Source organism: Branchiostoma belcheri, unplaced genomic scaffold (assembly GCF_001625305.1).
Source record: "Branchiostoma belcheri isolate BF01 breed outbred unplaced genomic scaffold, Haploidv18h27 scaffold15, whole genome shotgun sequence".
Lineage (NCBI taxonomy): Eukaryota > Metazoa > Chordata > Leptocardii > Amphioxiformes > Branchiostomatidae > Branchiostoma > Branchiostoma belcheri.
The window spans coordinates 1,727,383-1,796,425 of record NW_017802935.1 but is presented as its reverse complement, the minus strand read 5'-3'; the positions used below and the strand labels follow the sequence as shown (position 1 = coordinate 1,796,425).

At 42.2% G+C, this 69,043-nt stretch overlaps 8 protein-coding genes across 15 annotated transcripts in view; 3 read left to right on the top strand and 5 right to left on the bottom strand.

Moving 5' to 3' along the window:
* The window catches only part of LOC109465248 (zinc finger protein 281-like), a 10,233-nt gene extending 863 nt beyond the window's left edge, over nucleotides 1-9,370 (bottom strand). Inside the window, exons 1-9 of one of the 5 annotated variants that reach the window (XM_019762413.1) lie at nucleotides 9,260-9,369; nucleotides 6,295-6,474; nucleotides 5,743-5,835; nucleotides 4,672-4,864; nucleotides 3,897-4,055; nucleotides 3,495-3,584; nucleotides 2,504-2,769; nucleotides 2,208-2,351; nucleotides 1-1,709 (exon numbers count right to left, since the gene is read on the bottom strand). The exon at nucleotides 1-1,709 is cut by the window's left edge and continues 863 nt beyond it. In XM_019762413.1, coding sequence (XP_019617972.1) covers nucleotides 351-1,709; nucleotides 2,208-2,351; nucleotides 2,504-2,769; nucleotides 3,495-3,584; nucleotides 3,897-4,055; nucleotides 4,672-4,864; nucleotides 5,743-5,835; nucleotides 6,295-6,441 — 2,451 coding nt within the window. In that variant the 5' untranslated portion in view covers nucleotides 6,442-6,474; nucleotides 9,260-9,369 and the 3' untranslated portion in view covers nucleotides 1-350. Of the gene's footprint in view, nucleotides 1,710-2,207; nucleotides 2,352-2,503; nucleotides 2,770-3,494; nucleotides 3,585-3,896; nucleotides 4,056-4,671; nucleotides 4,865-5,742; nucleotides 5,857-6,294; nucleotides 6,475-9,259 lie in introns of all 5 variants that reach the window. The other 4 variants (XM_019762412.1, XM_019762414.1, XM_019762416.1 and 1 more) reach the window with 4 other exon arrangements.
* Nucleotides 9,371-9,895: 525 nt separating this feature from the next.
* LOC109465256 (leucine-rich repeat-containing protein 15-like) lies at nucleotides 9,896-11,750 on the top strand. Its single transcript, XM_019762430.1, has one exon. It carries the CDS (start codon nucleotides 10,225-10,227, stop codon nucleotides 11,683-11,685), a length of 1,461 nt encoding a protein of 486 aa, XP_019617989.1. The 5' UTR covers nucleotides 9,896-10,224; the 3' UTR covers nucleotides 11,686-11,750.
* A 1,959-nt stretch (nucleotides 11,751-13,709) lies between these two features.
* On the bottom strand, nucleotides 13,710-17,458 carry LOC109465278 (oxidoreductase HTATIP2-like). 3 transcript variants are annotated; one of them, XM_019762458.1, is made up of 7 exons: nucleotides 17,363-17,458; nucleotides 16,748-16,836; nucleotides 16,109-16,298; nucleotides 15,606-15,725; nucleotides 15,171-15,308; nucleotides 14,816-14,877; nucleotides 13,710-14,667 (listed from the first exon to the last, which is right to left on the bottom strand). In XM_019762458.1, exons 2-7 carry the CDS (start codon nucleotides 16,822-16,824, stop codon nucleotides 14,454-14,456), a joined length of 801 nt encoding a protein of 266 aa, XP_019618017.1. In that variant the 5' UTR covers nucleotides 16,825-16,836; nucleotides 17,363-17,458; the 3' UTR covers nucleotides 13,710-14,453. The 3 variants fall into 3 exon arrangements, with proteins under 3 accessions (XP_019618017.1, XP_019618016.1, XP_019618018.1); XM_019762457.1 differs by having other exon boundaries at nucleotides 16,512-16,836; nucleotides 17,363-17,398; XM_019762459.1 differs by lacking the exon at nucleotides 17,363-17,458 and having other exon boundaries at nucleotides 16,597-16,895.
* A 3,169-nt stretch (nucleotides 17,459-20,627) lies between these two features.
* Nucleotides 20,628-22,491, top strand: LOC109465271. Of its 2 annotated transcripts, XM_019762448.1 has the most exons (3): nucleotides 20,628-20,739; nucleotides 21,049-21,110; nucleotides 21,320-22,491. In XM_019762448.1, the coding sequence occupies exons 2-3, from the start codon at nucleotides 21,056-21,058 to the stop codon at nucleotides 22,408-22,410; spliced, it is 1,146 nt and encodes a 381-aa protein (XP_019618007.1). In that variant the 5' UTR covers nucleotides 20,628-20,739; nucleotides 21,049-21,055; the 3' UTR covers nucleotides 22,411-22,491. The 2 variants fall into 2 exon arrangements, with proteins under 2 accessions (XP_019618007.1, XP_019618006.1); XM_019762447.1 differs by lacking the exon at nucleotides 20,628-20,739 and having other exon boundaries at nucleotides 20,907-21,110.
* Nucleotides 22,492-23,497: 1,006 nt separating this feature from the next.
* On the bottom strand, nucleotides 23,498-26,341 carry LOC109465270. Its single transcript, XM_019762446.1, has 2 exons — nucleotides 25,914-26,341; nucleotides 23,498-24,407 (listed from the first exon to the last, which is right to left on the bottom strand). Exons 1-2 carry the CDS (start codon nucleotides 26,172-26,174, stop codon nucleotides 23,520-23,522), a joined length of 1,149 nt encoding a protein of 382 aa, XP_019618005.1. The 5' UTR covers nucleotides 26,175-26,341; the 3' UTR covers nucleotides 23,498-23,519.
* Nucleotides 26,342-27,482: 1,141 nt separating this feature from the next.
* LOC109465276 (cyclin-O-like) lies at nucleotides 27,483-30,544 on the top strand. The gene is made up of 6 exons (XM_019762455.1): nucleotides 27,483-27,746; nucleotides 28,047-28,259; nucleotides 28,478-28,669; nucleotides 29,024-29,104; nucleotides 29,449-29,678; nucleotides 29,987-30,544. The coding sequence occupies exons 1-6, from the start codon at nucleotides 27,654-27,656 to the stop codon at nucleotides 30,108-30,110; spliced, it is 933 nt and encodes a 310-aa protein (XP_019618014.1). The 5' UTR covers nucleotides 27,483-27,653; the 3' UTR covers nucleotides 30,111-30,544.
* Nucleotides 30,545-30,887: 343 nt separating this feature from the next.
* Nucleotides 30,888-46,972, bottom strand: LOC109465239 (cilia- and flagella-associated protein 65-like). The gene is made up of 29 exons (XM_019762382.1): nucleotides 46,874-46,972; nucleotides 46,094-46,183; nucleotides 45,480-45,682; nucleotides 44,969-45,107; nucleotides 44,686-44,816; nucleotides 44,295-44,409; nucleotides 44,063-44,147; nucleotides 43,733-43,875; nucleotides 43,289-43,511; nucleotides 42,675-42,940; nucleotides 42,085-42,282; nucleotides 40,744-41,547; nucleotides 40,252-40,575; nucleotides 39,824-39,989; nucleotides 39,556-39,684; nucleotides 39,106-39,331; nucleotides 38,682-38,810; nucleotides 38,310-38,486; nucleotides 37,986-38,163; nucleotides 36,521-36,712; nucleotides 36,079-36,208; nucleotides 35,504-35,676; nucleotides 34,897-35,058; nucleotides 34,421-34,603; nucleotides 33,740-33,924; nucleotides 33,215-33,355; nucleotides 32,655-32,868; nucleotides 32,147-32,277; nucleotides 30,888-31,934 (listed from the first exon to the last, which is right to left on the bottom strand). The coding sequence occupies exons 2-29, from the start codon at nucleotides 46,157-46,159 to the stop codon at nucleotides 31,622-31,624; spliced, it is 5,526 nt and encodes a 1,841-aa protein (XP_019617941.1). The 5' UTR covers nucleotides 46,160-46,183; nucleotides 46,874-46,972; the 3' UTR covers nucleotides 30,888-31,621.
* Nucleotides 46,973-53,031: 6,059 nt separating this feature from the next.
* Nucleotides 53,032-69,043, bottom strand: part of LOC109465188 (peroxidasin homolog) — a 66,067-nt gene continuing 50,055 nt past the window's right edge. The window contains exons 2-8 of the mRNA XM_019762335.1: nucleotides 56,555-56,626; nucleotides 55,871-55,942; nucleotides 54,985-55,056; nucleotides 54,446-54,517; nucleotides 53,817-53,888; nucleotides 53,268-53,312; nucleotides 53,032-53,137 (exon numbers count right to left, since the gene is read on the bottom strand). Of these exons, the coding sequence (XP_019617894.1) occupies nucleotides 53,032-53,137; nucleotides 53,268-53,312; nucleotides 53,817-53,888; nucleotides 54,446-54,517; nucleotides 54,985-55,056; nucleotides 55,871-55,942; nucleotides 56,555-56,626 (511 nt within the window). The remainder of the gene's footprint in view (nucleotides 53,138-53,267; nucleotides 53,313-53,816; nucleotides 53,889-54,445; nucleotides 54,518-54,984; nucleotides 55,057-55,870; nucleotides 55,943-56,554; nucleotides 56,627-69,043) is intronic.

Sequence of the window (69,043 nt, the reverse complement as noted above, 5' to 3'; positions counted from 1 at the left end):
AAGTCTGTTTGAATCAGAACAGACCTGTTATGGATAGCAAACATTATGAAACGATATGCATCACTGTAACAAGTATTGAATCGTGAGGAACACTTTCTGCTACCAGGTTTATACAAGCATAGGGAATATTGTGGGTTAAGTATAACAATGACCATTGTATTAGTTCCTTGATGAAAATACGAATTAAGCAGTGGTTGTTCTGGTTTTCCCCTTTCCCTTTGGTTTGCAACCCTACATCATGATCAGATACAAACAGAAACATTCAAATTTTGTACAGGTCATTTTCATTCACACCCTGAAACCACATGTGCCACTAAGTTATAATTATGACGATGATCTACAGCACAGGATCAAGATTGGAACTGATTAGAGTCTGTTTGAACTGAATACTGAGGGAAATTTGTCTCTGTGGGGGACGTGGCTTCGCTCTGTAAGATTTGCTGGGGCATTGCGGTATTGTTCAGCGACCCTTGGAATGACTCAAACTGTAGGCGTTGTTGTGCATTGCTGTTGGGAGGAGGCCGCGACGGGGAAATTTCCACCCCCGAGAAGCGGTTTCCGTACACGGGACTGGTGGTGGGCATCCTCTCCACGCGCACGCGCTGCGGAGAGATGGTCGTGGTGGTGTATTGCTGCTGGGGCTGCTGACTCGTCGTGACCTGATTGGGTTGGAGGCTGACCTGCGGTTGTCTGCTGTTCAACCCCCCCTGAGTCTGCTCATTGGTATATTCCATAGTGGTGGTGAATTGGATCTGTTCCCCTACCGTGGTGGAAGTGTCCATTTTGGGCTGCTGGAGGGGTGGTGGGTTCTGTACCGGATACACCACCTCCTGTTTAACTATATGCTGCTGAGGCACCTCCACTTGGTTGGAACTTTGGCTGACTGCATAGCTGTAGCTAGGAGGAGGGCCCTGCTGAAAGTCAGGCTGTGTGGAAGGGAAAGTCCTGCTTGACCCTTGCCCTGTGACCTGACCCTGGCCAGCATTAGTAAAGTGAAAGTCCTGTTGTTGTTGTTGTTGATGTTGTTGTTGTGGGAATCCCTGGTGAAGCGTGGTGATGGTGATTTGTGAGGTGACCTCGCCGGCGGGAGCTGACATGATCTCCGCCACGTCCCCCTGTATGTGCAGCTGCGCCTTCTGTCCCGTCGGCGGCTGCACGCTCACAAACTGCCCCTTCCCCGCAGTCGTCATGGCGGCAGCGAACGGCTGGAGCAGCGACGGCATTCCCTGGGCGGCCGGCTTGCCCGTCCCCATGGAATGACTGAACCCCGGGTTTCCTAAGTCTGGGATGGTGGCGACCGGCCTGGTGGGTTCTGAGGAGGGGATTAACGTTTCCTGACTGATTTCCACACATTCTATTGTCTCAATGATCTCCCCTTTACCGTCCGACTCCAGGTTCCCTGTCTCCAGACTAACGCCCGCCATGTTCCCTTCCACGGCCTTCAGGTACCTCCTCTTTTTGGAGTACACGTTGGCGTCGGAACTGTCCCTGCCGCCGCCCCTTCCCCGACCGCCTCCACGTCTCCTCTTCTGCCCCCTCGTGGATGTTTTTCCCGCCGCCCTTCCTCTACTACTGGTGACCTTCTTGGTGCCCTTCTTGGTGGTGGTAATTTTGATCTTGAGTGGAGAGAATCGCGGCGAGTCGTCTACCCCCTTGCCCCTCTTTGCCTTGGTGTCTCCATCAGAATCTGAATCACTGTCGTCCCCAGTCTGTAAGACAAATCTCAGTTAACACCAGCCAAGCATAACTAAAGCTTAATCTAGTATTTCAGAAGTTGGGGAACAGAGATGTCAAAAAGTTTCTACTAAGACAACCACCCATCAAACTATAGCTACATGTATTCTACAAAGGGTTTTGGGGGAGGTGGGGTGTTCAAATATCTGGGTCCTCCATACAAATATAGGCCAGACAAATAAACCACACACAAAACAACAGAATCCTAAGATCCAACAACTTTCCTCTCAGTCGGATTAGTACCTAAATCTCACACTTTGATGTGCTAATCCTAAATCATACTGTAATCAACTTGCTGAAAACTTATCTAGGGACACAGATTAATGGGACTTGTTGTCTTACTGCAATAGCAGCATTGCACTATTAAGTATCTATGTCATTTATTTCCACAAGTACTGGCTCCGATCAAATTAAAAACACCACTGTGTATGCTGCAGTTTTTGGGTCATTCTTCCAGCATTTTAGCAACTTACAGTTCTGCCAATCTGCTTGGGCTGCTTCCTTTTACGTTTGGCTGCTCCCTTGGTTTGACCTTTGGATGCTTTCACTGCTGCTGTCAACTTGGGTCCCTTCTTTCCTTTCCTTCTCTCATGAGTCTTTTGGTGTTTTTCCACATCCTGGAGGGACATTGAACAATTTCTATCAGTCCTCTCCATCCCCAAACTGATAGAGTTGTTGTCATGTATATATGCATACACTTATGTATATAAATGTTTCATAATGCAGCTGCTTCAAATCCAACTATGACTTAAGAAGACTGAAAATTTACCTTCTTGTGTACAGATGAGAACTTGCAGTAATTACACTTGAACTTCTTGGAGCTGTGTTTCATGAAGGGTCGCTCGCTCAGCGTCAGCTCGCTCCCCGGGTGCTTCTGTCGCTTGTGACGCAGCAGTCGGTCCGAGCGAGCGAACGAGGCCCCGCAGTCGCTACACTGGTACGGTTTGTCCCCGCTGTGTACGCGCAGGTGCCGGTTCAGGTGGTACTTCTGGATGAAACACTTGTTACAGTCTTCACACTGGAACGGTTTCTCACCTGAAGAAATACAGAAAAACTTCAGATCTTTTTCTAGAATTAGTATCTTTTCTTTTACAGTGCCGTGTTTGGGCACTGTGAAACAGATGTGGTCTTAAATGAGGGGAAAATACAGAGTACCTGGCAAAAATGTCCCAACTTGGTGGACATGATAATATCCTCATGCATGAACCACAGGCCAGGGCTCTGACTTCCCCATCCTTCAACCATTATCAAAATCAAAAAAAACTTTCTCCACTATTCAATCACTTATAGCATCTACAGATCAACAGTCAGCAAGAATGGAAAGGCAAAACAGAGAGAGGAAATTTTCCTGCCCTGAAAACTACAGGGCTCAAAATTTGGTCTGGACTCAAACACGTCCATCAAAGGTCTTGCAGAAAAAACTTTTCCTCACTAGACACAAGTCCAGCAGGGGTAAAACCCAAAGCAGTTAGAACTTGTCACACTTTTGGTTTCAAAGTTTGAGCCCTGAAGCCACGGTCCAGGATAAGAGACCTACCCTTCTTCAGGGGGGAAAAGACGCCGCCTTTTTCCCCAGGTACTCTAGTTTTTCACCATCCAATAAGACCAAATCTTCAGCATGAATAACACGGGAACAGCAAAATGCACTGCTTGCAAACATTTCTTCAAATCCACATCAAATTTCAGTAATTGAGAAAAAGAAGTGCTTTATTCTGTTCCCATGTTATCCATGCCACTTAGCCTTTAAGGGATGCTCTTACAGGTTTTGTTGTGCACTATCTGGTGACGGTCTAGATGGTACTTGGTCCGGAAACCTTTGCTGCATTCCAGACAATGGTACGCATATTCACCTAGGGAAAGTTGGAAATACGCAACCATCAATGCCTTTCTTCCATAGACCACAGACAAGCTTTGCAGTATTCTCTGAGCTATAAATTCTCCTCAAGGATTTCCAAAGGCAAATACACACACACACAAAAAAACAAAAAAAAAAAAACAGGAAAGTGGGTACAGAGACATTTATTCATATGGGGAAAATCAATGAAGACATTTCTGCTTGTTAAGCATTAAGAAGGCAACTGCTTGCCAAATCTACATCAAGACTAAGAGCAGAATATCACTACCATAAGTCTTAAGAAACACCTTAAGGAAAGCAGACGTACCAGTATGTGTAGAGATGTGTCTCCTCAGGTGGTAAGATGTCTTGAAGGCAGCCTTACACCTGTTGCACCTGTGCGGCCGTTCCCCGGTGCCAGTACTCATGCTTCTCTTGCGAGGCTTGGACGTGCTCGGTGCTGACTGTTGGTCAATCACCATGTCTTCTGTTGGCCAGGAAAATAAAACAATGTTCAAGTTGAGTCAATACACCTTTGCCCATATCTGCGGTCTACATACTTTCCACAAGAGCGCAGAAATGAAGAAACAATTTTACTTTAGACATATGGGTTTGGAATGAATGATACAATACATGGTCTCTGTTCCATCATCCAAAGAGGGATCATGAAAGAGCAAAGTTTAAGAAATCTTATGTATACTTTTATTAATTTGTTCCCTTCCAGGGATGATATCAATATAAGTAACAACACTTGGGTGAACACTGGAAGAGTGTGTCACCACTATGTGTTGTACTTGTCTTAAACAATGTTGAAATAAAAAATCAAATCATAATAAGTTAGTATATCACTAGAATTTGGTTTAAACTTTAAACCTCCTTCAGCCAAGAGGAACATAATGTAGAGCAAAGACCACTTCAAATTTCAGAGTAATTTTACAAATCATGTAAGTTTTCTAGTGTTAGTTCACAAAATTTTCCTTTGTAAATCTGTAAATATTTTCTAGAAATTAACAGAAGGGAAAGCAAAAGCACCCAGCAACAAAGATGAAGACAGGAAAACCAAAAACCAAGAGTTGAACAGAAAATATGATGCCGACTCTGACCTGCGGATTCAGACTCAGACTCACTTCTACTATCACTACTATCTTCACTTGAGCTGGAGCTGTGGCGCCGAGCACGCGGCGACCGCCCGTCGTGTAACGGGACGCTCAGGTAGTCGTCTTCTTCATCCTCCTGGGACACCACAACCTCCTCGTTTTGCGGGATGTCTTCGGGCTGCAAGGAAATTTCGACATCCTACAGTGCAGGGTGGGTGAGAGGGGTGTTATAGCAGGCATGCAGACAACGCAGCAACATGCAAAAAACAGACACAGGCTACAAACTACAGCACAGGTACAGGTACTGTTTACATTTTTAAAAACTGGTGTCTTAATAGGGTTATAATTTGTTCTGGTTCCAACACACAAGAAACTTTGTCTGCACCTGTACCTGAACAATTTACAAGTATGGTGTACGTGTACACAGCCGTAACAAACACTCTTCCGGTTACAACTGCATCTGCAAACATCTGCACAAGCAGGATTTGTAAACAACTACTCTGCCTTCTAACTACAAGCTTCGTGCTGACAAGGGTAAAGCAGGCAGGATGCAATGTGTACCACAACAGACCTCATGGTACAATGATTATGGTGACAGAGAGGCAAGACCTGGTTAGTACATTAGTTCAGTTTTTCTAGTCAGTGTCTTGTACAGTTCTGTGTTACATATACCTTATGATCATACATAATACAAATTTCCACTTCAAGGTACATAGAAATTTTCTTTGTCTTTGTGATCATCTTATCAATCGTATTGTAGGGATGTTTTCGTTTATACGTAAACAAACATCATCTGAACTATTTACAGTTTCCTAGTTATGTGGAACATATCTCTGTTTATCAATACGTTACAAGCTGGAATTCTGACAATTGTAAAAACATAATAGACTTTCGCCTTCTATCATGCACAGCTCATTATATACTCTTGGTACCAAATTCAAGACATGACTAACTAGAAATGTTGACAAGTATAAAAAAGCAGGCAACACCAGTCATAACCAGTCTAAACTCTTTAAATCTAAACCACAAAAAATCATCTTACAATAAGTTAGTACTAGTATTACCACACTTGGATACCTGAATTTGTTCTTCCTTTGTCTCGTATAACTGGTCGGTTGGGTCGATGACAGTCTCTGTCTGTACAGGTTCAGGTACCTCCACTGTTTGCACCTGAAATATGGATGCGTCACCCTTTATACAAAAGGGTTCCCTCCGTCAGTTATTCAGAATTAAAACAAATCAAACCAAATCAAAGCATGAGCTAGAACAGAATAATCAAAAGATCGGACGACACATTAAAATGATTATGTCATTTCTTAACCATGAATACATTGACAGATGACATGAAATGGAATGGAAAATTGGTAACAAACAGATCAATACAAGAAAAGTAGTTGACTACTGTCTACCTATGGATTGAAATTTGACTATCTGTTTACTTTCCAAGGCAATGCCAGCACATCTTTCCATACAACTGAGCACAACTTTTCTGAAAAAAATCGAACGAAGAAGACAAAAAGCTAAAAGTGTCCCTATATGTGCTGAACCGTTCCCATATTCTGCTTACAAACAACTGAGCACAACTTTTCAGAAAAAATTGAAAGAAGACAAAACTAAAAGTATGCTTACATGAGCTGAACCGTTCCCATGCTGTACCAGGATTTCCCGCGTTCCCGGCTGCTCCACCGGCATCTCCGAGCCCTCACCGGAGCGGTTCTTGGTCAGTAGCGCCTGCTTGATCTTCAGAACGATAGACTCCTCGCTGGCCTCCGCCATGCTGACGTCGCCTCACCGCTCGTCTCCACACACCTGCCCACAAACAGGAAAGTCAGACCTTCAAATCATGGGACCATTTACATGTGGTACATGGCTTGACAGCGAAATAACCACACTAATATGTTGAAAGTTGAGAAAATTTCAATCTGATCATCAAATATTAAAAGTTTTGGCGCAATGATCTAACATAATATCGCTTTAAGAGGAAAACACAGCACAAGCTACTTAGTTACCAAGATACAACATGGTAAAAATGTTCATGACTGAAATCTGGGTCTATATGATCTGCCTTTTGCATAAACGACAAGAACAAACAACAGTAAAGAAAATACTTTTTTCCTAAAAGATTTATTTTCTGAGCAGTTAGCATGTTAAAGAACATGCATATAAAAGCATGCAGTAACAACATCTCCAGTGACATTTTTACCTTATTTTGGTGCAGTGGGCCATATAAAGATAAATTGTCCATATAAAATGGGTCATATAAGCTGCCACCCCTGCTCTTAGCAATTGATGCCTTGACTTTCCTCAGTCAACAATGATAACATAATATATCAGCTTTATAAGTTGTAGTACAGGTGTATGTAACTACATGTAGTTTGAGTAAGTCTCTGTAAATTGTATCCATGAAACTAGGAAAATGGAAAAAGCACAGTTGCACAGTGAAAAAGCACCGGAGAATTGTTTGTGGTACACAAGCATCAAGATCTCATGAAAACAAAAACAGTTAAATCTCTGTTATACTTATAGGATCGATGTCAATCTGCCAGACAGACAATGAAATATTGCAATGTTTGATGTAGGAACCCAGTTAATACCAGACTTAATGCTGGGTTTGTGGACAAAACTTAATAAACTGTCCATCTAATCTTCGGTGGAGACTAATCAGATTTAGTTGCAAGAATTTAGGTCACAGTAGTGAAAAAAAATATCTATAGCCATGTAATTGTAAATATATGTCAGGAAGACATTTCATCTGGTGATACACAGTTACACACACTATTTCATGCTTTCATAGTGACAAAATTTTGAAAAGTGAACAATGTTTTATATAGCTTCACACATATATTTTTAAGGCTGTTACTAGCAAATCTGGATGACATGGATGGATAAGGACTGTACGCCTCACATCTTCATCAAGTTGCTCAGAATTCTTTTGTGTACCCAAATCAAATCTGGGTATCTTTATGAAAAATTTTTCATCCACACACTTTTTAACACAAACATCTCTATTCCATGAGGCAAAAGTAATTTCTTTTACTAACTGATATCAGTGATAATTTTCTGGCACAATCTGTGCCAAGAAGACCCAATATTGCCAATAACCCCAGTTGTGGGGCTTGGCAGTACTCAGTACGACAGTAGTAGTAGGTGAAGAGGAAGAAATCATGAAGAATATCATGTTTTGAATATCATTTCTTTTTACTCCCTGGACAGATCATTTCTTGAGTATCAAGTGTCTTCTTTGACTATTTTGACTAAAAAAACGCAATGACTTTAATAATTTCCTTAAGGAGCTTCCTTTAATTGGGTATGCCCATATTTGAATTGCCTTTGATGACCTAAATTTCCAAAAGAAATGATAAGTTTATTGCAAATTGAACATCTAAAAACTAGCATCTAAACCCAAAATCATCAAAGAAGCTAGAAATCTACACTAAACTAAAGATTATGCATAATTATACTGCCGCCTGACGCGTCTATGACGCACACGCGACGTTGCTATGTTGTGTCCCTGTATGTGTGTCACTCCACACTAGGGCTGCGTACCTAAACGTAACATCAGGTACAGGTACAGGTACCGGTACAGAGGTTTAGGTACAGGTCCGGACCTGTACCTGTACCTGAACAATTTGGCAAATTAACACGTGTTCTTCACTTTTTCAATCATGACACAGAAACAATAATAAAGTGTTGACAACTTGTCAGTATCTTTATCACAACCCTGGATCAGCCACACTCTCGCGATGTCTCGTGAGACTGAGGATCTCAAATCAATCGACGGTGTTTACGTCTTTTCCAGTGCTAATTTTTCGTCTTTGTGGTAGGATTTAACTATCTTTAGTCATATACATGGTGTAAACTAGCTATTTCGGTATATACTCGTTACTTCATGATCCGGTATTTTGGACCTGTACCGAAACGATTTTTACGGTATTGGACCGGTACAATGTACCGGTCCGCAGCCCTACTCCACACCCTGCCCTCCCCACCGACGGCCCAACTCGCCCCCCTCCCCACCTCCCTCAGCAGGCGCCAGCGCTGCCCTTCTTTCCCGGCTACCCTGTCCCACCGTGCCCATTGTACCGACAAACTCCGGCCTGGGAAATCCGATAGTGTGTTATAACAGGCGGGCGCAGTGCCTGTAAGAATGCCGTGGTGCCACGCGGCGCCATTTGCAGCGCAAAAATGCACCAAATCTCCCTCACCGATTTTTCCCCGATCTCCCGCCCTCCCCCCGCGCCCTCCCACCCTGCCGACGACGATGCCCCCCTCCCACATGCCCCTTGTCAACGGATCGAAGTGAACCCAGGAATTTACGGATGGAAGGTCCCTGAAATATTTGCGACGTTAGACGGGAGGATAGTGGAGGGAAAGGAGACAATGGCGCACACGTAGTCACTGCGTGTGCATGCAAATTTGCATGCAATCGAGACGTCCTGAGGCAGCAAAAATGGACTTGTTTATCCACAACAAAATCGTCATTTTTCTCATCTTTCACGACTCGTATTCCACTAATACTACCACAAATGGGTTCTACATGTACTACACAATCTGTAGAGTGTCGAAAATGGCAGTTTTGTTGCGAATTACTCACCAAAAATCAGAGAAATTGTCGTCAGTTGGTCACAAGGGTGGGGGGAGCAGACAAGTACGCCATGGAGTCGAACTGCATGCTGGGAACACCGCGGGCGTCCGTATAAGGACTTATGGCGGGAAATTCAAACAAAACAAAGAGCTAATACTAGTCACAGTATCATCTATGAAAAATGGCTTTAAAGGCATCCAATGCAATTTCAGGTCGGAAAAACAAAAAGATATTCTGGATGAGGAAAAACATCTGTTGGATATTGACATTTAATGCCATTTCTTAGCAAATTCCGCCATCATTTGATACTTGAAGCATTTGAAATACACTTTTAAACCCTTTGACGTCTTTAATGTTTCCACAAGTAGGAAAACAACTCAACAGGCTTAGTGCTGCTTGCCCTCTTGCTTTACCCTCACCCTGACAATGCATAAAATTAGATGATCTAGTAGGTATAAATTGTGAGAACTGAACAGGTTGCAGTACACACTGCAAGAGATGTACAACTAGTTCACTCAGCGGTGGCAAACTTCATGCGATCTTCCGCTACATGCTCACGGCTACCGGTAAAAAAAAACAGGACATCTTGAATCAGACAAACTGACAAAAGAGGGAGGCTGTAAGATTTCTGGTCATAGGAGAAAGGTAGGTTAGGCTAATTTTGTTACTTGATAGACTTTTTAATTCATTGTACACTGTATAAACATGATTAGTAAGTAACAAAAGCCTAGTCGTTTTGCTATGCATATGAAGGTGTACTATATTTGTCATGATACTTGTGTATAAGTGCCCAAAGTATTGATGCTTTGTCATTTTGATTGCAACTTTGCAAGGATAATTTATTTCATTTTTCAGGCACGCCAACCGTCTGGTTGTCTGCCGGCCCTGACTGGGGGTAACAACCCTGCATCAGACATCGGCACAGACCGTTATTATTACAGAACTTAGATATCATATATAGTTTCATATTCAGCATGTTAAGTGTAGTGATAGTTGTTTGCACCATCATTGTGACTGGTGCAAGTTTGGACCCGACATGTTTTCCTGGGTGCAAGAACACAAAATCCTGGTCATCCTGTATTCAACACGAACCTAATAGACCATCATATAATCGACCCCACCCTGAGGGCATATGTTTATCATGCACTGCACAGCTACAGCGACAGTCAGTACTAGATATAAAGAACTCCTCACAGCCAACCACAGCATGCCTTCCTAACAATAACCGTGTAGCGATTCGGGGGTTCTCATTTGGGAAACTGTCAGTTCAGAAACTACGACCACCTCAGCAGTCGGAAGTACGAGACCTTGCTTTCATTGAATGTGGAATCACAGATTTGGAACAGGGTCTTTGGACTAGGTTCCCTCAATTGCGGTCATTACAACTTGACTTCAACAACCTGACCCATGTAAAGCGAAGTTGGTTTGGTGATGAGTTTCAAACAATGACTTTCCACTTTCTGTCATTGTCACACAACTTTATAAGTAGCATGGATTCAAAATGCTTCCAAAACCTCACTTCCCTAGTAACATTGTTACTTGACAATAACTCTTTGCAAAGTGTCCAGCCATCTTGGTTTTACAATCTGAAATGGTTAAGAAAACTTTCCTTGAAATCCAATTCTATCAAAATCATTCCTCAACATACATTTAACTCACTGTCATTGCTGGTAGACCTAGACTTGAGCAGTAATGTGTTAACATATTTGTTAAGGGAAACTGTAGAGGGGCTACACAGACTAAGAATACTGTCTCTAGGTGGGAATAGGTTGCTTTCTCTCAATAAGTTGGATATGAACTGGCAACTGGGCTATCGTCTGTTTTCTGCCCAGCGCATTGCAGTAAGAGTTAATGAAGCACTTTTCTGTATCACTGAATCCCCCGAAATGGCACAGTTTTATCATGTCCAAATGCAACATGACAACCACACACAGGCAGCTCAGCCAAGTGTGGAACTCAAAAGTCAATGTACTTTTCTTCAACAAAGGACAAAAAGCCAAACAAAATATAGCCTGCCATTGATTCTCATATCAGTAAACAACACAGAATCAGACAAACATGCTGGAAACATCACCCACTTGTGCCAACATGCATGGGAAAACGTCCCCGCCGTAAAGGTAGCATTGCCGGGAAGAACTCAGACTCTGCATATTGTTCCTGTGGCTGTAGACAAGTCTTGCAAACCCCAAATTGTTGCTATTGTTCTATCAGATGTCAACAGTAGCCAATTGCAAGGTAGTAACTACAACAGAGGTATTGAAGAAATGAAGAACGTGACATGTGTTATCAACACTTGGGAGAAAACCCACCTACATGTCTTCACTGCACCCATGTCCAGCACTCCTGATGGTACTGTGTGTGAACAACAGACAGAGACTGTCTTCAACTCTCCTTACAGCACACTGTGCAGAGGAAACAAAGCTTTTGACCACTGAAGTGCCCACGGTCAACACAACTGAGAATATCCTCAGCAAAACAAATCCTGTTACGAGTGTGACAGAACAGCCAAAGAAAGGCATATCCTTAAATGTAGGAGTGATTTCAATGTTAACTGTTGTCATTCTGATAATAATAGTGCTTGTAAGTTCCATTACAAGAAGACAGCGCTGTTGTTCACAGGAAAATCAAGCAGGTTTACAGTCTGCCTTCCCCCTGAAACACTGGATGATACGTGGACCAAATGTCATTATTCTTACAGCCACTGAAGTGACTGAACCATATCAAATGTCACATGCAGACAATGTGCAGCAATACAGTGAGATTTCTGACCAGTACTACAACTACCAAAATACTTCACCAGAGAGTCCTAACAATTACTGGTACATTCCGGACAGCTACTTCAACTACAAGACCACACGGCCAGCGTCACTACATCAATACTGGGAGATCCCAGATGAGTACTTCAACTACCAAAATTCCACAATACGACCCCTGTCCTACCCTCTGACACTACATGTGACTCTGCCATCTAACAAAGTACAGGATAATACAGGAACACTTTACACTGCTGCAGCTAAGGTGGCCCTTCCTTCACCAACCAGGCAAGGTGACAAACATTCATTCCACGGCACAGCCCCTCAAATCACACAAGGCCCACAGTATCACATAATAGCTGCACATGAAAGGAAGGCAAAGCTGTATGGAACACTGCCACGAAACAGGACAAGCTCACACAAGAACACAAATGTTAGATTCTATGGCATGTCTGTAGCAGCCATGCACAGAGATGTATGCAAAGATACCAGACCAAAGGGAGCTGCAATGGCTAAAACACAGCCCATGCCTTTATATAACAATCCAAAACAGGTGGGCAGATGGCAGACTAACATTAAGTACTGGGCTCTACGCAAACCCAAAACCTCAAAGAATGAAAATCATCAAAAGCTGTCATATCAAAATGTACTCATTAACACTGCTAAGGATGATTTCTTATCCAAAAATGATAACAAAGACCAAATTCACAGGTCAAAAAGCTTAAGCAAGAATGTATCTATGTTAAATATGGTTGATTCCAATAACAAAACAAGTTATCGTCGTCAAAGTATTTAGCCCAAGTGTGGACTAAATCATACCTGACTTCAGCTACCAGTTGTTTTGTTTTTTATGTCCTACCTGGGCCGCGATCACGTTCGATACGGGTGTTCCGGCCCGTGTGATAACTAGCGGTACGGCCCGGGGGTTCTTAACGCGTACGGCCCGGGCCTTCCAAATGTTCCGTGGAACGATTCGAACGCGTTTCGGCCTAACCGCGTGCACCGATTTCGAAATTCGAATACAAAATTCGGACGTTGGAATTGATGTTGTCGCATTTTTTGGGTTTAGGGACACCAAATTTTCGCTCATTTCGCATTGAAAGGCGCGTTTTCTTGGATGGGTATGACATAAATAAAATACAACACGGTGTATTCCGCATCACCCTCGGTCCCAGCCCTCCCGCGGATCGGATCTCCCTCCGGCCTTCGGCCGTCGGGCGATCCGACGCGCGGTCGGGCTGGTACCTCGGGCGATACGGCATACACCGTGTTGTATTCTATATGTATTGTTTAATGTAAGTACTGGACCTTCCCCACCCTATACTGTACTATGCCTGTCCCGGCCTTAGTGCTGAAATACCCTCCCCACCCAGTACTATACTGTACTCTCCCCAGCCTTCCCTCACCCTAGACTACTGTGTACTCTCGCTTTCCTTGGTGCTGAAGTGCCGTCCCCCACCTTGTAGTATCCTGTACCATCCCTTTCCTTGGTGCTGAAGCTCCTTCCCCACCCTGTAGTATCCTGTACCATCCCTTTCCCTGGTGCTGAAGCTCCTTCCCCACCTTGTACTAAACTGTACTCTCCCCATTCCCTGTACTATCCTTCACCATCCCTTTCCCTAGTGCTGAAAGACCTTCCCTTGGCACGTATAATCTTGTATACTCCCTTTTAATATAGAACACACTACTGCATGTACTGTGCAAAATTTTGCTCAATTATCCCTTTATTTGTTTGTAATGACTTATCTGTATACTTCATTGCAGATACAGAAAATGTTCTAGTGTAGTACAATGATGGATTAATGTTTGAAGAAATGAATTTAAATATTTCTAACATTGTAGGTGTGAACATATCCACTGTATAAAGGCCACACAGAAATAGAGTTTAACTGATTTGTAATGTTAAATATGTATATATCAAAGTTATACAAAGACCAATTAACAATTGCACGTGATAGGTTTATTTCTTTGTATATTCTTTCTTGGTGAAATATGGTCCCTTTAGAATGCTAAAGCTTAATATTACAAGAATGAAGATGTTAGATTTTTTTCAACATTTCTCATTCTGTACAAGTCAAATATAGAAGACAAGTGTTCCATATCTCTTGCCTCTGCCAATGTCATATTTGCACCATAGTTAGATTGTAGATTGTAGATTTGAATATAGAATAATGCAGACAGGTTTGTAAAGTAGGATTAAGTAGACCTTAAAAAGTATTTTGTCAGGATTGTTCATCATACATTGATTGCACCATACTGCACTACCCCTTCAAGCTGCAAAACACAAGCTACCAAAAACATGAGAAGAAAAATATATGGCAGAAACAACTTGCCCTATCAAAGGTTTCACCATTTCAGTGCTGTGTAGTTCTATATTATATTAATTATATAACCAGTAATCCTATTCACCATAATACAAATCTTCCAATGCTAAGTTGTCAGAAAAGTTGCTACTTTTTGCCCCCCATACGATGAATAGCCTTGTTGTCCAGAACCTCTACATCCTGGTCCTTTGGCGTCAGGGCCGTGTTTACCATCGCCCTGGCGAGTGTTGCTATGGGAACCGTGAGGGCGGTTGGAAAGAAGAAAGCGACCGGTGCCAGAGCCTTCTTCAGAAACCACTCCCCAACCCTGGTCTCATCTTTCCTGTCAACCATGATGACCCTAACATACAGAAAATATATGCGATTAGGATCATATATTGTTTAAAGTTAAAACTTTTGATCATTTATTGTGTTGGATTACTTAATGCAGCAAAAGTATAACTATTACTGCTGAAATGTTAAAGAAAAGGACCAAACTTTGAACTTACGCTGGTTGGAAAATGGACAGCCTGTCAAAGCCGAAGGCTTTTGCTTCTTCCTCCACCTCCCCCTGTCAGACAAAACATGTACTGCAGTTTATTCAGGAAGACACACAAACCAGACAACCAGAACTGGTGAGATCTACAGCTAAAATGGCCTAGACTTCATTGTAAACTCATGATCTCTTATAGCTTGGATTAATGGGAAAAGTTACTATTAGTATTATAACCGTAGGGACCACAGGAAAGTGTTTACAACAGCCACAAGTACAGGTTTGACATTTTGTACTGTAACATATGATAGACTGACATTTGAGGTGCACTGCACTCGTGTGTGAGTGTTACTGCCTGACTGTACACTTACTTTGATTTTGGAGTACGGGTGGGAGGCATCCTTGCTGGCCTTCATGGCTGACAACAGGACAAGATGGCGACATCCCCCGGCCTTGGCCAGCTCAGCAGATTTTATCACATAGTCATGGTCAACTTTCCTCAGGGCAGGCTAGAGTACAAAAGACAACATTCAACACTGAAATTGATTTTATTGTGTACCCAGAAGTCTAACCTTCGTCAACAAAGCACTGAAATATGATGCATCAGTGACATCTATATATTGAGTTACATTTTTCATGTCTAAAGTTAGCAATTTCTGAGAAAAGAACTACTGAAATGTGCTTTCACTGCATACCTAAAGATGTTATAAACAACAATGTACGTCTCTTTGAAAAGGCTGTCAGGAGACATATCAATTCAGTACTGAAGTTTCAAAACTTTCCACCATTGACAGTACATGACTTACCAGGTTGCTGGTTACTCCTGTGTTTCCAGCTCTGGCTCCAAGACAGATGAAGCCCACATCATGGTTCTTAAAGACATCAGCATGGCTGTCCAAGTTGTCAAAGTCTACAACCTTTTGGACCTGTTACACAAACATGTCATTCTCCCCCCATTTCCAAACTTTTGGGTTCATCTCAATACAGTTTGGTGAAAGACACTGTGGTCAGATATTTGATAATTCTGCCAGGTACTCTTAAGACAATTTCCCTAGGAGTCTTTTTCTAATCGTAAATGCTAATCTTTCCTCAATCTCAATCTTCCCTAATCTTTAACTTGTCATTCATTTTCTCTTGCATGCAATACCCCTAGCTAAAAATAAGTGCCTCCAAAATGACTGTGTTAAAGCAAATGGCAGTTGTACGCTTTGTAGTAACTTGAATGAACTAATATTCGTGAATTAATGAAACTCATTCTTTAACATAGATTCAAGATTAAACAATGTTTGAAAAAATGATGTATAATTACAATGGACTGGTACTTCTCCCCTTCATATGTGACCTCTCTTCGACCAATCAGAGTGATGGTCTGGAAGAGCTTCCGGTTAGTCAGCTCCTCCAAAATGTGCTTTCCAGTTTCTCCTGTAGCTCCAACCATGAAAGCACTCTGATTGGTTGCAATAAACTCCTCATCAGTTTGCATAGCTGCGGTTGCCATTCTGGAGTGAGGTAACATTTAGCACAATCAGAAACTGACAATAAACATAATATGATATTCATACAATGTATATCTTCAGTATACATATTAGAAAGCACTTAAATGAAAATGATTTCAAAAAACACTACAGAACAGTCTAATGTTGGCAGGTCCTGAGACAATATCTTAGTTTTCTAAATTCAATTCAAGTGCAGTAAAGGATATATTTAGTCACCTCCAGTATTCCTCTTCCCCAGTTGTACCGTACTCCAACCAAGCAAGGAAAACTCCAATGAGAATCACCACAACACTTATCACACCTGTAACGCCAACCTTGACCGTCACCATCTAGCGATTGGTCCCCGAACTGCAGTGTGTGACCCAGTTCAAAGTGTTCTCGTCGGCCTCTAGAGTTTCCTGTAAATATTGGAGATAAATCAATCCTTCCAGCGCGCGCGTTAGCGGACTAACCTCGCACACGTAGTTCTGCACGGCGTTCTCACTCTACACGCAGAAACTCTGAACAGGAGGGAGCGGCACAGGAGCATTTCCTGGCGTTCCTAGAACAGACAAAATGGCTGCTTTCAATAATACTATAACTAGGTCAACTCAATTATGGAAGGATCAGTATGGGTATGGGATGGGATGGATAATCTGTTAAAATGTTACAAAAGGAGACCAAAATGCACGGCAAAGAGTAGTACTACACGAGAGAAAATTGACAGAGGATGACAATTGCCAATATAAAAGAACTTGAGAACTAAATTTAGCTACACTCAACCACCCCTGCGACAATTCTGAGTTTTCCCTCAGTGGCTAAAGCAACCCCACAGCTTTTGCTAAAATCTATAGCTAGACTAAATCTAGATTCTAGTTTTGTCTTGTTCAGCCTCACAGTTGGTCTTAATTTCCATGAACATGAAAACGACACTCTGCCAAATCAAATCTGAAAACAAATTGAATTCTTAAAACACACACAATTACATGTAAGGTATACGTATATAAAACTCCAGTTGGCCATAATAATGTCGACAAAGATAAAATTAAAAGGAATTAACGCAAATGAAGGATGAGCTAAAAACAAACCTTTTCGTTCAACAATCGCTTTTTGTCAAACTGCCAAGTCAGTCATAAGTGACGTATTGTCCAGAAGGGTCATGTGTGCAATCCGGAAGTGAAAGTTGCCTGGGGTTAGTGATAGCGCAAAAGCGACATCTAGCGGTAGTTGTATACATGTAAGCAACAATCTTCTTTGCACCTGTTCAAGTTTATCCGTGCGTCGATATCCAAGTTCAAAATAATCGGTTATACTTCGTTTACCAATTAATAGGTTATCGACTTTCAGTAGTTACTCAGTGGTTGCTGAGGGAGGATAACTTTGCAATACGGCGTCGATCATTTGCGGCCCACGAAAAACAACCACGGTATCAAAAACCTTAGTCATGTTTAGTCAATACAAGAAGTCAACGATACCCCGGCAGTCAACAAAGCGCTGCGCCCGCGTTTTTTTGTCGAGCAAACAAGATTGCTTATCGCGTAAAATTTCACCGACAACATCACCAGCGGAGCTATGACAACTTCAGAAAGGCTGCACTGTGCTGACTTAAAATCGTAAGTTACATGTCGACTTCGCGATCGTTTTGGCCGAGACAGGATGCAGTGACCTAGGCTCTGAAACCATCATGGTTTCCTTTAGTTGCACAGCGACATATGGTGCTGTAGCGCATCACTGCGGCAGTCCTGAAAAATACAGTGTTTGAAGAAGGACCACAAGACTTAACAGGTAATACCAGATTGTGATTTTTTTGGGGGGGGCGGTGACGGGGTACTTCTTACCCGTTTCAGGCACCTGTGCAAGAGTGGACGACAGTCCTTCTTGTGCTTCTCAGTTGTTCTCCCAAGAAAGGAAAACAACTTTTGGAGCAGGTGGTTATGTCAAGGGTGTCTTTGCAATGGATAAAAATCTCCCACGAAGTGCGACTAGGCAACGCTATATATGTGTGTCGTCCCTGTGTTAGAACACTACTGGGAAATTAGGTACATACATATAGCTATATGCGACAAGATTTTAACAACGTAACCCTTTCGGTAAAGAAATATATTTGAAAAGGACTGTATTACTCCGTATATGTGTACAATGTGTACCGGTATTTGAATTTCGAATTCCCACCAATACACAGGTCTATAGCTACGGCTGCCTGAGCAAAAGTTGCTTTGCAAGTTCTTGATAGTAATCATTATAGAATAGGGTGGGCTATCATCTAGGTCACACTTTGAAAACTACTGACAGAAAATAACAGTCTTTCTTGTTTAAATCATAGAGGCACGGGCAAAACTTTGGAAACATATTGAACACGAAGTTGAGAGGGTTTTTCTGACCTTCAAATTGAGTTACTAGGCGTGACCTAAATAAATACGTATACCGCAGAATCATCTTTCGACATACCTGTTTGTTGAACAACAACAATAACGTTTATTTACACACACTACGTACACTACATCGGTTGGCTGCAAAACTAAAGGCAAGAAAGACTTTACTATAATCAGTACGCGCATGCACTAACCAGGCTCCTCACATACTCCATCCGGGATCCGGTTTCCTCCTTCATAGCCAGGTATCCTGACCTTTTGTGTACGATTAGGGAAGCATAACCTTTTAGAAGTCTATCGACCATCAAATCTGTTGCACCTAACACACTTACAGGTCAGAAAACACGCAGGACGCGTACGGGAGGTTTAGCAGCTGTTGACGGGCTTGTTGTTGGATTTCAGGATGTCGCAGCTGGTGTCGAAGCGAAGGAAGACTCATGGAAAAGAAAGGTAGGTTCTGCTTATATAGTTGCTATTGATGTTGGCACGGTGTGACCGTGGTTTGTAAAGGTGGAGATCTTTTTGACCTTTCAGAGTAACATTGAGACGACCCCCACCCTCCCACCGTACAAGTCCGTGTGGCGAGATACATGTACGAGTAAACTGAAGAATGACAGCGTTAATTCGGAAGGCTCTTCATTCAACAACCAGCTGGGTTTTTACCAAGGAGCTTTCATCCCAGAGTAAAAACTATCCACACTGATTGTTGTTCTGAAGAAGGTGGCATACGGTCACCAAAACGTCCGATTTAAACCCACTGGTTGTTGAACTACTCTGAAATAACTGGCCTTTCTATACAAGGAAAGGCACCATTTTAGAAGAATCACATAATGATATTTCAATATTCAAGTGTGGACGAACGAACAGCGAGTTGGTCGTTCTAGTAGCAGCTCTTAAAACCGACGAATATAGATAGTAATGTATAACCTTAGTAGCAGACTTTATGTAAGCTCTTCTTTGTCTTCGTTGGATACCGCTTGGTCCTTACTTTACAATGATCATTAGTAGTACTACCACATTAGTTCTGAACGTCGCAACTGATGAAGATGTACAAATAACAAAGCATATTAACTAAACAATAACATTTCCACATCGTCCTTAGGTCTAAACCTTCCACTCGAATCACCCATCTCTAAACTCTTGCAATGTTCCATAACTCACAACGGAAGGTTCCCTTCTGTTTTTTGTGTGCACACAAATGGACTTAGCATTTCTGTCACAAAGCCTTGGCCTGAAAAAGCAGTCAACGTTTGCGTGAGTCTTTCCCCATAAGTAGTGGTTTAGGGAAATTATGTACCGCTGTGATTCTATTTATTTTTCTTCTAAGATCTAAGTTGACACAAAGCTATTGTGGATACCGGTCGCACTGGCTGCACAGATTACCGTTATAGGGTGCACTAAATCTTCTGATGTCGCTTAAGTACTGTTCTTTAAACGTTGCTATGGATACAAAGTCTTCACATTTGTGGAGGGATTTCCTCCTGTTGGGATAGTGTAGGCTCCGTTTTATCAGTCGACTCAAAACGACTGTTGCTACAGAGTCAACATAGCTTCCAGCGCACCTGTCCACACAACATTTATTCACATCACGACGCTCAATAAAATCAGTTCAAAGCCAACAGACCACCTATTTTGATGTCACGAGAAAATGGGGATATTGATCAATCATAAAATTTTGACTGCGTTTTTATGAATTAAAGAGATTGCGTGATTCGACGTGTAATTTTTGAATGAAGTCACCACCACACCTTGTTAACACAATACTTCTTTTGAAAGTGCAGGGCTTGGGTATGCTTGATTGGATTATGTCAAAAGCGAGGGGCACAAAAAGGTCCTCGTTGTTCGATTATGGGCTACTCCTCGGTCCGCGCCCTGGTAATTACTAAGTTCCCAAAACAACCCTTAACTTCATTAAGTAGGAGTGCCTTAACCATGGAGACCACTGAAAACAGTTACTGTAGCAGTTTTTGACTAAGCTGGAGACTGCTGGATGGTGGATTTTTCTCGGGCTGCGAACTGGAAAATTTTCTTTTTTGCAGTCCTAGTGCATTGTGTGTTGCTAAAGCTGTTTGGTACATTTGGACTTTATAACGGTTGGAAGTTTGTGTTTTTCTTTTGCGGGGGGAAGTAGGTATATATTTGTTTTTCCAGTTGCTTCCTTTCTTTCATTAGCTCTGTGTATGGAAATGTCGGAAGAACAGGCTGAATATTCATTTATAATCGAAATCGTTAATGGTACTTTTTCATCGCAAAACATGATCCAACAGCAAAAGTAATGTTTGCTAGAGTAAGAGTTTTGAAGTAGTGAAATGTTTTGAAGTAGTGAATGTTTTGAAGTAGTGAAATGTACTTGTTATTTCCTGAATGTACAGAATTCATTGAAATGTGAAATGTTGTTTTAGAGTCACCATGGCGACGAAGGTCCGGTTTTGGGACAAGCCATCCTCCGTCAAGAAGAGGACATGTAAGTATATACCTATCTTCAAGTGTACTTGACCCAGAAATCAGTCTACTTCAGTAACGCAATATTGCAGAGTATTGCAGAAGACAGTGTCTAGGGTCTAACATCTCTGAGGGTCTAATTATGACTTTAATACGATATGTGTAGTCATTTTCCGAGTAGTTATTGATATTCCGTTTATGATTGTTTACTTTTATTTAATTTTTCTGTAGCAACGTCACTTGGTATCCTGACAAAACGACCAATCAGAAGAACGGACAGTGAGTCACATCTTGACCAATACATTCGCACGTACTATAAGAGCAAACTTGAGATCCCGTGTAGCGCGATTCTAAGTGTCCGACAAAGCGTCGCCAATGTTTTGGGAACTTTGAGTCCACTTGTGCAAGAAAACGAATACAGTATGACAATAGGGGATTTTGTGTGTGTCGGAAGCGGATACGACGGAATGAAAAACGGTATTCCCGACGAATTCGACGTCGTCGTGCCTTTCCGACTTGGCCCGAAGTGCTCCGAGACGCGCCGACCGGCGACGGATTACGTTTGCGTCCGTTCTCGGAGAGGTTCTAAGAACGCCGGGAAGGACACTTGGTCGGGGTGTCGCACCGGGGAAGGATACATCTCACCTATCAAAGTAACAAAGCGGCTACAGAAAATAGTTCTAAAGGCGCTAGAAGAAACGGCGCTACCAAACGTCATCATTCACCCAGACTGCCGTAACGCACTCGGAGGAGAGAGAGTCGGTGTTCGACTAAGTACGGAAGACGGCGTCACAATTCGTCTGCTTCCCGCGTTAGGCACGGTAGACCAGCTCGAGCCATTTCTGGTGGCGATATCGTACAGAGACGACCCGGACTACACACTCTCAGACTACTACTGGAGAAGGTGCTACTGCGTGGAGGAAGGCAAAGTCGTGAGGTATTTGTCTCAAGCCGACGGCGGCCGAAGAGTCAAAGTACTACAAGTCATGAAACACGCCTTCCGTAAGGACGCGATGTTGCGCCACCTGTCGGATTACACTATGAAGACAGTTCTGATGCACATGTTCGACCAGCACATCGACGAGGACGACTGGCACGCCTACAGCTTCGCCGGCTGCTTCATGGAGATGTTACGGCTGCTGCACGGTTACCTGAAGAGGCAGAACCTCCCGCATTTCTACCTGGATGACGTGAACGTGCTGAGGGACGTGCCCGCCTCCAGACTGGCGAGCATGACGGGTAAGGTGGAGAGCCTCCTAGCGAGCGAACAGGAAAGGACACGTTTGTTAAGGGCCCAGTTTCCGGTCACCATGTCTCTTTAGACTGTACATTGGACCACAATTCATATATAGATAGAGAAAGATCATCTTAGGAGACGATATGGAATATGCGAATGCACGTTCTGTATGTTTTTATTAACCGCACATGACAAAACGAAAGTAATGAACACAAACTGTAAATATATATTTTTTTGCACTTTTGTACGATAAAAGATACAGAAAGGTATATATATGTAAGCATATTTCGATGTTTTGCACGGTACACATGGGCAAAGGGTAAGCAATATGTACTTAGTTTATTATGACACAAATGGAAATGGTCACCATATAATCGCAAAGACAAAATGGAGAAAAACAAATGCTCTCATTGCTATTGAATCAAGAGCAAAAGTACGACAAAAACGGGTGAGAAAAGGTTATTAAAAGCTACAACAAGACCTTTGAATCAACTATTTCATTCTTGTTATGTTACGTTACTATTGCCGTGTGATATCAAATCAAAGTAAGTTAACTTTGCAACCATAATACATGTGAAGATATCACATCACTCGTCGTTTCCAATTTAACTATATTATACTACATGTACTTTAAATTACATAGAATCAAACATCCAATTGCAATGTCTGAGACAAATATATTAATGCTATTCAAAGTAGAACATGTGCAGAAAATTGTCAATTCATGCATTCACAACATACACATACAAACGGTAGCATCGAACACAATCTTGGGAAAACATGCCAAACAAGTGAGGAGGAAACTGGATTATCAGTAAAAGTCTATCTCTGAAGTGCGTCAACTATATAACTCTAGAGGAACAGATAGGCCGGGAATGGATAATCGTCGTTAGTAGTCGTCTTTCTGTGCCGAGAGTCTGCCCAGGTGTCTGAGGAGTGTGTAAAAGTTGGCAGACACGTCAGATATCTGTGCGTCGGTCAGATCGGCCAGCAGGTTGGCGTCAGGAAAGAGGAAGCTCCGGCAGAAGCGGGTCTTCATGCACCTGTGCAGCCGGGCTAGCACCCCCTGCCACGGCCCCTCCACACACAGCAGGCCGTCTTCCCAGGAGTCCTCGCGGGTCTCCCATGGAGCACTGCGGCCCTCCACCCGGGCGACGAACCCGCTGCGGCCCCACTCACTGCGCACGCGCACGTTCATCTGCTGGCTCTCAGAAACCCCAGATCCACGCGAGTCAAGGAGTTGGGAGGGCCGCTGTGGTTGGCATGGTTACCGTTATACCTTTCCGTCAGGTGGTTTTGGAGTTGTTCTCCTTCATGACGCCAGGAGTCATGCGCGCTGCCCACGTTTACGTCAACGTCATCGTCGACGTCATCGGCGGTCAGGTCAGTGTCTTCCCACAGAACGCAAGCGCGAATCACGTTCTGTGGCAAAAAGCAGATCTCATCCACGATCTGCGCATGCGCCATGATGACAGCGGGGTTGACCTGTAGCATGACGGAGTCCCACATGGGCAGGGTGCTTTTGGTGAGCCGGTCCTCGATCAGGTCGGTCGAGATCGCCCATTTCCGCCCCTCGATCATCTCCGACGCGTCTCCGACCTTCGACGAAGACGTCACGCCAGGATAATGCCTGGCTTCCATGTGCCAAACGATGACGTTTCTCTCTACTTCGTGCTTCATCCTCAGCGGTAGTCTGTTCAGGGGGACGGCGCTGTCCGGCCAACCGTAACACGTCAGAGACGTGATGAGTTCAACTGTGATGGTAGGAAAGTCGCCGTAACGTTCTATCAACAACATCACCACTGGTCTCTTCTGTCGCACCATGACGTCAACGACTCGGGACCAGGGCAGCCTGGGCACGTCACCGTCTCGTACCCAGCGTAGATCGGACTGTAAGTTCAGTTTGAGATGCTGTACTGCTGACGACACAATACCAAACAGCCATGTGTAGATCTTTAACGGGTTGAGGTAACGCTCCACGTCAAGGAACGTCGTCCATCGAGCCGGTTTGGGCCGGTTCTCGGCGACTTTGTACAGGACCTGGTTGGCGGGAATGCTGGCTTGGTCTCGGCTGGTCCAAACCTAAAGAGCCAAACGAAAATATTTTGGATCAAGAACAAACCCAAACTTACAAACTTAGTGTACAACATGACAATGCAGGCCTCTACAACCTAGTCACATTGAACAGAAGGCATCAAAATCTAACGATTTAACAATGTCTGCTTTGTTCATGCCTTTTCTTTCGCAAGCCTCCCCCCCGCCCACACACACTTTATTCTAAAAATCATATCTCAATCTCTTCGTTGTTTTGTAAAACCCAATCCTCCATTCGTTATTTTATCTTTTGTTTAGATACACATTCTAACAAGCTATCGTGAAAAATACCTGTTGTACACTTGATGATTTATTAGGTTTGCTGTGAAAGTCTACCCGTCATCTTGTGTTACAAAGTCGTGTACAACAGTACTAGTTCAACCGTTCTCATTATAACCTTCTGCATATAATCCCATTCGTCCTTAACAACCCAAATGTTGACTTACCACCCAAATCAAATACCCCACCAGTGTTAGCAAAACACCTTGCTAACAGTCGCCTTGTTTTGCCATTAACGCACAGTGCACCTTTCACCTTTTAAGAAATAAAATGCTGAAAGATCTTTTGATCTAGCCAGGTATTCACGTCCTTCCGTTGCTATGTTATGCGGGCTTTCTCCCCAGTGACAGCGTAACGGAAGAAAAGAAACCTTTTAGAAGGAGATCGTTTTTTAATGTCAACTGGTGCTTAGTAGCATATGAGGGTCGTGTGAATATCAGTTTGTTTCTGTGGGGTATGCAGAAACAAATATTACAACCTTACAAGTATATATTTTAGGAACGTAACGCTATGATATTTCCGATGATTCTTTGGAGCACAGCCAGATAATAAGCTAAAAATACATGTGCATCAAACATATCTTATAATAAGGCAGAAATATCTTATCAACATGCGATGTATGATATATAGTTTTATCCATTCGTCTCCTTCGGACTCCGTGATAAAAATCTTCATACGCTATTGAGGTCAGATTGTTAATTCAATCAAATGCCAGTACTACTGCAATGGGAAAACAAAGACCACAATGTATTGAAACTGTCGCGTAATTCATTCGGATTTGCGAAAATTAGATTAAGACAGCTTCCGACAAATTTTAAACAAGTCGCAATTGTGAAACAATATACAGTTGTTTTTGTTTCCCACAAGGGTTTTCTAATTTTGTCCGTGCCAGTAAACAATCGTGTCTTTAGGGTTCTTGTTATCTGAGGAAACGATGTAACATTTTCCACAGGTACACTATTGTGTATCACTAAACGCACCAATTGAGTAATTGAATTGGGTACTTCTGGAGCGAAACTACATCCTTTGAACGATTCAAAGACTGACACAGATAATAGATAACACAAAGGTCTAGGACAAAATAGCTTCTTGTCCGTGATGGGAGTGGTAATCTTTGAACAATGTGAGCATTTATCTCTGTACAAATAATAGGAAAATGTATACTTCACAAGAAAATTGCATGAAACATAGCTGTGAAAAAAATGACTTGTTCACCTCAAAATCGTCCCAGTCTTTGCCGATGTCCAAAGGCAGCCGGCACTGTAGAACATTCGGCGTCACGACTCGGACAAGGTCGGCAACGTTCGTCCCCTGTTCGTAGCAGTCCCGAAACTTCCTGTTGGACCGCATGTGTTTGAAGAGGCCACTCAGAACGTTGAATGCGACCTCGAGTGTCCGACTCGTGGTATCGTTCACCAGTCCTATCGGTCCCGACGATGCCGACATGTCGTCTGACATGGGCGCCCGAACCGCCATCTTTAGACTGACGTGTTACAGTGACAAGTCAGTGACCCAAAGCGCTGTGCCTTGAGGTTTGACGGTATCCAAACCAAACCGCTACACACTCACAAGGGAATCCAAACCCCAACAGAAAAACTGCTGCTCTAAAACCACCTATTACCGTCCCACTGGCTAAGCATTAGTGTTGCCATAGGCCCATAAAGACCAGTTCTGACACAAGACAAATGAACCGCCCTTAATATAAAAGGCACAGTGTTTGTACAGGGTAAATTATTTGTAGACCGCAGCGCGGTCGTGTTGTTATTGAGACAAATAACGGAGCGTCATGTCAACAGAAAATCTAACTGCCGTTAGATAGCCCATATCCTTCAGATTTGTGTGACGTAATTGCAAATGTCAGTCTGTGGTTTATCTGTTGGAGGCGCCATTAACATGATTGCTATCAAAGACTCGAGACACATACAACATAATGTATGTAGGACTTATGCTACATGAGCTGGCAAGTCAGCGAAGCTTAACAATACACATGTAAAATCGACCCCCAGAAAGATCGTCAATGATAACATCATGGAAGCCGGTACCGGTAATGAGGCTTCGAATTCGGTCAGATAGTTTTTTCTAGACCTGCCGGTACATAAAATAACGGAGGAATTGTGACTATGTATTTATACACAGTTGTCCCACTTCCCTCCGGTAGGAGCAAAGGATAACCGGTTCTACCTCAATGTGGACAGTTCGACTAGAACAGAGGAGAAATCACCTCCTCATCCCCCTCTCCATTCATTGACGGTGGTGTGGAGAGACCTGCGTTTTATACCTTAACCGCTAGAGGACGCTGTCGCATGGTGTCATGTTTGAACGGAGAAAACCGTCACATCTTCTCCAAACATCTGCTTGAAGATGAAAGAGCGATTTCTATATGTGGTAATGATTCCATATATGGCAATGGGGAGGGTCTCCAAACTTCTTATAGTTTTCAAGCAATTCTCCTCATTATCACTCTTAATTTTTGCTTTTAAGTTCATCTGTGTTGGTCGAAATTATTCTGAGCCAATGTTTAACTGTAGATTCCAACACAAATTTGGACTGGCCAGCTCCAGTCTTTGTAAAGGAATAAGCAACCACCGCTTCTGTAACATTTGTTGTACGTGCAGGAATGCGCAGAGTCTCGCCACCTGATGATTGCATTATGCGATTGACCAATCAGAGAGCAGACTTGAGATTATCCAGACAGAGACCGTCCAGGTGTGTCTGTCGGCAATTATCCAACCAACCAATCAGAACCCAGGACAAACCCGTGCGATTTGGCGGGAAACATGCTGGCGAGACAGGACGATCGTCTGCCAGACTGAGCCGTCTGCTTTTTCAGGTATAAATCGGAACATTTTCGATGGATCCTTACCATTCCTCGTGGATTTGACAACATCTCGAGATCGTCCAATATTCTGAGAAGCTTAGGTACTTCGTTGATTGTTTTACGACACTCTGATTACAATGTTTCCGTCTGCGATCGCCATGAAGCCTGCCCTGAAGTTCCCATCCCGGCGTGGCAGTGACGGAGAGACATCGGACTCAGATCATTGCGAGGTACGTGGTCGACAATCGGCACTTGTACATTACGATCGGATTCCTAAATACTGTATATAAATCATTGTTCATCGTGGCCAACGATCAAAGGTTTACCACAATGTTCTTGTACAGATCAGTCCGATCGCAAGCCCAAGCAGCAGATTATATTAATCGATTTATAGTCTTGATTAGAATTAATTATGTGTTTCATACTTACATGTAACGTGCAATTCTGCGATTAAATGGAATGATTAAAAGAATTGTTTACTTGATGGGTTCTCGTGTAATCTCTTGTAATAATAATTTGTACTTTTCCAGGACATCTACGATGTCAGTCCAATGCATGGATGCACCGATGCCTTCCCCAGTGCGGCTGCGGCGCCCAAGTGGAGTGTGCCCGACCAGATGGTCGTGGACAGCCCGGTGTCGCTGGCCCCTGCGGACCCGACTTACCTGAACGAGTGGTTTCTGATGATGAAGAGCAACGAAGTGAAGTTCCATCCCGTCCAGTTCCTCAACAACCAACCTCAGGTAATAGAACGTTCTTTAAATTTTTCCAGTTTATTTGCTTCTGTGTTTTCGGCGAGTCCAGTCCATACATGTATATTTGTTTATACACGTTATCTGTTTTATTTCTCTTAAATGGCATATAATTCTACTCAATATAATTCCGATACGATTTTATAAAGTCCGTGATCAGATGAGCTATGAATGTTTGGCATAAATGAATTCCTATCCCGTTGTTACAGATCACACCTGAGATGCGAGGCCTGCTGGTGCGATGGTTGACGCAGGTGTGTCAGACCGTGCGACCGCGCCTCCTACCGGAAACGCTGTTCCTTGCAGTCAACATCTTGGACCGTTTCCTGGCCGTGACACCACTCGGACTGGACTGCCTACAGCTTCTTGGGGCCACTGCGCTTTTCATCGCCGCCAAAATGGTGAGTTGAGAATTGTAAATTTAACTGTATGGCCAATTTGCTTATGACGAAACATTTACATACTTTTGATCTCAAAATCATAGTGACCAATCTAACAACGTAAGTGTGCAGCAAGTGTTGAAGCATATAGGATGTAAGTTACCATTTCAGGTATGTGTTTGATTGCTGTTCGGTGGGTTTTGAATGAAACTATGGTGCTTTTATGTGTAGGCCCAGGTCTACGGAAAAAAATTACTAAAAATACCCCCTGACAGATTCCTTTCAAACAGCAACTTCATTTAGAAAATTGCAAGACGAGCCCCATGTGTGTTTTCCCTAGACATGTACCTGATTTTTCCCACTATGTATTTACAGGAGGAAGTCCACCCCCTGTGTGCTGAGGAGATTGTAGAGTTGTGTGATGAAGGGCAGTACACACGTGGGCAGCTCAGAATGGTCAGTATTCAACCCGAGTCTTGTTCTCCATACATCTGCAATATGCTTGTTCTCCATACAATTCCTTGTATTGTGTAAAATCATTCAAATCGTTGACATGATAAATGGAGGCTTGATACAAACATAAGATATGAGAATGTGACATTACAGTCAAGGGCAAGTGGGCAAATAGCAGGTAGAAATGAAACATATCTCTCACCTATTTTTTTACCTCAGACTTGTGGCCCATATCCATTCAAAACATGTAGAATACTAAAAAAACACAAGTTTAGCTCTCTATCCTTAAATGCACTTGCAGTTTAATTCTTGTTACTGAGTTGTGACACCTGTTTTCTGTTGCACAGCTGGAGAGACGAGTCCTGAGTACGCTTGGTTTCCACCTGACCGTCCCCACCTCCATCCTGTTCCTGGAGCACCTGGCAGCGCACGGGCAGTACGACCAGCTGACCAGCTGTCTGGCCAGACACCTGCTGGTGACGTCGCTGCAGGATTACGTCATCTGTCAGCACGCTCCCTCCAGCCTCGCTCTCGCAGCGCTCAACTTGGCCGCGAGTCTCGTTAACAGTAACACTAGGTAACTATGACAAAATACACCTGTCCATCATTTAAGGTGATAGGAATAACTTTGTGTTTTGCACTGCATTGCTGATGTAGTCATGTCATTTATTCTTGTGGTTTCCATGAGAAATATTGTTCAACCTTCTCCTTGTTGCCTAACCACAAACTATTGACAATGATAGCCAGATGGCTATTTCAGCATACTAAAGGTTAACAAAAACATTGCAAGGCCTGGATAGCATTACAAGACTGTTGACTGCATGCCACAGATAGTCTTGCATGTAATGTTGATTTGACTGACACCTGTTATGCCCCCCCCCCCAGGATGAACACCTGCCCAGGTGTAGACAGGTGCATTCTGGACCTGCAGCTGGTGCTGATGACGATGATGGACAGCCTCCCCCTCCCGGACCTTCTCATGGCGTGTTACCAGCAGTACCACCAGTGAACTCTGACCTCCGGCACATTCAACATGGCTGCTCTCATCGTACTTACCACACGTTTTCTGAGGTGATACTGAACAACTTTGGATGGAACAATGTGAACGTTCGCAAAATCCACTTCTCAATGGTGTTATCATAATCTCGATTTGATCCGAGTTGTATCTGAAAGATGCATTTTAACATTGTGGTGTACCGTATATTGTACTGTCATTGTGTAAGATTATTTCGTATTCATGCTGGTATGACGTCTTTGTTGTTGACAAAAATGTTGTTCAGATGAATTCACAAAGTGCAATACTTAATGTAATGTGATGTGATGTATAAAATGTTGAGAGTAGTTGGAAAATTGTGAGAATATCGTGAAATTGTACATAAAATCTATATGCTATGCTGCTATTTTAAAAGAAATGAAATTATGAATATGAGACAACCATTGTGTCATGGTATGTATTGTATCAAGGAGCTTTCATCACTCCTTGATTGTATGAAGCAAGTCTTTTCTTATCTTGACAAATAAATTGTTGAGTACTTTTCTACGTTCTGTTGCTTTTTCAGTTTCTGAGAGACATAAGTACATATTGCCTATAAGGTCACAATGACTTGATCATACATCTGCACATGTATAAATTTGTGTCCGTGAAAAAAAGTTTGTGACCAAACATTTCTTTGGTACTGGAAGGATGACAGGGTTCTAAAGTAAAAGAAGCGCAACAAACACAGACACCAAAAACTCCATACATAGAAGTAAAAACAAGAAAGTCATGTGCAATGTATATAATATATATTCAGAAAGTGCAGAATTCTGTTTAATGACTTCTAATTCTCATAGAAAATTACAGCAATTCTCATTCATATACATGTGGTCCCCCTTCCAACAAGAAAATAGTTCATACACCTCAGATGTGTCATCTTCAAAAGATTTCTGTGTGAAAATCTTAGAATGTGCTGTCTACAACATGTACAATACACAGCCTTTTTTCATTTTTCTTATACAATGAATACAGAAACTTTTTTTAAAGCAATCCAACCACAACAATTCAAAAAGAAAGTTGAATACCAAGTCTCCATATTCCTTTTATGTATTTACAAGAAACTAACCAGTATAAGGCACTTGGAGAGAAAGGATGTCTTCTTTGTGTAAGACACTTAGACCATTGGTTAGAAAATGACTTCGATTTTATACAGCTTGCAGCAGCCCTATATAAGGCACAATAGGCACTAATCACTCACAAAATCCAAATCAAACCATGTTTGGTTGAAACATCATGTTTTCATAATTGTAAGAAAAAATCAATAAGTTTGCAAAAAAATATGAGCCTATATATGATACAGCATACAAGTGTGCAACAAGCTATGGTTCTATATTATACATCAGAATATGTCAGAAAAGACACCTTTATTGTTACAGAATTCTCTACATAGATTGGCAAATCTGTGCCGGCAATCATAACAACACAGACAGAATAATTGTGCCGCTCCGCTGAAAATATATACACAGTGTTCATGTCAGATAGCATCAGTCTCTGGTAGTCGTGCTGATGCTTTGTTGTTGCCTGGAGACGACCGTGGTCACGCCCGTTTTCTGCGTGAACGACGTGCTGGGCGGAACGGTCGTGGCCGGTTTGGTCCGGGTCGTGTGGCCTGTTTTCTGCGTCATCGTCGTGGTGAAGCCGGTCTTCACGAGAGTCTGTGGGCTGGCGGAGCTGGGCGGGAGGGCGATGATACGCGGCCGTGCCGTCAGGTTGACTTCACCACGACTGGCCTCCATCATGATGTTGGCCATGGTGTTCTCAATCACGTCTTCCAGCAGGCTGGCAAACTCTGGGGTCCTAGAGACATACAAGATTGAGTATGAGCTGCTGTTATACTGGAGAAAAGCAAACCAACCCCAACAATTCAAAAAGAAAGTTGAATACCAACTTGAAGTCTAATGTCCTCTTTATGTACCGGATATTTACAAGAAACTACTAGTGGGAACTTAGTGGGAAAGGATGCAGTGAGTTAGTGAATGAGAAGAAGCTTCAGATTTGCTCTATCTGACCTCTTGAGAGCCTGTTGCTGCTCCAGCTTGGCCTCCAGCTCCATGGTTTCCTCCACCCCGAGGGCGTCAATCCTCTCCTGACCCGGCTCCTCAGCCACGGGGGTCGGCACCTCGTACGACGGCTCAGGGGACTGGCAAGGGCAACACAAGGTCATTACTAAACACATCGTCCCTTCTATGATATTGTGGAAAAAGATCTTGGCTTTCAGTTGTAACATGACCTATAAAAACATCTAGTCATATATTATTAGACATATATTAAGCAACTGTGTAACTGTGTTTGACCCTGACCTCTTCTCTCATGACTTCAATGAAAAGTGTCCAGCAAGCTGATATGAGTATTTCCTAAATAAACAATGGCTCAAAGAAACAAACAAAACTATTTGCTTAGACACAAACTACCTACTGCATTTATCCTTCTGGAAAAGTCTATTGGAAGAAACGTGATGACAACTAAGAGGCTAAGAGGCTTATGGAATTCTTGACGACAAGTCTTCTCTAGACTCACCAGTCCTTGCAGTTCAGGTTCAAGATCAGGCGACACGGCGACTGGCGGCTCCTCCAGCGGTGACACCCTCTCCCCCTCCTCCTGCCCGTACTCAGGAGACTGCGGCAGGGATGGCTCCCCTAGCGGCTTCTCACTGAACTGCGTGAAGTACGGAATGGGCTCGTTCTTGATGTTGTCCACTGCTTCCTGGAAGTTAGGGTCATCCAACAAGTCCCTGGAAAAACAATATTAAACATCTTTAGTACTCTTGACAAAGTCTTGAAAAAATTTTAGGATAGAAGACATGGCATAGCAAAGTTTTTATTCACAGCCACTTCTTTAACAAGAAACGACATTTCAATGACTGTATGCCATCTTCATCAGGGCAGTTCTGACTGGTTCACTGTGCACTGAAGCTAACTGATACTGGTTCATTGTGCACAGATGGTCATTGAAATGTCAGCTCTAGGGGTTGTGAATAAAGAACTTTCAAATTGCTATTTCAATCATTCAAGAACCTGAATGAAATGGATGTGGAAATGCTGTTTTATAAGAGCAAATAACAACATGCAACATGTTACCTGAGGATGTTGGACAGGACGTGGGACATGGTGTCCTTCTCCTCATGGCTGACCTCTCCAAGGTCGACAGGCCCCTCCTCCTCTCCCTCCTCCCCGTACATCCTCTTCTTCAGACTAGCTGTTAACTCTTCTCCCAACGTCCTGGGGGAAAACAGCAAATAATGTCAGTAAACACATAAACACAGTTCCTAGTTTTAGTCAACAACAAAATAGAGCCAAGTCAAAAGTTTAGGCTGCCAAAACTTTATTACCTGTGGAGACAACAAAAGTGGTGCAAGAGTGAAGAAAGACAACATTTGATGACATACACGTGTACATTTTTTTAATTTGCTGTAACATTTTTCTGGGTTGAAAGAATGGTATCATATCCTTATTCTTCTGTCAAAATGAAGCAAGTTATTGTTGTATGGTGATCTTTGATAACAGCTAAAAATCAATGCACATGTACAGATATCATAAGTAAAATGTGGTAGTTGCATGTCTGTATATATGTGAGTACAGTAGAAAATGGAAGAGAAGTCCCACCTGTCGATGAACATGACCTTGGCCTCCTCAGGGAAGTACTGCTGGAACTCCTCGATGGCGTGCGTGCGTGCCGTGGCTCCCAGGTGCAGGAGGAAGGCCCGTGGCGGCTGCGGCTGCTCCCAGATGTCATCACCTGCCGCAGACTTCTTCAGGTCAGGGGTGGACTTTCTAATAGGGGGGAGTGTCTGGGGTACACGGAAACAAAATTAATTATTGTCTTCATTCTCTCTTTTCTTGCTACTTTTTTTTCCTTTCTTTATCATATCCTTAGGCACTAGATTTTTGGGCAAACAAAATCAATTCAATGGTAGGCCTCTAAAGGCTGTTTTTATTCAGAAGGTCTGAGGAAGGAAGAAAGGAAGTCAGACTTTTTATATCCTACATACCGATAGTACTTTCCCCTAATTAATTATAAAGCCACCGGTACCATTGACATGTACCAATAAAACAAATCAATTAGAACATGGGCCAACATCTTTAGATTTTTATTATTTGCAGTGAAGTGACCTTTAGTACTTTTCTTATCTTTTCATTACCTTCTTCATCCTTTTAATCTTTCATCTTTCCATCTATACTTTTCCCAGTTTCCCATTTCTTTCATCAACCCATCCAGATGGACACATCTGTAACACTAGAGATCCTATGTATACAAATACCAATCACCTGTCATTTATTACCCACCTGATATCGCTTTAAGTCTCCCTCAGAGTTGGAGCGCTGTGGTTGGTCAATGCCAGACCGACACGGCCGCAGCACGCCGGACGTCGCTGTGCGAGAAGGCGGACCTTTCTCCTCGTCTGCGGTCAGGTTGTCCTCCGTGATCGTGAACTCATACTTCTGCCGTTCCTTCTCAGCTTCCCATTTCTACAGGGTCAACAGAATGTCATGTTACGTCAAGGGGAAGTCTAGATCTACAGGTTCTACTTTTACTATTGATGTATAACAGTGGTGTCAATGGCTAGGCTAGCAGACATGAGCAGGTTCGGTTCCTGGTATTTATCCTTGGGAAAGGGACTTTACTCAACTTTCCACCCAGGTATAAAATGGGTACCTGACTTTGGTTGGGGTTTATTATCATACTTATTTTGAAGAGTTATATGAGTTACAGGAATTGCCAATTTCTAATACACTGGCAGAAGAAGTATTTGATACTATACCTTAAGCTCCTTCTTGTACTTGGCCATCTCTGTCTCGTCTGTGACCTCACAGATGAGGTCAAGGTCATAGAAGGACGGTACACCCTTGGCAGTGAAGACGACCTTGCACAGAAGGCTCTCCTGTGGCTGCAGGACTCCTGACACTGGGGTGATGCCCAGGCACTGTATGGGAACAGGTAAAGGTCTTTACATCCAGCCATTTAGCATTTACCTGTTTGATTCACTCAGGTGCTAAAGCTTTGGGTATTTTCTGTGTTGATGATTGCATTTCTGTGCATACCAAATATTAGACACACAGTAAAACAAAGATAAATTACTGCCCTGATTTAAGAGTCTCTACATGTATGTGTACAAAAAATGTGTACACATACTGACTTCTGCAGTCAGTATGTGTACATACTGACTGCAGAAGGGACTAAAAGAAAATGGTCAGTAGACAGGTGGCCACTATAGCATTTTTCATGGTACATGTAGGTGGGAAAAATAATCAGAGACAAAGAGACAAGCAGAAAAAAGGGCTACAGTGATCAGGTGGTCTGTATGCTCCAGTAGTTACTAGTACAAATTTGACTGTAGATACAAACTGTTATTTTGACAAACCCCCTACCTGACTGGCGAGTGCAGACGTGTAGTGCCACTCAAACGACACCACGTGGTCGGGTGAGCGGTTGTACAGGAACAGGACTGTCCGCTTGCGGCTGAAGAGCGGCATGTTTCCAAACGACACCCGCTCCTCGTTCAGGAACACCAGCTGGCCGGGCACAGGGACACTCTGGACACCTGGGACAGCAAATAACAACAACAGTTAGAGGTAATGTCAAAATATATTATCATCTACTGTGCATGATCTATACAGTTGTATCAGTTCTAACCAGGGCTCTAGCCAGCACCAGATTTCCCATCAATTACTGGTACTTTGTGGCGTGTGACAGCAATATTTTAAAACCTATCTGACGGGGAGTGTGCTGAAGGAAAAAAAATTCAAGCTAGCTAGAGCCCTGGTTCTAACACCAAAGCATGAGATATCATGCCCATGTACCCTGCTGCAGCACCTGACAAAACTGCTAAAGTATCCAAAATTGACTTTGACCTTTGTTGTTCCAATCCCAACCTACCTACCATACATCATTAAGTATACTGCTGTGTAGAGGCTTATACACAGTATAAGAACAGGATACTTACCCGGTACCCCGCTGAAGGAAGCTTGTTCCGTGATGGGCATGGTATCTCCCATGATCCTCCTGTCATACCCCACCCCTGTGAAGGTGATGAGTGCCGTGTCCCCACCCACGATGTGAATGGGCACGTCCACCTGCAAACATGGAAACACATGCATTCATTATGATGAACAATTCGATGGAAATCGTATCTCATGCTAGACTGGCTAGACATTGTGTCCTTGGGAAAGGCACTTAACATGCCTTTCTTTACTTGCCCAGGTATAAAATGGACTTTGGCTGGGGAGGTAAAAGAGGGTGGAAGGAGAGGGAAGGGCTCCGCCTTCCAAAACTGTGCTCTAGACAAAATGAACTAACAACCCTATGCTCTTATGGCCTCAAAAAAGACCATGAGACTATCTTTACCTTTACTTTTTTTTACAGACAATGAAGACAAAAGCACTCACCATGTATGTCTTAGCTTCAAACGGTGAGAAGACCCATTCAATGTCGGCTGTTCTGCCTGGTGGAATGTCCCCTATGGGGTTCAGACATTCAAAGATCTTCTGGTTATAGTTTTCCCCCTGTAGGAGGTCAAGTGGGGTCAGGTCCAGGCGGTAGGTCACAGGGACGGCACCTCCGTTATACAGCTCATACACCTGGGGGGAAAGAAGAGATTTTAAAGAAATTTATTCACATTTGTTTAAAGAGGATTGGGCAAAAGCCATCTCCACAAAAACATACATAAACAAATATTAAGACAATGCATTTGAAAAGAAGGCAAGAAAAGCAATACATTGTTCCTAGATATTTCAAACCAAATTTTAACCTTTTGGACTTCTGCGTACTCATTTATAACCAACAGCTTTTCAGCACCAAGGTCAAGAACAGAAAGATACATGTACTATGAATGGATTCTGAATACAGGCCATGAGGCCAAGTTCTTTTGCCCTATTCATCTCCTGAATCAAACACATCTTGATGTCCTGCTATTTATTACCTTCGCCAAGAAGGTTATGTTTTCAGTAGCGTTTGTCCGTCTGTCCGTTTGTCTGTTTGTGAACAGTATAACTCAAGAAGCTTAATATGGATTGTCATGAAACTTGGTATGTGGGTAGGTCTTGATGAGACCTAGAAATGATTAAATTTTGGGCCCCCTGGCGGCTTTTGTTGGTACTGCAGCAGAACTTCCTGTTTTGATATCTCACGACCTAGACAAGCTAGGGTCACGAATTTTGGTTGGTAGATAGCTCTTGGGGTAGGGAAGAAGTGACATGAGTTTGGGCCCCCTAGCAGGTTGTTCTGGAACTGCAGGAGCATTTCTTGAAAAATCTCCGAAGTTGGATAACTCAAGAACCGGTTAACGGATTGTCATGATTTTTGGCATGTAGGTAGCAATTATGCAAATCAGGACCTAATTTGCATAATTAATGAGGAAATTTTATAAATCTGCTTCATTTGATAATAGGATTATGAAACACTCGTGACATGTAATTGAGAACGAGAAAAACATCTGAGGTTATAGATTATGTAAATAAAGACCTAATTTGAATAATTAATGGGAAATTGTTATAATTTCATAGTTGTAATTGCTGGGAACTTCATACTTGCCGCATTTGGAAGTTAAGAGAAGGTGAATATCAATGAAGATAATTTATTCACATTATGACCTCATTTGCATAATTTATGAGGAAGTGCTACAATAGCCTATTTTGTTAAGATGAGGCTGTCATTGGGTGGAGAATATGATCAACTGATGTAATCCATGCAAATGACGCTCTTATTTGCGAAATCAATTATTAAAATTGTATAATTCGTCAACCGGAAGGGTTAACATCATTTGGCGAAGGTATGAGATCGTGGAACTCTTGTTTTAAAACAAAATTCCATGACTGTCGTCCCTCCCCACAGACAGAATGGACTAGCCCTGACCTGTTTAGGAGGAAAGGTTGCGCCAACGGGAACAGGCGCGAACATGTGCCTGCTGCTGGGGAAGTGCACGTATTTCCTCTCCGGGTCCACCGTCACCCCGACAAAGTTCAGCAGAATCTCCCGCCCTCGCATCAACTTGAACAGTACAGGCAGTCGGTCTGTACCAACCATATCATGGCTGTGGGGAAGAAAACATTCAGATACATGAGACCCATTCTAAAAAAAGCAAAACAGAGAGTAGTAAACATACTGCATATTTAGCCTTTAGACTTAACAGCTGCAGCAATATGTGCTTTCTTCTATTTCCCAAGAGTCAATCCTCACCTGTAAGTGAAGGTGACAGTCTGTGTCTGTCCTGGGTCCAGCCGTCCTTTTTTGGGTTTGACAGAGAAGAGTCTGTTGTCTGTCACCCTCATCTGGTGCAGCTCCTCCTCATCAAACTCCCCCGTCTCCGCCCAGTACTCCAGCTCCAGCTGAAGGTCTGTCGGGAACAGGAAGGCCCTGGGAAAGAGAACAGAATTTTTGTTGTTGTGAACAGGAAAGCTCTGGGAAGGAGAACAAAATTTTTGTTGTTGTGAACAGGAAGGTCCTGGGAAAGAGAACAGCTGAAGATTGCATACTTTCTGTATAAAAGTTATAACTACAACTGAAGTCTTTAAGCTCAGCTTTGATTATAGAAGCCATTCTCATATGTACCATTCAGAAGTGACAGTTCCAGTGTTCTCCAACAGTAGATCCACCACACATTCCTCACTCCCCACTGGTGCGGCGCTGAAGTTAAAGTCCAGAATGGCTCGTGTGTAGACAGGAGGTCTGTATCTGGTACTGAGAGGAAAACAACACTGGATTATTCTCACAAGTAATGGTAGTGTTTGTCAGGACATTTTGTACAGTATACATGGTTATCTTCATTCTGATGTTTTTGTTCATTAAAGGTGGCTGTCTTTACTTCAACAGGAATTCCTACAGCAACAACAATGTGGGATTCAGCACTAAGGACAAGGCCTTTGATAGAAGGAAATTTTATCAGCAAGAAAACAACACATATTGCATACACATTGATTGTAACACATTGTGATTAAAACAGTGATTAAAAGATTATAAGACTTGATGACCATACCTGTGTCTGGTGGGGTGAACATAGGTGAGCTCATCATCGGCCGGGTCAGAGTCCAGGCACAGGTTCATGTTGTCCAGGGAGAACAGAGACCACAGCTGCCGCTTGCTAATGCCGATGCCGCTGCCATAGCAACGGGCGTCCGTGGCAACCAGAGTAGGGTACACGCCCTGCACAACCACCTCACACAGGTCTGATGGGTCTGGGAACACTGGGTTCACACTGCGACCTGGGGGGAGAATTCAGAAAAAAATTGATACCATCACTAATTGTTGCTACATTCTGCTTTAGCTGGAGATAGGTTTACAGTTAATTCCTTTGCCATGTGTTAATCATTTCTAACAGACCCCACTGCTATATCATACACTGTCAGTCTCATCTAACTCTAAGTCATAAAATCCTATCCACACCATTGCCCCCTCCCTACAACACTGCCCCCCTCCCCACACCCACCATCAGGAGTCAGTAGCTGGTACATGATGTTGAAGGTGTACGTGGCACGTCTGGTTGGCCGGATGGTCAGGAGGATCCTGTTCTTGGCCCGGGCTGGAAGCATGCCTCGATCCTTCTCCAACTCCAGAACTGTGAAAGAAAAATCAACAAAACTCATCCATACAGTCATGATGATACTTCAACTTTGTTTGATCAGACGAAAAGACCATTTCTGGTAGCCTGGTAGAATTATGACAGCAGGTAATTATGGGATAAGTTAATGTCTGACCTATCCTGTCCCTATTGGCTGCTTCATCGTTAGCGGTACCAGTGATGGTCTGGAACACGATGAGTTTGTAGTGCAGCGTGCAGCTGTTGTCATTGTACAGAACAATCTCCTTGGAGACAGAACTTCCAACAAGGACAGTCTGGAGGTCAATCTCTCTCTGTTCAGCCTGTCATTTGGAAATAGAAAGAAAAAAGAATAAATGAGTAAACAAATGAATGAATGAATGATTGAATGCATGCATAAATGAAGAAATACTTGACTGAAATCTAGATCTTAATACTGTAATAAGTCCTTCTTTAGAGCCAACTCCAAGATGTTTACTCTGATACTAGTCTAAAAGTGGTCTGTATTGTGGAGTGATGCAAGCAACTTATAAATATGCCTGATAAATAAAGTTGTGCAAATGTTTTGAACATTAATACTCTTACCTGTATGTTTCCAGCACTGCCCTCCCCAATGACTCTCAGCATATATTTCGTCTTCTCTCCGATGGCACCTGTAGGACTGGTTGTCATGGTGATGAGGGTTGGCTTCAGGACGTATTTGGTCTCCTCTGAAGGAGAAAACATCCACGTGTGTTCCTGCTCCTGATTGGGTAGAATAGTTCCCGCAGTCGGCTCGACGGCAAGGCTCTTCCTGTCATCACTGTTGAGACGCCACTCGAACTGGACGGGCAGTCTTGAGGTATTCTGGAGACAGTACTTCTGGACAGTGGTTGTGCCGATGCTTGTACTCTTAAAGAAGAGCTCTCCCTGACAGACAAAATTATATAAAAGACAAAATTAGATAAAAGATATAAAATATATAACAAATATATTATCTGAGGTGTCACTCATTAGATCTTGCAATATTTGTGATATAAACTGAACAATTTTCCTCTTCTTAAATGGATTCTTATGTTTTCTGGACAGTAGACTTACCTGTGAAGGTAGATACACCTCAGCTGACTCTGCCGACCCCACCAAGGTCACCTCATGCATGTGTTTGTCATTGTCGTTCATCCTACAGGGCAGCTGGTACCTGTAGGTGTCTGCTACAGCTGGCAGCATCCTGAAGGCATACAGCTGGTGAGACTTGGGCGGGATGAGCCCCTTGGATGGCTTGATCGTGAACGTCTTTGTCTCGTCTTGGCTGAAGACATACTGTATGGGAGTGTCGCTGTGGTTGGTGAGAAGAGCGGTCCGGTAGGTGCTCTCGTTCGGGTTCACGGCAGGAAAGACGACACGTTTGGAATCCAGGGTGAAGCGTGGAAGGAATGTTTCCTTTCCGAGCTTGAACGTGTGGCCGATGCAGGTCAGCGTGAGGCACCACGGCGGGCAGAAGGACTTGTCCTCCACCAGTTTGAAGTCTCGCATGCTTTTGTAGAAGGCGAAACATTCCAGTTCTGCCCCGAAAAACTGGTCTTCTGCATCCGGTTTGAAGGTCACACGGAACGACGTTGCCCCCTCCGACGGAATGTCGCACGTCTGCGGGGTGACGGAGAAGATGTTGCTGTCGCGACACATCCAGTACACCGTGATCTTTCCCTTCGTGTGATTGGTCAGGTGGACCACCTGAGAGGGGATCTTCTTGAAGTTGGTGCAGCGTCCGAAGTCGGCCTGGTGGAGGTCAGAACTGACATGGCGGACGGAGTACGTGACGTCGCTGTAGTGGCCGTCGTCGAAGAATTCCGTCATCGGAGAGGGATGGAAGGGTGGGTGGGTGAAGGGCTCCACAGCTTCAGCCTTTTGTGACAAATGAAAATTTCCTTTATGTTGTTGAAACATACAAAGTCAATCATAAAACCTAACACATAAGCAAGCATGAGTGTAGCGGCATACAGCAATATCATGTAGGACGTACAAAGTGTCAGTATATGACATATAAAATGCGGGATTCAAAAAAAGTCAGATGTGAGTTGATATAATATACATGTAGATTGTTTCTAATGTTACTAAGAGGAAATATGGATTGTAAACAAATTACAACAATATTGCAAAGCCAGGCACAAAGGCCTGAGGAATTATCAAATTCGAAATGATGAGATCTGCAGAAATTTTACCTCTTTCAGCACAATTTCACCAGTTTCATCGAATTCTAACATAAAGTCCTTGAGTAGGCATGAAATGTACAAGGGGAGACGTACAATCATGTAAGTATGAGCATTGTGGGGATGATTCAGAACTGTTTTTTTTTCAAATCAGAAAGAAAGCAGAGAATCGGAGAACAAAGAACTTTAAATTGGTATGGAACAACACTACAAATGGCTGTAAAATCCTCACCTCCTTCAACATTAGTGCGCCGGTCTGGTCCAGCTGCAGCTTGTTTTCCTTGACCAGGTTGTTGAGCAGTTCTGGCGGGAAGAGGGAGAAGCCTCGCTCCACGTGCTTCTGGTACCGCTCCAGGTGGTGCAGGTGCAGCACAGCTGGCTTGACCAGCTCAGTGTGACAGGTGCCAATCATGTCCACATACAGGGGATCCTGGAATAACAGTTAGATGCTGTTATATCAATATTATAGTATGAGTTTAGTATGTGAACAGTACAGGAGGTTCTATGTTGATATCCTACTGTTTTGCCCAGGGATCATCAGGACAAAATTTAACTGTATGTAAGAGTACATCTTTTTGATTTATGCATGTACTGTTTATAAGAGGAAATCTTTTTCACAGAAAGTTAGTAAAATGTGTCATTAGTACAACAGTAATGAATGAACAGATAAATTTGTACATGTAAATAGAATTTTTAATAAGAAATATGGCATGAAGTCTTTAACACTATGACCTTCAAGATATTCTTTCCCTACTCCAGCAAAGGTATGATTTGTCTTTGTGACAAAGAGTCTTTCTGTAAATACTCCTGTTTATCACTCACATGATTGTGCACAAGACAAGCAACTCTTCTGTAGTAGTTGATGGGGTGGACTGGACAGAAGTGGACCACTACTTTGTGCAGGCCTTGTGGAGGCAGAACTCCCGACACATGCTCGAACTTGAACACACTCTCCCTGCTGTCTATCATGAACTGGTAGGAGGCTGGCAGATCTGTCTCATTCACGATGTTGAAGGTCTGTGTGACCGTACCGCCTGAGTCCACACAACCAAAGGCTAGGGCCTGGGACCCAATGGACACACTTGGTCCTGAAAAAGGAAAATAAAACCTTGTATCAAAATCAAAATCTGACAAAAAGTGAGCCTTTTACTGTAACACAGGCTGTGTACCATACCTTTTTTTTCTTTCACTGACATGCATGTAAAAATCATAGTCATTTTAGCCTTCTAAAAAAATTGTAAAATGTATAGAACACATTTATCTAAAGCAACAAAAATCGTGCCACATTAAGTACATGGCATAAGATTGGCAGCTAAAATCAGAATACAACAGAGAAAGATCAACTGTCTAATCTGAAGTATTACAAAACTTGTCATCCTTCTCAGTTTCCACAGTATATTCACTGTATAATGAAGCCAGGCATGATTCCAACTTACCCCTCGCCTTGCCCACACATTTGATAACAGCTTTGCTGATGTTCCCGATGGCCACCACATTCAGATAGTCCATGGACGTCTCTCCCACCAGCTCAGGCCTGAAGATGAGAGGGATTTTACAGGAACTGTTTGGCGGTGCAGTCCCTTCTTTCACACCGACAGAGAACACGGTATCAATACGGGAGGTGGCCTCGGGATGGTTAACCTTGAAAGCTGCTTTCACCTGAAGCAAAAAATGGAAAGATTTTGTGAGAAACAGTTGTTCGTGAAAGAAATAAATTTTTAAGTAGTTTTAAACCAGTTATGCTTCATGAATTCAATGAACAGTTGGGCTACTTTCAACTGGACTATGCATGGTACTAGTTGCTTTTGAGATGCAATGTGTGTACATAGAAGATGAAAGAAAGAAAAAAAGCAGATATATAACAAAAGCATCATACTAACAGGTGAGAGGTTTTGAAGTTCCACCCATTTCTCCACAGACTTGCCGACAGGAACGGTGCCAAAGTCCACAAGAGTTTCCGCGGTAGCGCCAAATGTCTGCGTATCTTTCCCTTCGGTCCTCACCACAATATGTGGAAATTTGCCTGTAAAAACACATAAAACAATGAATAAAGTGACATGGCAGTGATAGTTTACAGTGTTTTTCTGCCCATCAAAACAAACTACATTAATTAACTTGACTTATTCTTGCTTCTTCTCCCATGTTTTTTGGAAGCATCTGATTTATGTGAATGATAACAATGCAAGTAAAAATAGTTTCAGTAACCTTACCAATGCCTTCTAGCTTCACTGTACCAAAGTAGACATTCTCTGGACCATAGTTGCACACTGCTACTGCATCATAGACCATCGCACCCTGAAAATAACAAACAAGTTAGAATTCAAAGGCAGTATTTACACTACAGTAGATACATGTTGTATTGTTTTTCATTGTCATTTTCATGCCACTTGCCTTTCAGAAAGAATGTACAAATAAACTCAACATGACCTTGCAAAGTCTTACCATAGGTTTGAATGTGACCCTGATGGTACATGATCCATGTGGAGGGAGGGTGCCAGATGCTGGCTCCATGGTAAAAGCTGATGCAACTTTCCACTTGAAGGGTGTTTCAAGTTCACTGTAGTCACAAAAAAAAACACATCATGAGCATTCAATAGAAAACTTAATAAATGCTGAAACAATGTTGACCAGTTGAAAATCAGTTCTCAAAAAGACTCTTCTGATTAGTATTAAGAGCTTAAATATTAAAGTTATGCATAGGTAACAGCAACAAGTTCATTTCTCAGAAATGAAATAAAATTTCAGATTACCTATTGATGACTTGCATATTACAAACAAGTGATAACAAAAATAAGGCATATCAACAACATCAGCTACACAACTGAACATTTACCTTAAATTTTTCAGCTCAAATGTGGCATTGACAGCATCATAGGCAGCACAGGTACCAAGGTTGACTGCCTCTGGCATAGACAGGCTTTCTTGGGGTAGAATTCCTTTCAGAGGAATGGTGAACTTTCCCTCCTAAAATAGGAAACAAAAAAGAAAAAAAAGTAGTTAAAACTTGCTCCTTGACAAGACCATTACTTCTTTTCATATTGACAAAAATTTCAGCAAGTAATTCTTTCAAGTTGGAGAGCAGTTTAAATTTTCTCGCAGCAAATAGTGTTACTTACAGATGTGGAGAATTCTATGGCATCTTCATAAACAGCCTTCTCCAGCGGTCTGAAGGTGACGGGGAGACAGAAGCTGGTGCCTGGGCTCAGCTGGAGAGGCTTAGGGAACAACGTGTGGAAGAACGTGGTGCTGGGAAGGCTGCAGAGGAAGAATACATAGTTTTACATGTCAGTGAATTTCATACCTTGAAAAAGCATTTTACACCTATTTCTTTACTCGACTCAGGTAAAAATGAGCTTCTGTTAGTGTTAGACACATCCTCTTGGATGGGACAAAAAGCTGCAGTTCCCGTATTTGAGGACAGCCACACCTCTAGCACAATATAAAGAACCACGATAAACCCTTCAAGATTTTTGAAAAGAGTAGGGATGTGGGTTACATCCAAGTGTGAGTGGATCAAACCTTAAAGTCTAGTCTTAAGCAGCTTGTACCTATTGTACAAAAATGTTGTGTTATGCCTTAAGGCAGTTTTGGTTATGCAAAACAAACAAATCTGTTGGCAACACTGACCTGTACTTGATTTTCTCCATCTTGACCTTACAGTTCCTGAGGACCAGTTGTTTTGTGTACTCCTTGCCTGGCTCCCAGCCCTGCCAGGTCATGTTCCCTGTCACCTCAATCCCATAGTAAGTGGACTGCACGGTTTTGTCTGCCTTACTGACTTTTAGGAGCCTTTTCTTCTTAAGGGGTTTCTTGTTGTGAGGTGAAGAGGGCTGAAAATTTTGCACATAAAAAAAAAAGATAATTTAGTTTTAATCAGAAATGATGATATAAATTAAGCCAATAGGTTAATGAGAGGTAATCCTTGCAATACATACATGACATAGTACTACAGTATTTAGTAGTGGAAGATTGAAATCTCTTTCCCTCTCTAGAAATGAAAAATGAAAAAGATTGGATACTGAATAAGTAATTTATGGGAAAAATCTAATTGTTTTATAAGATATTATATAGGTTTTCTCCATATATACTACTTACTTACTTTCTTTTTTTGACTTGAAACCTTATGTTTTAATTCTATACCTACCTTTTCTCGTGTGTAATGAGTTTTAACATGAATATAAGATATAACCCTGTGTTTTATAAAGGTAGTGAATTTAAGAAGTAGCTCTTTAAAACAGTACCTCCATGACAGTAACATTCCTGTTGGCATGGTTCAACATATGTGGGGGCTGCACAATCACTGGCATCTTTATCTTCTCTCTTCAACAAGTCTGCAGACGACAAAACAACAAAACAAAACAAAAATACAGTGAATGATCTGGTCAAAATCATAATGTTCCATATTCGCTTTCTAGGCTATATATCATTTACACACATACACACACATGCATAAAACACACAATTACTAGTATACGGTTACAATCATAGGGTGGGGGAGCACTGTTGCATATGTAAACAACACAACAAAAATATGTATGATTCTATTAAGAAAGTGGCATACTACATCTAGCTCACCATTTACCTTATTTTTTACAGTATCTATTGATTTTGAAGGTATCAGGTCGTTTCGATACATCGCCTGTTCGATACAGATTTTGAAATTTTGAAATCAAGAAGTCATCACTATCAAAATTTATGGTTAATACATATGCTAACAATATCCACACAAAGCACATACAACACATGGTCTTACAAAGTTAACAGTTTCAGCTTGATGGCAAGAGACTGTTGAAGACTGTATGAAGCGGAGGGACCTTCTCGAGGTTAGTTCTATTTGAAACCAAATGTCAAAACAAAAATTATACAAGTCTTCTCAGCAACTGTTGAATTTGTAGCAACATGATTAAAATAGTAATAGCTGTATTTCCTCTTAAGCATTGACTCTGATCTCATGTAAACCTCGTCTTTTTGTACATTACACTTTGTAAAACGAGTAAATGTACCATAATGCTGAGGCTTACCTTCAGAAATGCAGCAAAATTCAAGTTTTCATCCCTAAAAAGTTCATACTACTTCTCCAGCGCCATATTGTTTTCGGAACACAAGATGGCGACTGTTGCTAGGAAGTAGACGAGTCCATTACTAAAAAAATTGGGGGGACATAGTGTTAGTACTGCATAGTTGTTAAGTTCATATTCTATCTTAAAATCATCAATTAGTATGATGCTAGATAAATAGATATATATTTTAATTTATTATATATTCCATACTTTATTCAGTGTTGTTTAAGTTGATGTCAAATACATAACAAATACTCTTAGTTTACCTAGCGATGTGATTACAATAGAATGTTCCACCTCCAGTTTAATTTTGCCAGATTGATTCGAACAAGTTAGTTCCTGGCATTACAACAATTTGATATTGTGTACTGGTAATACTGAGCCAAAGATTTCTCATAGTAAAATTTATAATGAAAACGTTTTGAACAAAATATTTGACCCTGTGATTTGAGTTCACTCTCGTTCCCAGAGCATTTTGCTCGGTAGCTACGCAAACCACTACACACATGATTCTGGGTACGAGACTGCGTGACAGCAGAAGACGAAAATAAGTATGGCGGGTTGACCGGCCGATCGAACGTTCGGTGAAGTTTTGACCAACATTGTGGCTGTCTAGTCGCAGATTGGGCTGTTATACTACCTCCACAGGTAAGAAAAACCAAGTCCTATTATTTTCTGACAGAAATGTATGTGTTGGTCGTCCGAAATCTCAACACGTATGAAGAAACGTGTGCCCCGTCCTGAACTGTGCTGTCAGACCGCTACAAGCCGGTTTTGGCTCTGGTTTGAAGTGATGCATTACATGCTGAATTTGACACCTTCATATATACACTACCAGGACCGTAAAATTTAACGATTTACGCTGTTACACAAACAAACGCACGGCGTGTACACGTTCGTACGCACGGCGTGTGCACATTTGGGGCGGAGTCCAGATCAGCGGGGAGTCAGCTCATTATCACTGGGATACCGATAATGGGCCGCTGGTCTGCACGGTAGAGAAATAATTACGTTTGATTTTACGACAGTTGTATACCGGTCACGTCAGCGCGCAATGTCGTAATACTAGTATTGTGTGCCCATTACGGCGCACGAATAGAATCCTATATCTACCGGTCAAAATTAGTCAGCTGCGGGCGAAAGTTGCCTTTCGTTTACATTTTGGGCTAGCCATTTTCGTATAGGAACTGTCGTAATTCTTTGAAGATAATAATTAAAGTTCGTGTGCCGGCATTTATCCCGCGAACACAGCGTAATAATTTGCCGATTTCTTCTGCGTCGCCATGTGCTCCCCGCCGGCGCTGCCGAAATGGATTGCGTAATGCTCTACAATTACAGCGGTGTACAATTTGTACGATATTTAGCGGTGAGGATTAGTGGTTAAAAGATTTCCTAGGTCCTTCCCCCCGGGTCAAAAATTTTTCCAAAGCCCGGCGAGAATGATATACTAGTAAACTGGTCGACACATGACGTTTACACGGCCAGCAGAAACCGATGCGGCCGGCCGGCCACGAGGCGGCGCGATCTTACTGACGAATAAACAACACAAAAACGAAAAGCCAGTGTTTTGTTCGGCACGGGGCTGAATATGTGCTTACGGGGAGGAAAGACCACGGGTATTTTTTTCCATATTATATCAATCAAGTATTGAATAAACACCTCATGAGTTATTGCATCCGCCAAATCGCTTTAGATAAAACAGTGGTTTTCAAAAATGAGTTCTTGTAGGAATGGAGTAGTAATCCTGACATTGAAAGTCAAAATTCACACACATCTCGTACATGTCGTAGTAGAACATTTCTCCCAAGACATCACGGCGCCCCATGGCCAGCCCTGTCAAAATTGATTGATTTACTCCGACGCAACCGCCGAAAGGGGCGGCTTGAGTTTCAGATCAAAGAAGTCGGTACAACTTTCGCTACACGCGTGCCAAGGAGGTTGTCGGTATACAGGAAATTACGCTGCCGATAAAATGTTTCAGGGCTTCTATTTTATTCTACGGCGGCCGCTATTAGATACGGAATACGATTTGGTAACAAAAACAAACATAAAAAAGCAGGTTATAATTTAAAGATTTAAACACAAGGAGCTTTGATTCATTTTCTACTGCAGTTTAAATGGATTTTGAACACGTCTACTTTCTGTCAGTATGTGTAACCAATAATGTCCTTGGTGTAACCTACGAAAAGCTGCGGATATTTTTTAATCATTCAGATCAAGGTTTAAACCTCCTGGTGCAGATTATACTAGTACTAATTTATAGCAAGAATGAATATGGTGTGTCTGATAGTCGGAGACGCAACGGTCGTTTCAAAACCAGTCCGTTGCGCGTCATGTTTTCTTTTGTATCGTCGACAGCTCTCACTGAATATAACAGATTTTGTTGGAAAAGTCTCGGGGTCACAGCCCCCCATTTTTATATAAGATATATTTCTGACAGGTTATTAACTTTTTGTATGTTTTCTTTTATACATACAGGTGCTTAGAGACTAAAACTGCACGAGGGAGAATACTGCATGCGCATGCCGACTCGTTCCGACTCTTCCGAGAGTTTTTATCAATATAGTTTTTGGAGCGATCATAGTTTGTCCAAGGACATTGTCACATTATGTCCTTGGTTTGTCCTAACATGGAGGTAGATCTCTTCTACCTCCATGGTCCTAACTCTAAGGTTGTACCTTATTGTTCCCAGTAACATAGTGTTGAGAAGCCTTTTGGACACAAGTAACTAAGAAATGATACTCTAAAGAACATGCATTTTGTTCTCACGCAGGTATTTTTATAGGAAAATATCTTTCTTCACTGCTATCTTATTTTACTAAGTAATTGTGAAAACAAGGAAAACACGTGGAAATTTTTGTAACCTCCGTGGTAAAAAAATCCGGTTTGGACTCCACATTTGATGCATATCTGTAACAGGTTTTTGTTATATTTTTCATGCAGAGCTAAGCTAGGGACAGACAGTGCCATACAGAAATGTGTATTGTAATATCGACCATGTACAGTACTAAAGTATTTGAGAATCGAAGTCTGTCTTCCAATCTTCGCTTGAGGAGAATAGAAGATTTTTCTTCACCTTCGGCAAAAAATATCTTCGTCTTAACTAGTTAGAGAATATACGAAATCGACCAAATTCTAAACACAGATGTCTGTTGTTGTTACCACTAAGTGCACCACTCTTAGAAAACCCGTAATTTATTCACTATTCTTATGCACTGTCAAACACGCGGGCGTATTGTCAAACAAAAAATAATTATCCTTGTCACCCTGATGCAAATGCACATCCCCTTTCTTCTATTTTGTGAAAAGAAATCTGGTCAGAAACGACGGTTCGAAAGCTTTTTCTCGGCGTTCTGTGGCGGCCCGTGACAGATACGCAAGTTGTATAACTTGAATCCGCCGGGTCACGTTACCCAGTTTATTTCTTTGTTACTTTGTTATCACGAACAAAAATGACGACAACATCCGAAAATCTCCTTGGTAAAACATAGGGGGTTGCAAGAAACAAGGACGAATTGTTTAAGCAACGTTTATGTATGTGTTTGGTTGCCCAACATTAGTTAGTCTGTAATACTACCATGACTTCTAATAACTACCTTTTTGGTAGGCGTTTCATACAAAAACTTGAACCTCCTTGCTAGTACTATTGAAAGGAAAGTCATGTATAAGTATCGAAAATAAATTACTAGTAAACTAGTCAGCATTTTTTCGTGTTTCAGAAACATTACAAAATGTTACAAACTAATACGTCCTGTTCTCGGATTGAATGATTGTATCAACAAGGAAAGTACTAGGGCGCTATTTCAAGTATTATACAGATCACAGCTACAGCTTATTTTTTGTTGAATGAAAATGAATGTTGTTTACACACCCGACGGATCTTACGCAATAATTTACAGGTAAGTAGTGTCCCCCAAAATGTGAAAAGAGGTGATTTCAGTGCGTTTCAATGGGAGCTGGCTTATTTTCACAGGTAAGTAACATTTTTCGGCAGCTCTACTTTTTTTTTTAATTACGGTATCTCACATTTTTCTCATGTTGCGGGCCGGCCGCATGAAGTGTCAATCTAGTATTATCGAGTGAAATCTGTTCACCCTGTAAAACTTCTAGAATGGTGCTGCACTGCAATTCTAGAACTATTGTGTACTCGCTTGAAAGTTTTACTCGCGGCACACACAGTACATAGTCCAGAATGTGTCGAATATCCACGGCGAATATCCACGACAGGAAATAATTGGTTCATAATCTGACATTGCTGTTTCAGCCTCACGGAATGAAGGACTGACGTTTTCCATAGTACATTAAATATTCGTTAATTTCATGCAGAAATATCAGTATCAGTGTCTTGTAGATTTTCTCGGTTCTGAAATGTCACAAATCATCTGTCTTGCGATCCTGTCGTCTGCAACAAGCGCATGAAAACACCGCAGTACACACTCGACAAATTTCGGGATTCTTCGTAGAACCTCGATTATAGTCGGTGAAGATCGACTTTACAGCGAAGATGGACGAAACATTTTTCTCAGTGCTCATTGGCTGCTCAGATAATTGAATTATTCGGCCCGTAGACCGAACAGACTCTGGGGCGCCGACGGCATCTTTTTCAAAGGGAACCGCCTGTCAATCAATTACGTGCAGTCGTGGGAATATAGTGTAAACCAAGTCCTTGCCTAAACTGAAGAGACTTGACCAAAGCATGGACGTAAAAATCACAGGCGTATCACGTAATGCTCTACAAGCTCTGTTTTATTCAGGAACAAACAGTGTCGAAATCAAACCCCGCTATTTTTTTTAAATTTTGTCACAGCGCTCATGATCAAATCATAGCTTTAGTATAGCAGTTGCAGAAAATTCTTAACGCCGCCGACTTCGACTCGCTAGGCACGGTCATTGACCTTTCCTTTTGGCGTACATTTTTCTGACAAAATGTCTGCCAGTTTTTCTGCCGGCTTTTGTTTAATTCTCAACCTTGCAGCAATCAAACACCAACTATCATTTCTTCCAACTCCTTGAACTAGTCCAGAGTTGTTTCGCTCGAATCTGAATAAACTATAATCTCGGCTCCACGGCCAAGACAGCGTGTAGCCGCTGTGCCAATAACCCCATATATTATCCACAAATTGTCAACAGATACATGAAAATAAGATAAAACAAGTATCATTGTAATTTTATAATACAAATGCTAATAGCTAATTATTGCTATAAAAGCGAAACCACGCCCTATAAACTCATTTACTGCACGTACTCTTTGTGTTCAGTATCTCACCGTAAATACGCAGTGAGCACGGCGCGTGCACGCCGTGTGGGCGAAGGACTCATTGCTTCTTTGAATGATTAATTTATGTTTGGGGGGCTGATACGCATTTTTTATATATTGAGACTTTGAAAATGTGAATGGCATAAATTGTAAACGTGGTAAGACACATACAAGTATTATCAGTGTCAGACCATGACAAATACAACTACCAAAGCGGCTTCTGCTTTTTCTTCCCTCCGCAGGCGTGGTACAGTAAATGTGTATTACTAATATATCAAACATAATTTGTCAAAGGCGCGGGAGACGTTCATGAGAACGTGCGCCCGGTGGGAGGGACTTCGCAAACCAGCGGTCGCTCAAAGATATGGTCGATGAAAGGAAGCAGAATCGTACTTCCTGCTCAAAATAATCATGTAGACTGTGTTAGTTGTTTTGGATGGTACTTGTATTTTGTTGTTAGGTTCATGTGAAAGGATTCTACGCGGTATTTACGTCATCTCTGCCAAAATAAAACACTGTGCATGCGGCGCAGTTGCCTTGGCGCGGCGATGCGTTGTTGTTTTTTTGCCGTAAATCGGGCTGTTTCATGAATATTCTCATGAATATTCCGTGTACACGGTGCCTGAAACATGAATATTCTGAATATTCCCCGCCCTACTGGCCCCCAAAATCCCGCCCACCCCAAACGTAAACACGCCGAACACACGATCGTGCATTCGCCGTGTACGTGTACACGCTACCGAAAAGTTCGTTAAATTTTACGGTCCTGGTAGTGTAGCAAGTCTTTGTAGTCCAGTCTCCTATATAATAGAAGAAAAAATGTAGGTGCAATGGCCAAGTGAGTGGAGTGTACAGAAAAGATTCATTTTCCAGAAGATGATTTGCTGCCCAAAAAGCTGTACTTCTTTAACAGCTCAGCTAGCCACATCAGCTGGCAGTCACACACCAAGTCATTGGAATCCAGTCTCCTATAAAAAGGAGACATAAAAGTACAAAAGAGAGATTACCAAGAATTCAGAAAAGATACATTTTCTATTATCTGATGATTTGCTGCCTACACTGCATTGTACATTGTATTTCTTCAACATTTCAGCAAGCCAAATCAAATGGCAGTCACACACCAGATCATTAGAGTCCAGTCTCCTACACAAGGGGGATAGTTGAAGATACAACTTCTGATGCTTTTATGACAAAACCACAGTGAAATTCAAGATACAAGAAGTTTCAAGAAGATGACTTATGCCAAAGCAGTTTGCATCCAGCTGACAGTTACACATCAAGGATATTAAACATCAAATGATGAATTAAAAGCTCCTTGCACACACCAGGGAAATAGAGTCCAGTCTCCTACAAGGGGACTGTAGAGGTAAGAGAGTGTTCTCTGTAGTGAAAAATAAAACTGTTCTCCAACTCAAGAAAGTTTTACTCACCAAAATGAAGACTGGTGAGTGAGTTGGAGAACAGTAACTGTTTACTTTTCACTATGTAAATTACCAACTCAGATGAACTTTCATGCTAATAAAAGAAGTATTTTTTACCTTCACACTAGGAACTGCAAAAATATGTTCACAAAATCAGTAGCTACACGACTATGCATTTTGTATAACTTACATATAACTGCCTCATTCACAACATTTTGCCACTTACAATCTTTTTAGTGAGTGGAGGTTGGAAAACGTCCCGGCTGGTATTCTTGCAAGCTTGTTGTTGTGGAGAAATCTGAAATACAAAAAAAGAGAGATTAAAAACATTACTGCCTCAATGCATGACAGTAACTTTGTGGTATACATGTAGTCACATAAGATGTGTGATCATCATATGATGGCAAACTGAGAGGGCATTGTTTGTGGGATGTAACACTATCATTCATTCAGATGGCTACAATCTTAGCACCTTCTGGAGGTATCTGTATCTGTATAGCCGGTATAACCGCCTTTCGGCGTAACACACCAGCTTCTGTATCTGTATAGCCGGTATAACCGCCTTTCGGCGTAACACACCAGCTTCGCAGGCACGCGGCGCTTAGTTGTTAAGTAGTTTTATTTTTTAGGTCTAGCTTGATTATCCTTGTGTTTGTTATCATGCCTCCATCTTCTGTCTGTCTGTTCCTGATTGTAATATGGGCCAAGGGGCCTGAATTAAAGAATAAATAAATAAAGTACCCTTGCAACTTCGCTTGAAAATTCTACAGCATCAAAATTGTATGACAACCTACAATAAAAGTAAGCACACTGTACAAAAAGCTACATATATCCTAGAGTGTTGTCAGTACTTACAGTCTTTCGAGAGACGGCAGGTTGCTGAAGGTGTTGGGCAGGAGCTGCTCAATTTCATTGAAATGGATGTATCTGGAAACGAAAAAAATACAAAAAAGTATAATGATTATTATCAAGAATACAAAAAAAAGTATCAAAAGTACTAAAAAGTACGACAAATCTGTACCATTTTTCTCTTGTGACAGCTCAAATTGACTGAAGAAAAGGAGTTCCAGGAATTCAACCTTAAAACTTGCCTCTTATTACTCTCTTCTTAGGTTAACGTTGCACAACCATCTATTGGAACAATGCTTTCTGTTTAGATTTTCTGTCTGTTTAGATTTTCTGTCCAAGATAATATTATTATCTTCTAAAGATGAAAGGTGATCATTTAGATACTATTACAATACATCTTCTGCAGAAATCTACAGAAGCCCATTTTTTATGGTACCAAGTTGTCCATTTACATTTAGACTCTTACATGTACATAAATAAAATAAAATAAATAAAACACATGTACATCTCACTAAATACGTTTATTTTAAAGTTGTTAAACTTACAGTTGCTCTAGTGATGAGAGTCCTACGAAGGCTTGTCTGTCTATGTGTCTGATTTTGTTTTTGTAGAGATACCTACAGAAAGAAAAAAAATAGTTACACATAGTGATGCGTATCGGTTCACTGGACTTGGATCCGGACTTGTAAGAATGTTTAGGTTCAAGTCCAAAGAAACCTAAAAGTCAAGAACTGAGTCCGGACTTATTATCATAAAAGACCATTTTACATGCCCCTTTTCTTTCCAAACCACCTAAAACCTTCCGTAGATTGCAAAATCTTTGCTGCAAAATGAAGAAAACATTGCCATCGGGCATCGTCAAGTACCGGCCTCCATGTTATGTGGCCAAAGTTTCACCCAGACAACATTGCAAGGTTCCCAACATGCAATTTTGTATATGCCATGGGTTTAGGTACGGACTTACAAGTCCAGAACTGAACCTAAACCTCTGGACTTGAATCCAGACCTGAACCTAAAATTGGGTTTAGGTATGCAGCACTATTCACACAATATTTACGAACGATATCTAACTTCATACAGCCAAACGAATAAACCAAGCTCCATGCCAGATCATCAAATAAAATGAAATCAAATCCCCAAGTGCTGTCTGCATACATGGGCGCCCTCTATTTCAACTTATTGGAACTGCAGGACCAACAAGTTAAAATATCATATCAACAGGCATATCAACAGCTCCTCCTGTTGCCATAGTTTGGTACTGCACGTGGCGCAATGAAACCATTTGTCTCAACAGATCTCTCATCACTATTGAAGATGGCAGCTTAAGGAGATGCATTGCAATTATCACAGAGATCTACTAATCAACAATGCCAAGACAGTTCAAATGTCTGCTGCATACTCTTTATGTTAGGGCATGCAAGTGTTACTTACAAGTATTTTAAAGAGGAGAGTCCCTGAAAAGCACCTCTTGGAATTTTTCTGATGTCATTATTGTTGAGCAGCCTGCAAGAAAGGCATAACACATAAACAAAACACTTGTTGTCACATATCAAATTATACATACATGTCTCATCCCCTCTCAACACTTACAAAACTTGTTTCAGCTTACAATACCCAACAAAACATTATAAGCCATCGATTTATACCCTTTCATGATTTAAAAGACATCAAAATACAGACTTGTCAGTTGAATGTTATAAAGTGTTTACAGGCCGAAATATACACAACAATCTTGTCACATATAGATCAAGTTAGACTTTAATGTCAGCTCTCATGATGTACTCTAAGACTGCCTCTTGAGGCCCTCTTAACCCTTGTCCTGATGGACTTTTTTACACAATATTTTCAAATAATTTGAAGTCGTAATCAGGTCACAGACCCCTGACTTTTTTAGCCCTGCGGTGGTGTAGTTACTTCCGCATTCGTTGCGTTTTGATGCGGTGTGATGTGTTGCACGAGAAACACCCCCCAAATCGTACATACACAGGGCACTATATATAGATGGTACTGTATACTGCAACCCGCAGGACAAGGGTTTTAAGGTACCTGGTGGTGAAAGTATGAGAGTTGTCCTTTAAGGCTTACATACTAGAATAAGTGGAATCCCCAACTCACAGTGTGTTGAGTGACAGCAGGCCCTCAAACGCCCCGGGAGGGATCTCCCTTATCTTGTTAAATCTCAGGTCTCTGCAACACAAGACACAAAATAGTTAAAACTGATGAACAAAAATATCCTCTCTGTTTACACAGATGCACAGTCTTAAAGATAGACATCAGGGGTAGAAATTTATTTTCGGGAAGAGGTGCACTGGTGTACCCAACCTAAAACATTGGGTGCACAAAGAATATTTTAGGTGCACCATATAAGGTAAAATAAGTAGAAGGTCAGCAAAAACTATAAATATGTACAGTTTCATTACTGAAAAGTACTACAACAATAATTGTATTATTTTTTCTTAGATCTTAAGAATATGCTGTAACTACTATTCAGACATCTTTACATACGTTACTTTAAACATGAGAAAATATTTTGGTGCACTGGTGCATCCACAGAAAAAAAATTGGGTGCACAGCTCCAAATTTGGGTGCACTAAGGTGCACATGCACCCAGTATTTCCAGCCCTGGACATCTTTTTTTTTTTAGATCCTTAGAAGCCTTCTCCATTGGCTGATGAGTAGCAAGGCTAGTGGCCACCGAGATCAAGAGGTTGTGGGTTTGATCCCCTGCATTCCTCATTGCTGGATGTTGTGTCCTTGGGAAAGGCACTATACACGACTTTCCTCACTCCACCTACAGCCTCAAAAAGGCTTTTTATTGAACTACCCTTACCTTTATTTTTATTCAGACACTTACATGCATATATGACTACCATTTTTGGATGCTTACAAGTTACAATGCTACCAGCATACATGTATATCAAAAAGCCCAGCCACCCAAAACAATACTTCCATGCCAGTAAACAACTTGTGCAACAAAGCAGCACTAAAATCAGTAGAAGTATTGTACATACACCTTTGCAGGTAGTGAAGCTTAGTAATGCCACCTAGCAAGAATGCATGTCACTGCAGTTGTTTTTGTACATGACACTGAACATGAAGCTAGTTTCTTACCCTTGTCACAAATTGTGCAACAAGCAACTTGACTTTTCTTATTGAATAAAGAAGTGTTAAGTGACAGAATGTCCTATGCAAGTTCACAATAATACTTTTGGCAATGGTACCTTCAGCACACTGACATTTACCAATAGCTTAACAGCTACCTGTCCTGCACCCTTCCTCCATTCTTGTTCAATTGATTGGGAAGTCCCAAAGGTGTAGCCTTTACCATTGCCTGATTAGGATGGTAAGCAGGCAGACAGTGTAGGGGACAAAATTGAGGAAAAAATTTGGGCTCCTAGAACACTGCTATAGCCTGATAAGAAAAATATTGAGGCAGACAGTGCAGGAGACCTGCCACCAGACAGATCATGGATCTCTGCCACCTCCTGCTGGGTTGGCAGGTGATAAGATTGAAGAAATTGGCAGGAGGATCAGCATGTCTCATTTGGAGATTCAGTTGTGGTTTAACTTACTATTATAGGAGTAATCTTCAAGCAGATCCTAGGGTGGCAAAAGACAGTATCAAAGTGCATGGCCAGGCAGTATCCATTAGCCAGAGGTGGTGTTTTGGACCCTCTACCCTCTGTATCTGTATCAGTATACTTCGGCGTAACACACCAGCTTCGCAGGCACGCGGCACGGCGGCAGCTAGCTATATCACACCGAACGACTTGTTACACTCAATCTTTGCACATTTAATTGCAGGAGTAACTGTTGTTTAAAGCTTTCTAGTGATGATTCCCCAACAGTGCTTGGTGGCAACGAGTTTCAGTCTACGATAGTTCTAAGGAAATATGATTTGCACATTTTGAACACCTCAATATTCTTGGTTGATAACTCTGATATTTGAAGGCATGACTATTTATTGTTCTTTTCTGGGCTGGTATCAGATACTTAGTGGTTGGTACATCCACCAGTTTATTAGTCAGCATCTGCTTGGAGAGTATGAGAGGAGCTACCGCTTGACAAGTTGATCCTGAACAGGACCAGACAAGCGAGCCATCTGCCTGTCAGCTTCACTTCCTCTGCTGCTCAGCCAGGAGAGTAAATCCTGATAAGATATGGGCAGAGTAATCAACTCTAATTACCACTGCTCAGAGCCTCATCAATCTGGGGAACTTCTGCTGCAGTTCACCTTAGCTTGCTGCTGCTTAGCCTGGATGCCAGACTGTTGTCAGGGCAGTTTTAGAGGCATCTATGGTAAAATTTCAGTGTGATACATTGGCCCTGGAGCTGAGGAACTACAAAGTCATGTAGTAATCAACTCTAATTATGACTGCTCAGGGCCTCATCAATCTGGGGAAACTTCTTCTGCAGTTCACCTTAGCTTGCTGCCTGGTACTATTGTAGCCTGGATGCCAGACCCAAAGCACACTGGACAGTGGACACAAAATATCTCTCCTTGCACACTGAGATATTTTGTGTCCAGTGTGCTTTGGGTCTGGCATCCAGGCTAGTACTATTGCTGCTTAGCCCGGATGCCAGACTGTTGTCAGAGTTTTTTAGGGTACACAGGCATTTGTGGTAAAAATTTCCTTTGGATACTGGCCCTGGAGCTGAGGAACTAGTAATCAACTCTAATTACCACTGATCAGAACCTCGTCAATCTGGGATAACGTCTGCTATAGTTTACCTTAGCTTGCTGCCTGGTACTATTGCTGCTTAGCCTGGATGCCAGACTGTTGTCAAGGCTTTATAGAGTGTACAGGACAAGGTACATGTATCTATGATAAAATTCCCTTTGGATACATTGGCCCTGGACCTGAGGAGCTTTTAATCAACTCTAACTAGCACTGCTCAGAACCTGGTCAATCTGGGGAAACTTCTGCTGTTCACCAAGTACTAACTAAGCTTACTGCCTGGTACTATTGCTGCTTAGCCTGGATGCCGGACTGTTCAGGGCTTTTTACAGGCATCTATATGGTAAAATTTTCTTGGGATATTGGCAGAAAATGGGGCATATTATGATCAGAATTTAGGTCACACACCTTCCCCACCAACCTCTGCTTGGAGCTAGAGTAGACAAACTCTCAATCAATGAGTCCAGGAAGTGAAACCCGACTCCTTGTTACTGTCTCAAAACATACATGTAACATCAGGATGGCTTCAACTGTCAAAGGTCACCCATCTTCTCTCAGGCTGGGTCATCAAAAGGCCAACTACTGGACCACACCCAATGATACTAGGATTTGGGACACAAGGGGGCTAGCCTGGGTGCCAGACGCTGGCGTTCATAAGCGATAAATTTTTTTGTGGGGAGAAGCCCCAATGTCCGCTACAGTATCCGCCACCCAAACCCAGGCTGCTGCCCAAAACCCTTTATCTTTCACGAAGAGATAATTAGAGCCAGGGCGCCAAATCGGAGTTTGCGGGACGTGTGGCTTCCCTGACTGAAAGGATTATCTCTCATTCGCGGTAGGGGCTGGCACCCAGGCTACAAGGGGGCCTGCATGCCCTTCTTCTTAATTAAGGCGTAATCAGGCCTTTTAGTAGCCTTCATAATCCGTAGGCAGCCTCCCCAAAAATCAACATAATTCATAATTAGTACATTAGCAGCAAAGCATAAAGTCGTAATCAGCTCTATGAGACTTGAACGTGATTCCTAATCGGCGGCGAAAATTTTGCGCAATTCATAATCACAACCCCCCACACCCCCCCATGCAGGCCCTCACACAAGTGCCAAGGACAATGCTGAAACCTATTCCTTATTACCAAGGTCATAGTCCGACTCATACCAATTGAATTTGTTTCACTTTCTCCATGATATGGGTCTGAGTCTGACATCCAGGTTATCAGCAAGCATCCATGGTGACAACAACTGAAGTTGCTGGCACAGAGAGAGAGCTTGGTGCCTACTAGGAGGTTCTTATACTAGGATATGGGACACAAACCCCAAGGACAAATCTGAAACCTACATGTATTCCTTATTCCCAAGGCCACTCCTATTTGATTTGTTGGTTCGGACGTTTAACAAAATATCCTGAACAGGAAAAAATGTAATGAAAACTAGAAAAGTAACATTTGTAAAGCAAATGCATAATGTTTACCTTCGCATATGGTCTGCTCTGTCAATTCTTACTCATTTTCACATATACAGTGACAGGAGTCTAAATCCCTCCTACTATAAAATTGCAACATGATGTACCTCAACACCAGTTACCATGGTGCCATATGGTCTAGTTCAGGTCAGACCAGATCAGAGGTCACTGTTTGGCAAAGAAGAAGAAACTAAGCACAACGAGGAAAGCCTGAGGACCAGGTTTATGTCTACTTGGTGCACTTGGTTTTATGGAGTGAAGACAGTCATGTTCAAGTTTTCCTCCGTTTTATTATGTCTGCTTGCTTTTCAACAAATTGGTGTGGCCCAACCCCCCCACTTAATCATTTTTGGCACAACCATCTGATCTTTCAGCCCCTCATGTTGTTTATGTAGAAGTCCTGTCCTTACATTTCAAACTTTACTGGTTCCAAACAAATGTCTTCTTGTCAGAGTGCAGACAGTGAAGGCAAACAGCAAGCTAGCCTGGATGCCAGACTGTTTCCAGGTCATCTCTGATCCTTGGCTCTAGAGCCAACATTGCCCCCAAGGAAATTACCGTATACCATACATGTCACTTGTAAGACTAAACCTAGAATATGCCCCGACAGTATGGGATCCATATACAAAGAAAGACAAACTGGAAAAGGTACAGAACCAAGCCGCAAGATTCTGCACGAACAACTATGAAAGGGCTGCTAGTGTAACGGAAATAAAAACAAACCTACAGTGGGGGTCGCTGCAATACACAAAAAATGTCCGATGTCCGATACAGATACATGTACCATAGCTTCCTTTATGAGTTAGAGCCCTACGCTGGTTAACTGGTAGCCAGGCAGGTCTATGTTTTGTATATTATCATATAGCCCTGGAGCCAAGGAGCTACATGTAGCCCTATGCTAGCCCTGGCAACAGTCTGGAACCCAGGCTATCCATGTTTGAAGCTAACTGAGAGGGACTATGGACCTGACATCCAGGCTGACAACAAGCCCAGGGCCTGACAACAACTCAGTTGCTGGCATGGAGTGAAGGTTGGTGTGTACCAGGGGGTGTTTCCTGCCACCACAGGGCGGGATGACCCTGCCTGTCTCTGTTTCTGCTTTACATTTCTGGCCAACTTCTAGGACACCTTGACTTGTTGCTGCTTATACTCACCAAACAATATCTGGCACCAGGGACATGCATGGCATCATTTGTACAATGTACAATGAAACCTGTGCAAGTGACCACCTCTACATAAAGACCACCTGGAAAATTTGATGGAAACTGGAATTTCTGTGTGGAAAACCACTGTTTGCTGGTACATGGTCCCTTAGATAATGTTTCCCATTGACACAAGCATTAAGATTCCTGTCTATAGTGACCACCTGTCCACATCTTCCTGGTCAGTTTTGACTGTATTAAGTCCCAAGATTGGATGCTGGATTGACAACTGTATTGGCACGATATTCACAAACATTTTTCACCTCGGGTCAGCCTGCAGCAGGGGGAAACCAACACAAGGCTGTTTGTTGGAGAGTTTCAGAGAATATCAGAATGTACAGGAAAATACATGTATATAGGAATCCCTGAGTGGTCTTCTTAGTTTTGACTGTATATGGCACCAAGATTGGATGCTGGATTGACAAGTGTTTAAGCCCTATTGGCACAACATTCCTAAACATTTTTCGAATAAGGTCACGTGTTTGTAACCGTAACTCTTGCGAGTTTACTTTTTGAAGTGATTGGTCTCATTAACTATCCTGATGAAGGCAACAGTGGTCATTGAAAATTTGATCTCTGTGTAACCCTTTTGTTGGAATAAAGTTTAACATTTTACTACCTACACAAGGCTGTGTGTTGGAGAGTTACATCAGAGAATATGGGACTGAACAGGTGTTTACAGGGTGAGCAGGTGGTTCGGATTACGTGGCCGCTTTTGGCTGGGTGAAGGAAAATGTCAAGGAATGAGAAAGGACAAGTCCTCCTTCTGGTGCAATCTTGGATATTTGTGGCCTCCCGTCAAGTGATATCCTTCCATGCATGTGACCAAGTGTATTGTCCCTGAGAATCGTGACTCAAGGCAGGCTATAGATAGCTATAGAGCTACAGTCTCCATGGGTAGCCACAACAATGTTGTAAATATGCAGATACACTAGAGCTGTGGACCAGCCTTGGAGTCAAACAATCAAGCAAGAGTCAAACAATAGATTTTTTAAAGAGAGAAACAGATACAGTTAATCACGATTTTTTGGTGGTACGTTTGGAGGTGAGTTTTTTGCGGTCACTTCTGTACCGCGAACTTATCATTACCGCGAACAAATCATTCTTCTGCACCTGCCACCACCACAAACATATCATTCCACAAACGTGTCCATTTTTCTCCGACCGCAAAATTTTGCTACCGCAAATATAAAGTGATTTGCCGTAGACATCGTTAAGAAATTTAATAAGAAACAGACAAATATAACTTCATCTGACAATTTATTGTGTTGACACACAGACACACACACAGACAGACAGACAGACAAATGCTAGCAAAAACATAACCTTCTTGGCAAAGACAACTACTGCTAGTTCCTCTGGCACAAGCACGTGCATATCTTAAACAATTGTCTTAGCTCTCTGTGTGTAAAATCTAACATTATTCCAAATCACAAGTGCAGAATATAATGGATCAACATTATGAGTGTTATAATTTAAAGCCCAAAATCATATCCAGTTGCTTGAGTAACTGTTTTTTTTTTTTTTGGCGCATATCTTCCACAGGCTGCCTCTAACAGTCACGGATCTGGAATACCGATCTGCTGTACTTGTATTTCTGGCTGGCCTTGCTCCAAACGGGACTTGTTCAGGATCATTGTCAGGGAATGGTGCATAGCTATTTTGCAAAAGGTCGGCACATGATCCAAACTTAACCTTGACTCCTGGCAGTGTTGTTATTAGGTAGAAGTTAAGTTAATCTTCCGTCTGGACGCTTTCCAGGCCCTGGGCAGGGTTTTACTGGCTGTGGTAATATTACTCTGTGCAGCGCACTGGCCAAAAAGTCGTGTCTTAGTTTGTTCAAGAACTTGTATCTTAATTCATTCAGGCAAGGAAACATCTTTGTTTCAACACAAGAATGAAAATTTGGTGAGTTTCCTTCAATGTGGAACAAACACAGATGAAACATCTTGCCTACTTCTTGTCATAGTCACGTCATTTTAATATATAACGTTACAAATCATAATATATACTTTATAATCCATTATAAGCGTTTTACTAGCTGTAGTAATATTACACTGTGCAGCGCACCGGCCGAAAAGTGCGCACAGTCGTGTCTTAGTTTGTTCAAGTTGTGTCAGGTGAGAAAACATCTTGTCTACTTCTTGTCACAGTCACATCTTTTTGAAATACAATATCATACACTTACACATTAAGTCCATTCTTTAAGGACACATCATTACTAGGACAATTTTCCCACCCTTTGCCCATTTCCTAGACTTTTCAATGTTAGGACTTTATTATGTTTACCGATGGAAAACATATTGTTTTTGTTCAGTTTCTTCTTCCTCTTCTTCTTCTTCTCCAGTGACCTCTGACCTGAACCAGTGTTGTGTCTGTTGCCATGGTAACTAGTGCTGGGTTACATCATGTTGCAACTTCATAGCAGGAGGGATTTAGACTGCTGTCACCATATATATGAATGTGTCTGAGTAATAAGTAACAGAGCAGACCATATCATTATGAGAAGGTCAACACCATGCATTTGCCTTGCAAATGTTACCTTTCTAGTAACTAATATTATGCTTGCATCAAGTTGCATGGCATTCCTGCATGACTGTGGTGTCTAAGCCCCAGAAAACCTTGACTTCTGTGGAGAAAAGGAAATCCCTTGCAGCTGTATCTGACAGGGCAAACTTGAACTGACAGAGAACAACAAATCATACTGGACTTGAAACCACAAACATAAATAGAACGCGACAAAAATCAGGCTACAACTGACAAGCGTCCGTGCATGCACCAAGGTCCTGGTCTGCAAGTTGAACAAGCTGCTGGGGGGCCCACTTGAACTTACTTACGTTAGGTAGCTTCTTCCCGAGCACAAGAGCTATCTACCATTCAAAATCCATGACCCTAGCATGTACTAGCAAGTTCTGCTGCAGTGCCAAGACAAGCCTCCGGGGGATCCCTAAATCTCATCAAGGCCTACTCACCTACCATCCAAAATTCATGACCCTAGCATGTCCAGATGACAAGATATCAAAACAGTTACTAGAACAGTTCTGCTGCAGTACCATTACAAGCCTCCATGGGGGCCAAAATCTCATCAAGACCTATCTGCCGACCAAACATCAAGACAATTGATCTACGCCCTCTGGAGCTATCATGTTTGCAGAGTGCAGACACACAGTCAGACAAACACACACACACAAATGCTACCAAAAACAAACTTTGTTGGTGAAGATAATAATAAAATGTAACAAAAAGGAAGTTATAGCTGACAAGTGTCACAGTGTCAAATGAACCTCAGGATATGCAAGTGGAATAATTCCAGAAAACATGTCAAGTTTGAACCACTTCAGACTAAACACTTCACACTACATCCAGATGGAGTGTGGTAGACTGACAACCCTTAACATGCCCTTGAACATGTAGAATTAGAACCGGTATGACTAAAGTAAGCCAGCTCAAGTAAGCCTAGATCTTATTAGGCTGTGATCCTTCTGAGCAGGATGTTGTGTTTTGAGACAAGGTCCTCTTTGGGAAAGTGTGTAAGCTGTCTCTAGACCTCGTGTTTTGAAATGTCACACAAAAATCCGTCTAGAAATCCTGGCTTCCAGAGTGCATGCAATCATAACACACAGGAAAAATATTGAAATCTGAATTAATCAATAATTATTGGTAGGGGTTAGCTTGATTGATTAGGTCATCAAAGATCATCAAGCCAAAGTAACACCATAAGATTCATTATTAAGAACCAATCTACACATACATACCTATACTATTGTTCAGTCATCATAAATAAAATGGTCAGAAAGTCCCTGTATAACAAAAACATTCCCTGCTGCTACTTTTTCAAGAAACTACCTGCAAGTGGTATCAATAACTTAGTCGTACTTGAAAGTGCTTGGTATACATTGCCTGGGTGCCATCCTATTCAGTTTACTTGGGCTCAAATACTTTCACAAAATTTGTGAGGGAGTATGGGAGCCCGGTAAACTAAACAGGATGGCACCCAGGCTAATCGACTAGGCCTTCGGGACTATATATCAGAGTCAGGGTCAGAAATATGTGTCCTACCCCCCACCCACCTGCAGTGGATTGCATAGCCTGGCAGCCAGACTATACAGGCTCTCTGGTATCTCTATGGTGCTGGGAGTACTGTCAGCCCAACCTGGAGTGTGAGTGAGTGAGTGAGTGAGTGAGTGAGTGAGTGAGTGAGTGAGTGAGTGAGTGAGTGAGTGAGTGAGTGAGTGAGTGAGTGAGTGAGTGAGTGAGTGAGTGACTCAAGATATCAATGTGTTTATTGCACTTTGTGAGTAAGACTGCTAAGAGAGTGAGTGAGTGAACTGGAAAGATCTAGATTGTCAGGAGAGGCCAATACTCACTCAGTAGTACTGGGGCCCATAAAACACCCCTAAGTTGGCCTGTGGAGAATGGTAACCAGGCTACCGATGCCCAGAATTCCGAAAGCACCTGTCCTGTTTCTCTTCCCTGTCCAGGATTTTTTTACAGGGTCGGTTTGAATTAGTTTACCTACGATACAGGACAGCAATGATTAGAAAGGCGAACTGGAAAGACCTACTAGTAGTTTGTCAGGAGAGGCCAATTGCTTGGTAGGACTGGGGCCCATAAAATGCCCCTAAGGAGAATGGTAACCAGGCTACGGATTGTGCAGAATTCCGAAAGCACCTGTCCTGTTTCTCTTCCCTGTCCAGGATTAACATTGACACTTTTAGGACGAGTCTGTTTACGGACAGGCAGCTCCTATAGGATATTTGTATATGGAGAAGCTTCGCCCTGGCTTAGATAGTGGGACCCCAGCCCTTCCCTGACATGCAAGTGATGAACATATACAACAACATTCTTTGTTTGTTACCAGTTTCCATGGGGAGATGAGTTCTGTCAAGGTCTTAGGGCATTGACCTGACACTGAAGTGTGCGTAGTCCAGTGGTTAGGGACCCTGCCTCTGGACCAAGAGGTCGGGAATTTGAATCCCGCGGCTGTTGTTGCTCACCTGACAAGCATGCTACTGGAAAAGGTCATAAGTACTCATACTAGTCATAGTCCAAACCCATACACTGCAAAGGATTCACTAATGGAAGCCTTCTTCTTCTTCGTCTTCAGAATCGTCTACATCTATTTATGGAACAAGAAATCTGAGTTCAAATTCACTCAAGTTTCCTGTGACTGACCTTTCGATGACCTGTCATTCTGTCAATCAATCTTTTCCCCCACCCACATACATGTCTCATACATATCTAATTTACAGGTATTTTTAGAGGCGTTATATGCAGTACATGACATTGTATAATATAGTATTCCACCAAAAGCATCAAGCAAATTGGAGCGAGTAGAAAAGGAAAACCCCTGTCTCTCCGGACAACGGGAATCAAACCCGCGCCGAACACGGGCAGCCAGCTTACAACACCAGCGCGCTAACCACTACTCCAAAAGTCAAGTCAAGTTTATTGCTCAACAACTGCATTGGATACAATGTATGGCAAATAACACTTAATAACTATAAACTATTTCTACTAGCGTACTAATCTAACTTCAATACATGTATATATTATGTTATAATGGAATATTACATTTCACATTGCTGTGACGTGGTTTCTCGGTCCAGGACCTATATGTATTGTATTGGGTCAGTTAGCAGCAACTGAACCCCACTGTTGTACACAGTACTCCACCAAAAGCAAAGCATAGGAAAAGTTACTACTCCCTTCCCCTCAGGAAGAAGCTGGCAGTTTCCAGTTAGGAGCAGGAGATTTGTAACCCAGCAACGAGAACACAAAACATCTGGATACAGTGGGCCTGCTGGGTGGATAGTTGGCCCCCAGAGTTCCAGATTGATGTACTTTTGACATGACTTTAAACTCTAGCTGTCCCCGCCCTCCTGGCCTTTGTCTGCCATTGCTAACCACTTGGTCATGCTCCTTTGTCTCAAGACTCTCAGCTCTAGAGTAGGCATGGTGGGAGATCTAGAGCAGTTGTCCTGGATACATATATACATTGTACATAGTAGAAGTCATTAGAACAGCTAGCTACACATCCTTTAGCCTGGCTACCATCCTGGTTAGTTTACGTCCGCTACGATAGTCGCTACCCACAGTTTAGGGGTGGACATACATGTACATGTTAACTCACCAGGCTACACAGACCTGGCCTCCACCCAGGACTTCTTAAGGGGTTAAGGATATTGGTAGCATGATTCCGCAAAAATTAAGGGTCAGTACAATAATTGGCCAAGAGAGTGAGCCTGCACGCTCTGTAAGAGTAACACTTCCCCTTCAAGGCTTGCAAATGAATTCATTGTTGGCCAAACTGTCCTGGCCAATTATTCCCTACTTGTTGGCTAAGTATTACTAACTAGTAACAGTAAATTTGCAGCACTTTTATATCTGCAATTTTCGCAGTTACTTCTGTACTGCGAATTTATGGTTAATGCGAACAGATACTTTGCCGACTTTTTTTCTTCTGCACCTGCCACCACTGCGAACACATAGTTCCACGAACATGTTCTCAGACTGAGAAATTTTGGTCCCAGGATTATACATTTGTAAAGTGTTATACAGTATTTTTGAACCTGCACTGCTAGTCTGGTGGAGACTAACACAACCCAGTGATGAGTGTTCTCAACTTCCTGTACATATAGGGAGGCCCGCAAGCCCTTTTCCGTAGAGTTTAATCGGCCGTTTTAATTCTACGTAGAGCGTAGACGGACCGCTCTTCGCACTTTGCGTTTTAATTCTACGTTATGCGTTGTAGCCACTTGGAATTTATCATAAAGTGTAATCGAGAGGTTTCCAAATTCAGCGTAGAGCGTTGTAGGGACCCCCCTTGCAGGCCCTCATATTGGTATAATCTTGGATTTCTGCAAGATTTGGGCTGTCCTGGAAAACTCTATTTTAATGGGCTGTTGGAGGAAAAGGGATCAAATGGGCATCACAAACTTCCGAAAACTTCTGAGAGTTGAGAGAAGACTTGATCCTGGCCATTCCAGGGTATGGAAAGGTGAAAGGAATTCTACCCGAGCAGTCAAAGAATAAAAATTCAAAGATACAAATATATACAATGACTGTGTATGCGTGGTCAAAATATATGTTCATAGACCTACACAACATACACATACACACACGTGCATACACACAGATAGAGTAGTGATGTTGGCAAAATGAAAAACTGATTACCTCCATGAAATTGTTCCAGTTTAATAGCACAATATTCCTCAATCAGTGACGGTTTTAAAAAGGTAAGATTACTAAGACAGGAATACCTC

Excerpts from the sequence above, each read along its gene's own strand:
- LOC109465256 (XM_019762430.1), top strand. The coding sequence starts at position 10,225 with ATGTTAAGTGTAGTGATAGTTGTTTGCACCATCATTGTGACTGGTGCA.
- LOC109465278 (XM_019762457.1), bottom strand. The coding sequence starts at position 16,624 with ATGGTGACGGTCAAGGTTGGCGTTACAGGTGTGATAAGTGTTGTGGTG. Across the intron at positions 16,299-16,511 it reads GGGGAAGAGGAATACTGGAG|AATGGCAACCGCAGCTATGC; the intron begins GTGACTAAATAT and ends ACCTCACTCCAG. Across the intron at positions 14,668-14,815 it reads CTGTCCATTTTCCAACCAGC|GGTCATCATGGTTGACAGGA; the intron begins GTAAGTTCAAAG and ends TCTGTATGTTAG.
- LOC109465271 (XM_019762448.1), top strand. The coding sequence starts at position 21,056 with ATGGCGACGAAGGTCCGGTTTTGGGACAAGCCATCCTCCGTCAAGAAG. Across the intron at positions 21,111-21,319 it reads CTCCGTCAAGAAGAGGACAT|CAACGTCACTTGGTATCCTG; the intron begins GTAAGTATATAC and ends ATTTTTCTGTAG.
- LOC109465270 (XM_019762446.1), bottom strand. The coding sequence starts at position 26,174 with ATGGCGGTTCGGGCGCCCATGTCAGACGACATGTCGGCATCGTCGGGA. Across the intron at positions 24,408-25,913 it reads AAGACTGGGACGATTTTGAG|GTTTGGACCAGCCGAGACCA; the intron begins GTGAACAAGTCA and ends TTGGCTCTTTAG.
- LOC109465276 (XM_019762455.1), top strand. The coding sequence starts at position 27,654 with ATGTTTCCGTCTGCGATCGCCATGAAGCCTGCCCTGAAGTTCCCATCC. Across the intron at positions 27,747-28,046 it reads CGGACTCAGATCATTGCGAG|GACATCTACGATGTCAGTCC; the intron begins GTACGTGGTCGA and ends GTACTTTTCCAG. Across the intron at positions 28,670-29,023 it reads TTTTCATCGCCGCCAAAATG|GAGGAAGTCCACCCCCTGTG; the intron begins GTGAGTTGAGAA and ends ATGTATTTACAG.
- LOC109465239 (XM_019762382.1), bottom strand. The coding sequence starts at position 46,159 with ATGCCAGTGATTGTGCAGCCCCCACATATGTTGAACCATGCCAACAGG. Across the intron at positions 43,876-44,062 it reads AGTGAAGCTAGAAGGCATTG|GCAAATTTCCACATATTGTG; the intron begins GTAAGGTTACTG and ends GTGTTTTTACAG. Across the intron at positions 42,283-42,674 it reads CTTGTCTTGTGCACAATCAT|GATCCCCTGTATGTGGACAT; the intron begins GTGAGTGATAAA and ends CTGTTATTCCAG.